Source organism: Mustela nivalis (genome assembly GCF_964662115.1).
Source record: "Mustela nivalis genome assembly, chromosome: 3".
NCBI classification, from domain to species: domain Eukaryota; kingdom Metazoa; phylum Chordata; class Mammalia; order Carnivora; family Mustelidae; genus Mustela; species Mustela nivalis.
The window spans coordinates 131,249,844-131,321,932 of record NC_139022.1 but is presented as its reverse complement, the minus strand read 5'-3'; the positions used below and the strand labels follow the sequence as shown (position 1 = coordinate 131,321,932).

The window sequence follows — 72,089 nt, the reverse complement described above, 5'->3', positions numbered from 1 at the left end:
CCGGGTCTGTGGGAGTGGCTGACCCAGCACCCTGCCCAGCACTCACAGCCGATGGACACACAGCTCACACACATCCATCCACCCTGTCTCATCCTCTGTCCACTCCAAATCTCTGGCTCCACAAAGGACCAGCTGGGCAAGGAAGTGGATAATCTCAGCATTGAGTCTTCCCCCCCATCATGCTGGTCTCCATAAAGCAAAAAATGAATGAATTCAATCACATCAAAATTAAAATGCTTTTATGGAAGCAAATTCCATGGAGTCAAGAGATAAATGATAAAATGTACATGATATTTGCAATTCATACAACAGAAAAAAGATAATTTCCTTCTCTAAGAAATACAAAAAATATTTTTACAAAAAACACAAAGAGCTCATACAAATCAATTAGAATAAATATGAACAAACCAACTGAGAAATGGGCAAAGGATATGAAAGGCAGTTCACACACAAAAAATGCAAATAGCCAATAAACGCCTGAAAAGATGTTCAACTCTTTTGTAATTAAAGACATGCAAATCTAAGCAGCAATGAGATGCCCTTTTTCACCTATCAGATTGGCAAAAATCTGAAAAGTTTGATAATAGTCCATATCGTTGAATGAATAAGGAAACAGGGACACTCACCACAGTCAATGAGCATATTATTACTGATGTAATATTTTAGTTGGGCATTTGGGCAATAATTGTAAATACATATGCCCTCTAATCCATACGTAGTAGTTTAATCCACTAATGTATTTGCAAATTAAAGATACAAGAAGGTTCACTGCAATGCTGTTTGTAGAAGGTCAACATGGGAAAGAGCCACAAATAGGATTTGTTAGTACAGTTATGGCCTGTCCCTATAATGGAATACTATGTAGCCATTAAGAATGTGTGAAACAGTTTCCAAGCTATGACTAGAGAAAATCAAAGTTCAGAACAGTATGCCCAAAATGATCCCATGTGTGAATAAAAAAGAATATGTATATATGCTAGCCTGTGCATAAAATATTTCTGGAACGATCTATGGCCCCAAATTTGGAAATGAGGTAGTCAAAAGTGAAAGACAGTGATTTTACTTTTTATTTCATATACTTTCACCATATCTGTGTATGATTTCTAAACCATTTGCGTGTCTTGCTCCTTTTTATTTATTCTTTTAAGGTTTGTAGAAACCTGCCTGTAGTAGAGCAGTCTGTTTGCATGTCTGTGTTCCATAGAAGTCTGAACTCACTAGTTAGGGTGATGCCTAGCAGAAGACATCCCTGTGCGGGAGACATGGCATTGGTAACACCAGCCTGACGTATGACATCACAGGAGCTGCTGGAGGGAGGCTCGGGAAGCTGAGGTCCCTCCATGAACGAAGTGGAAGAAAACAGTGATCTTGTTTCGTGTCGAACTTCCCTGTCCTTACAGACTCATGGCATCTAGGAAAATTTGAATCCCAAGAATATATGCTTTCTCTTCATGGCCCCAGTTTCTGGCTAGTTCTGGTTAAAGTTTTAGGTAAAATTGCAGGCTGGGGCAGAAGTCTAATTTGCCATCCACCACTGAATGAAAACAGGGTCTCGTTGATGTTAGTTCTTGAGCATTAAAACCCCAAGGAGAAGAGAGCAGTCCTTCAACTTTATACACTATCCAGTGGCCTCTGGCCCATGCAGGGAACAGACAGAAGTCTTGTAGGGGGATTCTTCCTAAGAGCAGGATGAAGACGCATGGCATCCGACTACTCTTTCTTGCAATGAATACCAGAAAGAGAGGGGTAACCCTATCATGTCGGTGACCCACATCTCCCAATCTTAGAGTCGAAGGTGCGGCCAAAGAAAGAGTGCAAGAGTTTCAAATAAGCTAAAGGTTTTTTTTTTTTTTTTTTTGCCTCTGATTCTCATTTACTATGGAAATAATGCGTAGTTTATAACGGCAGCTTTCAAATAAACAGGCATCAGAATCACCTGGAAAGCAGGTTAAAGGAGATTGCTGGTCCCCATCCCCAGACTACCTGATTCAGTAGGTTGGAGATGGGGCCTGAGAGTTTGCATTTCTAGCAAGTTCCTAGATGATCTTGATACTATATGTCTTAGGACTGCATTTGGAGAACCACTGGCTTATGAGGACACAGCACCTTTTTTTTCCTCTCCCACGACAGTCCTCACATCCTTTAGCTGTTCTCATGTTTTAAAACTCACCTAAAAAGCCATCTTCTTTATGGCCCCTTAATCTGGTCCCTCTTTTCCTATTTCCTTGTCTCACCATGTGCACACACCAAGGAACCCAGATGGCAGCAGCAGCAGGTTCCCGAAGGAGTGTGGGGAGGGGAAAACTAATCAGACAAAGCCAGAACCCGCCTTCACCAGAAGAGGACCGAGGACACTCATGTGTTAATTTTTAAGGTCTCACCAGGCAAGTGGACACGAGTCTTCTACCAGGGACTGGGTGTAGCAGCAGCAGCAGCAGCAGCGGGTAGCTCTGGTGTCGAATCTGCCCTGTGGCTGCCCGAGGATGGGGACCACAGAGGGTCCTGTGGCCTCATTCCCAGAAGGGAAGTTTTGGCCAGAGTAGAGAAAAGCCATCCAGAATGTTTGTTTTTAGAAGCTCACTCCGTGGGGCCTGGCTCCCTGTGGAGCCTCTTCAGCCCCTCCCCTGCTCCCCATTCCCCCACTTCCGGGACCTCTCCTCTGCCTCTTCAGCTGGACGGCTCCGGGGGGCTGTGTTCTTGGGTACGTGTCAGAGCACACTCACTGGGGTTATCCCAGAGGGCCTGGACCCCTGGGGAAACACGACTAAGAGAATTCTTTTGTTGGAAGATGGTAGGACTTTTTCTCTCCATTTTCCCAGTGGGGAAGAAAAGAAGGGCAGACGGAAGGGAAGGAGAGAAAGGAAGAGAAGGAAAGGACAGGAGAGAAGAAAGGAGGAAAGAAGGAAGGTAGAAAGCCAGAACGGGAGAGAGAGAGTCCAGTTAGAGCTTCCTCAGGCAGTATGAGCTGAACAAAGCCTGTTCAAAAAGCCTTCCTTCCTCTCTGAGTGACATTAATCTCTTAAGTGGATGTAGTTCTTGTTGGAATTCAAAGTACTTTTCTAGAAGAAGAAGAAGAAACTCAGTCTAGCAGTCAAACCTGCGGTGTCCTAGAGCAGGGCATTCTAAACTTTGAGCCTGTAGGAATCCCCTTGGGATCTTGGTAAAATTCTAATCCAGTGGGTCTGGGTGGGGCCGGAGGGAGACTCTGCATCTCTACCATCTCCCAGGTGAGGCTCACGCTGCTGGCCTGCGGACCACACTTTACGTAGTGAGTTTGTAGAGTACTTAGAACTAGAAGCAATCTTAGAGATAAATTTGAATCCAGTCTTTTCCAAATTCAATAACCAGAGCCCTGGGGCGGTTGCTTGACTTCCCCAAGGCTACACACGCGGGCAATGGCAGAGCCAAGTCTAGAGCGGGGTTCTCACCCATGCGTACTCTTTCTACTTCCTCAGGAAGGAAGCACGGAAGGAGTAGAAAGCAGGTTCCAGACACACCAGAATAGGAACTTTTCAGTGGAGTGTCTGGATCTGGGGAAGCCGGTAGCCAAGTCCACTCCGCCAGTGGTCACCAAGTTTGGGACCCCGAAGTGAAGACGTCTTCCCTAAGGAGTTGGTTGCCACTGACCCACCATCTAACAGCCACAGATCTGAGGAAAGCAAAAAATTTGGTGTTTCCCCCAGTCCTGCTTGTACCTGGTAATATATGGTGGTTGTCACGACAGAATTTTTAAGTGGGTGCCTTTATGGTCCATCCTGGAAAGGCAGAATTGTCTGGACTATGAGACTGAGGTGGGGCTGGCAGGATCCTCACCAGGGCAGACCCTCAGGAGAAAATCTCAACAGCTGATAGGCATATAAGAGTCCAAGGGGATGTTCGGTTCCTTAGAGCCCTCATGCTTCCTGAAACCTACCTATTCCTTTTTTATGTTCACACTCTTCCTCATCATTTTGAAGGTAGCACTTTGTCCAAGATCATTGGGAATCCTGGAACTGGAAGTAAAACTTTCCAGAAAGGAGAATATTTGTTCTGCTCTGTTGACCGGGCCAAACCACTGTGGTGAGCTGTGTAACTACAAGAAGGCTCCCTGGATTGGATATTTTAAGACCTACATTTCGGGCCTGGCTCTGCGAATTACCAGGCCTATGAAGAGTTTCTAGGAAAGAGGTCACGTCACTCACTTACTCATTTATTCAGTTAATCAACAACATTTATTGGACACCAACTCATGTACCAGAATTCAAAGACACAAGAAGCTCTCTGTGATCTCAGGGGATTTTCAGCCTCATACGGGACATAGATAAAATGACGACTAATTATGATTTGGCTCTGAGAGGGACAGGAAATTCGGCATTTGGAACATAAAGGAGAGAGGGACATAAGATTGGTTGGCGGACGTGGGCCTTTCTGGAAGAAGAGCTAGCAGAACTGAGTCTTAAGGGAAGAAGAGTGGGAAGGGCTGGGGGCACAGATGGAGCCTTCTAGGCAGAGTGAACGGCACGCATATGGCCAGGTCTGCGAAATGCAGAGACCACTCAGGAGACGGGAAGTTGTCACGTTAGGTTGGACAACAAGGTCGTGGTGGTATGATGTGGGTAGGGTCAGGTCACAGAGGCCCAGCTTCAATCAGACAAAGTTATGAAGAGAAATTTTATGTAATTAGTTATAATAGTAATAATTATAATCCTCCTCCTCACAATAACTGAATTCATTAAGCCGACTGCCAGCATTTAATCCCCACAGCCCACCAGTGGGGGGGGGGGGGTGCTGACGTTATACCTGTGGTAGGGAGGGATCTAGAATGGGAGACCCAGAGAGCATGAGGAACTCAAATTCTGACACAGCCACGCTCTCAACCCAACCAGCTTCAGAACCACCTTTCACACCAAATACCTCTCACCCCTTTATTATGGTGACACCAAGTTCAAACATCATAAACACGCAGACACATAATTTTCAAAGACGTCATAATGCCCATCTGGAATTCTGGAATAGAAATACAAAAGGAAAAATAGATCTATGATTAAAAAAAAAATATGTATCGCAACACAGAAAAGTGTAGACCTGAGTCTTCTAGAAGCAGTATGAGATAATGGATGGCTGTACTTATACATAGAAACACCTTGAACGTGACAGCCCAAACTTAGTCTGCTATCTCTGGGTGTAAAGAATGAAGTATATCCCCGCAGGGCTGATGGCGAGCCAATTTTGTGAAACTGGGTGGATTGTCCTGTAGGCTCCCTCGCCCCTCCATCTTACCGATGCCATCTCTGTGGTGACACTGAACAGATACCCCCATCCCTTGTGTTTACTGTAATTTGGTAGTTGGATGTTGAATTTTGATTAAGCTCCCAACTATTTTTTGCAAGCCTGCTTTGCTGATGGTACTTTGTTCTTCTGTCAGGAGGTACGCGGTGTCTGATCGTCTCCACAATGTGAGTAGTCATTGATCATCGCTAAGATCCATTGATTCCTATCGCAAAAGGATGATGGGCTAATTCTGGGTTCCATCTTTCATTTTTTTTTAAAAATACCGCTATGCAGAGAAACTTTCCTACATCCACTATTTGGTTATGCCAAGGCCTAGTTCTTATAGAAAAATAAAATTAATGCTTCATTCTTTCCCTTTATTTTCCAGTTTTGTAAATAATATGTTGATTCCACAGCAACCTCTCAAGATGATTAATTAGTGTTTTTGAATAACATGAATTGAAATATACTAGATGTGATTTGTAGGTTCGGTGCTCAAATTACTCCATCTTTGGTGGATGGGAGCCTCTACAAGTCAGCCCCTGGGTCCTTTTGACACCATCCTAGTAATCTTTGATAGCTTCTTTGCTTCCTGGTATGACGAATTTTCCAGGTTCATTTTGTACATTTTCTGCCCGGACATGAAATCAGTCATTCCTCTGAGGAGCCCTGGTTTCTTTCAGTGAGAAATGGAGTTTAGAGATAACAATCTAGACCCAGCGGGGCTCGCTGCTTCTGGATTGTTATTCGGGCCTCTTCTGCGGAGGGAAGCAGGAGAGATGGGGCTCGCTGCTTCTGGATTGTTATTCGGGCCTCTTCTGCGGAGGGAAGCAGGAGAGATGTGTCATGCGGCGGCGTCTCACGCAGACGGCTTGTATTCGGATTCACCCTCGCAGGCTCTGTGCTCCCCGCCATCTGTCTCACACCTCTGTTCCCCTTCTCCCATGTGGGAGAGCCGGCTTTTCCATGATACTCGCAGTATTAGTCATTTGATTTATCCCACACTTACGTGGACAACCTGGAATAACATTACCAACACTACTGCTACCAACCCAACTGGCAAACATTTGGTTTCACCAGCTCCTCTGTCCTTAGGATCTGTCTTTGCCAGTGTGTGGCTCAGTAATTGTGCTTTAAAGACACTTTGCTTATGCCAACGACTGGTGACACATTTCAATTCCTTCACTTCATTTTCCCTTGGAATGTTTAGGGAGTGCTTTTTATTTTTATTTTTTAATTTTATTTTAAAGATTTTAATTTATTTATTTGACAGTGATCACAAGTAGGCAGAGAGGCAGGCGGGGGTGGGGTGGGGAGGCAGGCTCCCCGCTGAGCTGAGAGCCCGATGTGGGGCTCAACCCTGAGATCATGACCCAAGCCGAAGGCAGAGGCTTAATCCACTGAGCCACCCAGGCGCCCCAGGAGTGCTTTTTAAAACAAGGTATATGAAAAATAATTCTCCACCACCTTCACCCAATCCCTTCTCTCTTCCTGTAAGAAACCACTTAGAAATGTTTACAGTTGCTCTTTCTACTGCTCAGATATGGATATGGTTATAGATATGTGGGGTTCCATTAAGCTTCTGGACATGACAGACTCCCTTCTGAGAAAAGCTCCCTTTTCCTTGCTAGAACAAATGGCTAATGGACTCTGAACTGAGCAAAAGGGCCTTTGGGCCGGCTCAGAAGCAGCGAGTGTTTTACAGAGTTGTTTGTAAAGTCAACAGGACAAGGGTAGACCAACTACAGAGTTTCTGAAGACAGGATAGCTAGCTAACAGATACCAGGAGCAGTTTCATGGGTTAACCCTAAAAGAAGAGTCCAGCAGAGTGTAAGCGGCCTGTCAGTATCCGTGGGAAATTTGTTTCTCTTTTATCCGAGTCATGTGGTTGCCCCCTTCCTCTTTCTCATAGAAACTCCTCGTCTTCGCCCTGCAGGTAGGGGACAGTGCTGGAATCTGTGCTCTCTGAATAGCAATCTTTTTGAAAAGTTCAAATTCAGTTTAATTAACACATACTGTATTATCAGCTTCAGAGGTAGAATTCAGTGATTCATCAGTTGCGTACAACACCCAGTGCACATAACTTCAAGTGCCCTCCTTAATGCCCATCACCCCATCCGCACACCCACCTCCCCTCCAGAAACCCCCTGTTTGTTTCCTATAGTTAAGAGTCTCTTGTGGTTTGCCTCTCTCTCTTTTTGCTTATTTTATGTGTCCTTCCCTTCCTCTATGTTCATCTGTTCTGTTTCTTAAAATTCCACATAGGAGCAAATACGGTATTTGTCTGACTAATTTATTTCTTTTAGCGTAAAATACCCTCCAGTTCCATCCGTGTCATTGAAAATGGCAAGATGATGGCTGGGAAATATTCCATAGTGTATGTACACGACATCTTCTTTATCCATTCATCTGCCGGTGGATATCTTGGCTTTTTCCATAGTTTGGCAATTGTAGACTTGGGGTTCCAGTACCCCCTCCAGTGGCAACCTTTTGATTCCAAATAAACATTCAATGCCTCTCACTGTTGGCTCTTTATTTTCAGGTTGACAGATAATGTCTCCTGTGTCTAAGTTATATCCACATCTCCCCTTTCTTAGATAAATTGTTGTATATTGTACACATTATTAGCCATTTTGCTTTTTTAACTTAATAATATATACCAAATCACAACCCCCCACCCCTGCATACAAAAAAAACCTGGGTTCAAATCCCACACGTGCTGTTGAGTGACCTTGGGCCCATAGCTTACACTCTCTTGAGACTTAACTTCTTCATCTTAGAATCAGAGCAGTAATACCCACCTTCCAGGGTTGCTGTGAAAGTCACGGGCGCAGGCACGAGACCAGTGGGTGGCTCATGTACTATAGCTCTACTGGTTTTATAGATGCTCTATTTAATCCATTCTACACATCTCCCACTTAATGGGACCCTCGTCACTCCCCATCAGTGTCTCCCAGCAAAGCTGAGGAGGGGTGGGTAGGCGATTTGAGAGTCACTGAGTCACTCAAAGAATTAGAATGTTAGTACTGGCAAGAGCAGCGGGAGGTCTTGGCAAGCATCTTGCTTGTTTTACGGGGAGAGGAAGTAGATACCAAGGGAGCCTAAGTGACCTGCCCAAGGCCCCAAACCATGATGGGAGAAATCTGCTGGTGATGTCCAGTTCTATTCTTCTTCAAGGTAACTCTTCTCTAAAGTCAAGTTCATCTGCTGCAGTTGGTAGACGTTCCTCTGTACATTTCTGCCTTCTCTCTGTAAAAGGAGAAACAGGGTGAGGGATGGGTCAGGGAAACTATGCCTTGAAGAAGAGTTTCTTCCCTCCCTGGGTATGTAAACATAGTAACAATGACCGGGGCTGATCTCTATCACTGAGCAAGGGCTCATGAGTAAATCCAGTTAGGAATTGTGGGATGATAAAGGAGTTCAAGGAAGAGTCGCTTGTCCTCAGGGGGCTTTCAGACAATTAAAACATCTTCAAGCTCATTGAAATACCAAACATGACTGTAAAAGTGTGTGTTGGTGCTTAACATAATAATGAGCTGTAACAACATTATCTTATTTTCATCACGACCACCTTGGAGAGGGTTTCTGTGAGGTGGGCTGTCTTGTATAGAAAGAAACCTAGGTTTCCCAAAGTTATACAGCTAATGAGCAGAAAAACTGGGTCTGAATTCAGGTCTGTGACTCCAACTCCCAAGCTCTTAATCAGATGCCAGCTTCAAGTCAGATAAACCAGAGCTGGGTTCTCACACTTGAATGGGCCATTAGTTGGAGTGGAGGATCTTGTTAAAGATGCAAACTCAAAGTTAGGTCTGCAATAGGACCATAGAGTCTGCATTTCTAACCATCGTCCAGGTTAGAAAGCTGAAGCTGAAGCTGAAGCTGCTGGTCCACAGACTACATTTGGAGGCTTCTTAGTCCCATTAATGAGCTGCATGACCATGGGAAAAGCACTTAATTTCTCACAGCGCCAGGTTCTTTATCTAGAAAGAGGGAGAAAGCCTACATCATAGGACCGTTGGTTGTATTAAACCAAATAATGTCTGTAAAGCTGCTTGCAAACAGCAACTACCATGTCTGCAGTTATAAAAGATACTCCTGTGACGAAGTTTCCACCCATTCAGACTCTTAGGCGGGATGCTGGGAATGCACATTTTTACCTACGACCTGTAGGTGACTCGTAGGCACACAGAAATTCAGAACCCTGCACTCTGTCTCTGTCAAGGACAGGAAAGTCCTCAAGCTAGGCTGAGTCATCCAGATCCCACAGGCATCTGGCTTAAATATGTTTGATTCAGGAAGCTGTGCGGTGATATCTCCCAGAAAACTGTTGCCCCCCAAATAGCACAGGTAATGAGAGTTATGTGAGGCAGCTTTCAATACTTCCTAAGCACATGTATATTGGAGGACCCTTTTTCCTCTGCCAAGTGTCAGAAAGGGACTCGGATCATCAAATATGGCAGTAACTTTACTAACAGAACACGCACGCTGGGAGATAAATGGGAAGGGGTGCCTGGGAGGAATGCTGAGCCATAGGCTCAGAGCCCTTGACCATGACCGAGGTTCCTGTGGGGAAGAAAACCATTTGTACAGCAAACCATTTTCCTTTCTATGTGGGGCCTCTGGCTGTAACCTGACCTGGATTTAGAATCTGAAGTTTTCATTTATTGAGTTCGGGGAATGCAATTCAACAAATATTTATTGAACATCCATCATGCCAGGCACTGTGCTAGGTGTAGAGATGCAAGAATAGTAAGACATTTAACGTTCCTGGGAGGGGTGAGAGCAGTGATAAGTGTATATAGACTACAAAATGAATAAGTAACGCCATTTTAGATTCAGATGAAGGCTAGGAAGGAATAAAGCAGAGAAATATAATAGAAAGGGGCAGAGCGAGACTATATTTGAAGAGAGTCAAGACAGATCACTTTGAGGAACTAATAATTATGGTAAGTCTTAAAACATGAGCATGGACTGGCCCTTCGAAGAGGGGAGGAAGAGCATTCCAGGAAGAAGGAACAGCATGTATTAAATTCTGAAGATGTAAAGAGCTTGGCTTGTTGGAATAAACGGAGGAAATCTAATCTGGCTGGAAAACGTATGTCTGTGTATGTATGTGCGTGTTATGGGGAGGTGGCCACATGAGGCTGAAGGGATGACCAGCAGTAATGGATAACATTTCTTCTTCTTCTTTTTTTTTTTTTTAAGATTTTATTTATTTATTTGACAGAGAGAGAGAGATCACAAGTAGGCAGAGAGAGGGGGAAGCAGGCTGCCTGCTGAGCAGAGAGTCCTATGTAGGGCTCGATCCCAGGACCCTGAGATCACGACTGGAGCCAAAGGCAGAGGCTTAACCCACTGAGCCACCCAGGCTCCTGGATAACACTTCTTGAGGGCTTATGGTTATTCCTTTACTGCTCACAATGAAACTCTTATCATAACCATTTTACAGATTTACCAGGGTCAAGTCTCTGCTAAGAATTTGCAGTGTCTGTACCCTGCAAAATGTGGATCAGAGAGCCCTTTCTTTGGGGATGCTTGCCCTCATGCCCTGCTTTCTCTAAACCCCTCTCCTCAGCTCTTGGTACTGTTACCATTGCTCCCTCAACCCCCTCACTCTCACCCCCACTGGTTACACAGACCACTGGAAAGAAGTCAGAAGCTGGAAACTGTGGAGGTGGGGAGTCTTCTACCTGTTGGACTACCGTGCATAACCAGTGAGGTATTGCTAATAGTTTTTCTCTTCACATGTAATGATATTTAATAAGCATTCCTGAGTGCAGTGTGGCAAAGTGGTTAGGGTAAGGAACCAAGACAGAACAGACCTGAGGCATCAGCTCCACCATTCACCATGTATCCAGGACCCTAAGAAGCCATCAGGTGTAAGATACCACATTAAAGTGATAAAAACAGGCCAGGGGATGATCCTGAATGAAAAGCATACATCAGTGAGATCACCTTTATTCCATGTTCAAATGTGAGGGAGAATAAACATGGTGTTGTAGAATCCAGGAAATCCAGGGTGTGACAGTGGGGTGATTTCTCCAAATCTTAAGGGTCTAATCTGTAAAATGGGGGCAATAACACCTACTTTGCTGGGTTATCATGAGCAGTTCTAGATATGTGAGCTCAGGCAGCCTGAGTATGTGCTTAAGGTGCTAGCCAGGATAAAAACAAAATGTGAAAAGTTCAGCTTTTATTAATGAATTCCAAATTTTGCAATGATACATCTAGAAGGAAGCTATTTTAATTTCGAAATGCAAACAGCCTTCTTTATTTGATTTACCGCACGTAGTTGTTTTTATGTTGAATATAGTCGAGGGGGTCCACTGTAATCTTCTTTGTGTTGGAGTCTTCTGGAAGTCTTATCTGAGCCCTGTTGGGAGCAGTGAATGAGATGTGTGGTGACTGAAGAGACGGGCCCAGCACATAGCAAGGGCTTTGCAAATGTTGGTTTCATCATGGTTTGTCCATATTGGACCTTGAGTTTTCCACTGAGGAAACATGAGGAGACCTGACTAGAGTAACTCTGTAAGTGTCACCCACACTGGAACAATTTTGAGAGTGCAAGAAAGTGCTGTTATTAAACAGTAAGGATGGGTATAAAGTGGGACCATCCCTGGCAAGCTGGGACATGTGGTTTCCGCAACCACAAAACCCAGACCCTGTTGTCTGGGAACTGACCCGCTAATGGAGAGCTCTTAAAAAAAAACCCACTATCTCCACATTTCAAGGAATTCGAAGCCTCTCCAAGGCATGGGCAATAATGTAGCTTTTTGAGATTTCTTTTTTACTGAAATCAAAATTTGATTTAACACAAGGTTTTGGTTTGAACATGCGATTTCAATGTAATAGAATTTTTCTTTGGAAACAGGAGTATACTGATTCTGTGAAATGTAACAGTGAAATCATCTCCTATGTAGAGAAAAGGCTCCTTCTAAATTACAATGTTACAAGGAGAAGAAAGCCAATTAATTTCAGACTCCACTAACCTGGGATTTGTATTAACTTGGGCAGAGGCTGGGACTGATACTCCCCTTTGCTTTAGCTACTGGTAAATGAATTTGTAAAAATGCGTTTTTCCCCATGTGCCTGAAGCGGGGCTGGGTACAGGGTTTAGAGAGAGTTAAAAATACCTGATAATAATAGCTGACAGGCTCTGAGTACTTGCTGTGTCTCAGGCATTGGGCTAAGCCTTTCATGGATGTTAATTTATCTAATTCTCCCCTAAACACTATGAAGTTGGTACAAGCGGTAGAAATCAAGGCCTAGAGAGGTTCCCTTAATTTTCCAGTTGGTGGAAAATGAAGCCAAGAAGCAGACCACAATCTCTTCAGAAAACTGAAGTATTTTACTTCAGATAACTGACATGGGAGGGCATGCAGAAGAAATAAAACAGTGTAGCTCAGGGGCGCCTGGGTGGCTCAGTGTGTTAAGCCTCTGCCTTCGGCTCAGGTCATGATCCCGGGGTCCTGGGATCGAGCCCTGAATCGGGCTCTCTGCTCAGCAGGGTGCCTGCTTCCTCCTCTCTCTCTGCCTGCCTCTCTGCCTACTTGTGATCTCTGTCTGTCAAATAAATAAATAAAATCTTTAAAAACAAACAAACAAAAAAACAAAAAAACCAACAAAAAAGGTACGCCTGGGTGGCTCAGTAGGTTAAGCAGCTGCCTTCGGCTCAGGTCATGATCCCAGCATCCTGGGATCGAGTCCCACATCGGGCTCCTTGCTCAGCAGGGAGCCTGCTTCTCCCTCTGCCTCTGCCTGCCATTCTGTCTGCCTGTGCTCGCTCTCTCTCCCCCTCTCTCTCTGATAAATAAAAAAACAAACAAACAAAAAAATAAACCAGTGTAGCTCAGACCTTATGGTCACTGAGAAGGCCACAGTACCTTTATGCACAGTTTCTATTCTAATTATAAGTTTTCATTTTTGTCTTCCCTCCAGACTTGGAGCAACTTGTAGTTATATGTAGATCTGTCGTATTTGGTGTCTAGCACGTTGCCTGGTGCTCATAACTTTGTTTATTCTTTGATTTAACAAATATTTATTGCAGGCCCTCTATATGCCAGGCACTCTGCTTAGTGCAGAGATAGACAATGAAGACCCACCTGTCTCTTGTCCGCATTGAGCTCATCATCCCCCACACCAAATGCATTATTGTTCAAGGGTAGTTGCAAGAAAGACTGACTGAGCCGCCAAGTTGGACGAGACTTAACTATCCTCGAATTTGCCCCTAGGATCAGGCAGTACAGTACCTTTAGGTTGAAGATAAGAAGGAAAGATGGGCTGTTGACTAGGCAGGTAAAATCAACACCGTTTTTCTCAAATCCCAGAGTATATACAAGTCATCTAAGGCCCTTGTGAAAATTGCTTCTTCCAGGCATTGCTCTCAAAAGGTATGATTTAGTGAGTCTGAGGCATTCCCAGATAGGGAGTCCATTTATTGAACAAACACTTTTTTTTTTTTAAGATTTTATTTATTTATCTGACAGAGAGAGATCGCAAGTAGGCAGAGAGGCAGGCAGAGAAAGAGAGAGGAAGAAGCAGGCACCCTGCTGAGCAGAGAGCCCGATGCGGGGCTTGATCCCAGGACCCTGAGATCATGACCTGAGCCGAAGGCAGAGGTTTAAGCCACTGAGCCACCCAGGCGCCCCTGAACAAATATTCTTAAAATCCTACTGTGTGCTGACCACTGTCTTGGGCCCTGGGGGTCAACAGTTAATAAGCTAGATGCGTCTTTACCCTGAAGATGCTTACATCTATTCCAGTGGAGAAGATAAAGGTGAATAAATTAACATCATTTCAAACTGGGGAGAATCTTATGAAGTAAGTGATGGATTGATGAATGGTTTTCAGGGAGGAGTAAGGGACTACTTTATGCGTGAGGCCTGGGGAGGCCTCTGTGAAGAACGGACATTTTGAGTTGACTCTTGAACCATGACAGTGACCTGGCCATGTGAAGAGCTAAGGAAGAGGAGGTTCTCAGGGACCTCCATGTTCAAGAAACAGAAAGGAGACCTGTGTTGGACTAAAATGAGCTACATGATGGTGTCAGAGAGGTAGACAGGGGCCAGATCAGATCAAGTCGTGAAAGACACAATGACAACTTTGGATTTTATCCTAAGAAAAGTGAGAAGCCTTAGGAAGCACGGAAGTGGCAGAAAGTCATAATCCTACACGTTGAAAACCACTGATACTATGGCTTGGCCTCAGCCAAGAAAGAGTTCCTTAGGAATCTCAGCTTATTACCTTTCCACCTTGTCCCCATCATTTGCTCTCCTTAGAGCAGTGGGTGGTGGAGGCTCTCTTTCTCTATCCCTGTTATTACCTGAGGGGCTACATGAGGGTGAGGACCTGTGACAAACAGCAAACACAGTCAACTCCTAAAATGAGTGTAGCTGACTAAAGAATGGGCGTGCGCTCTTTCAGAGGCCCAGTATCCCGAGGAGAGAAAGAACAGCTGTTTGCTCTGCTCTCATCAAGGACTTAAGCCTTCTTCATATTGAAGAGCTTCCATAAACAAAACCAGAGATTACTGGATGTTCCCACAAAAATTGTTTGTGTAACTGAAAGGCGTCTGTATAGAGGGGAGTTCTCGGTGTTGGCAAATGGCATGACAAATGTTCTATCCTGAGGCCTGGGGGGCCAGAGGGCCAGGGCAGATTCCCAAGCTGCATGGGATTGTCTTTCCTGGATTAATTTCATTCTTGAAGTTGAGTCCTGAACTTGAGGAAGTGATCATAATAATGCCTGTTTCCCAGCCTCTGCCTTAGACTTCTGATCCAGTGTGGAGTTTGTGTGGCATGACGCCGTCTTCTCTCTAGGCAGCCCTGGGTCACATTTGACCTGGGAATGCATACTTAGTTGATTTCCCCAGGGTTGCAGCCCACTCTTCTTCTTGGGTTGTTCTTATCTTGAGGAGCATGTCTGTCTTCTACCCCCCAAATGCAAGATTTTTGAGAACTTCTGGAATCTTCCAGAGAATTCTGGTGACACAGGATGTTTCTTCCTAAACAGTTTCCTGTAAACATGGTATTACATATCCTTTAGGCCCGGATCAGACCTTCATCCTCCTCTCTGAAAATTGCCCTCGTCTTTGACCACCATATTTATAGGATAGGATCCTTCCCTTCCTGGCCAAGGCTAATTGGATGAGATTTGGACACTTGACTCAATGAGGGCCAAATAGATTCTCTGTCCTGAAAGCTAAAATGGATATTCAGAGATGCTAGCCATTCCCAGCTGGTTGCTAGAGTCAAAGAAATATGAACTTTGGACCTTTGCTATCCAGTAGCCACTAAACACTGGTCATGTGAAATGTAGCCAATCCACACTGAAATGTTCTGTAAATGTCAACCACACATTAGATTTTAAAGATTTAGCGTGAAGAAAAAAATTCAAAGTATCTCATTAAAATTTTTTATATTGGTAACACATTAAATGATGTCTTGACTATATTGGTTAAAGGTATACATTTAAACTAATTGTTCCTTTTTAAAATGTATCTACTAACATTTTAAAAATTATATTTGTGACTTGCATTGCCTTTCTATTGGAAAATGATACTCTTAATAGAGAAGAGGCAGAATAAGGAGAAGGAGTGGGGGTGGAGATAGATAAGGAGCTAGAAAGAGTTAGAGGGAGAGAATTAGAGAAAGATCAGGGACAATATACCTGGGTTCCTAATAACAGTGCAGTTCTTGCTTTTAGTCCATGGATAGGCCTGTCAGCATTTCTGGTCATTGGGTTGTAAAAGACACTTCTTTGTTCTTATAATAAATTTTCCTTTTTTGGCTTCAGTGCATTTAAGCTTACTTGCAATGAAAAGAGAGACTTCTGAGATATCACAGCCCATAGACTGCTGAATTACTGGGATAAGTTTAAGAGCATAGTATATCACGACATAGCACAAGATTGCAAATGTCTGACACATTTGCTCCCACTTGTTTATCCTGCCATGTCAGACATCGCTAATCAAGCACAGCCTATCCATGACCTTGGAATCCTTTTCAGTGCTACAACTCTGGGAAGCCACCACCAATAGATTAGAAATGGCACATGAGGAAAATCTTACTTGTTATTCTTGAGAAAATCATTGAGGTAGAAGTCCAAGGAGACACAGATTTTGGTCCAGCTGAAACATAAACTTGTTTTTGTTTTTTCTTTTTTCTTTTTTGGTTAAGTCTTTCCTTTTTCTGAGCCTCAGGTGCCTTGCCTGTGAAAAGTCTATAAGGATAGTATGCCTGCACAGGTTCCTGTGAGAAATGGGTATAGTAGTGACGTGAAAGCCCCTGGAAGCATAAACACAGATGTGAGCTGCCATTCTGACCAAGACCCCCAGAATTCAGGACCAGTCGGGGTCTCTTGTCCTCTGCCTCCGCCCTAAGACAGCTTTGGAGTAGAGGGCACCGCCATGAGAGCCTGGGTATTGGAAGCTATTCTCAAGAACCATTGTAAGTGAAATGGAGTTGTTTTTAGAAGCCTGCAGGACCCATCAATTTCATGTCTTATTTTATTTTATTTCTATTTTATTTTCTGCACAGAAGAAGTTGGCACTAAGAGGCAGTACTGACAAGGGAGATTTTGGAAAATGACTCATCTGGAATTTGCTGGAGGAGCCTGAAATGGGTGGGACTTCAGCTTTTAGGGAAGAAAGGAGGAGTGTGTGTCTGTGTGAATGTGTGTGTGTGCATGATTTATGCCCATAAGTGCTGTTCTGTCCCTGAGGCATCTAGAAAGCAGTTTTCAGGGACCAAGGGCACAGTATGACTGGGTCCGGGTCTGATGCAAGTGACATTTCTTAAAGTGTTTGTCGGAAGGACAGGACATGGATTCAGGCAAATGGAATCTCCCCTTAGTGACTACAAGAATGCAGGATAATTTTTATTTCAAATGATCTTTCCCACTTGCCTAATAAGTGTAATCACACTTGTAAAATCATAGAGTCTAATTTGGGGTTCTGAAAATATGGCCACCACATCCTTAATGCAATGCTTTACTTCTTCAAGCCCAATGGAGATTGTCATCCTGGCTACTCCTGATTTACTCACATGGTCAAAGGGACTGTAATTATCAGACAGTGCCCACCTTCCCATGTCCTAGCTGTTAGGGCTCCTTATCCTGAGTGAAGTCAAAAAACAACACAATGAATAATTTTGATAATAGCCAACAGTTATGTTGCACTTATAATTTGCCTCACTTTGTCCTAAGCATTTTTTATATATTCATTTAATTTAATCCTCACAACAACCTAAAGAGATAAGAACTGTTATTATCCCCATTTAATAGATGAGGAACCTGGAGGCAAAGAAAGATTAGGTGATGGGCCTGAGATCCCATAGCTAGTAAGTGGAAGGAGTCACGGCCTTAATGGCTCTATGAAGACCAAGGCCACGAGGCAGGGAAAAGTGAATTCCAGAGCTATTATGAAGGATGGATCAGTTATACTCATCTCCAGAAATAGCAGTGCAGAATGCCAGAGCGGAAAAGGAAGTCAGTGACCACCACATAGTCCTCCCAGCTTATTTTAGAAATGAGGACTGAGGTCCACAAAGGTTAAGTGATTTGTTCAAGATCATGAAGGAAGTTTGTGGCAGAACCCGGGAGAGAACTCAAGTTTCCTGACTCCTGTTTTGTTGCCTGTCTCTGATTCCCTGGCTGCTGTGTGGGCCGGAGGATAAGTCCTGCCCATCGGCTGCCGGGGACCTTTTGGTTTAGGTCTGTTCAGATGCTTCCTGCCCCTCGGCCTTGGCTGGTCTTTTCTTCAAAATGGAATTGAGGTCCCAGGCTTGGAGTCCAAATGTCATTTTTGGACTCTCTTTTATCTGTCATTGTCACCAATTCACATTCCCATCAGATGGTTTTTCTCACAACATTGCTAGACAATTCATCCTGTCTCTGCTCCAGAGCCTTGACAGTCCCCTGTCACCTCAAGGATGTGGTGACACAGAAGACCACAGCCCTGGGCCACAGTGATCGCTCCAGGCTGGAGCCTGTGACCTCAGCTGAGCCAATGACACTTAATCCTGGAATTTAGCAAAACATTATTCTCTTTCCTAGTGAGCTGCTAAGCTAATAGGATATAAGCCTTGTGAGCAACTGGAGAACTTGTCCGAGAACAAGGCCCCACCAGCGGCAAGCAGAACCAACAGAGAGAGGGAGGGGTTCTCAGTAGCATGGAACAATCCATGGACTTCTCAGTTACATCAGCCAATACTTCTAATTTTCACTAAAGGCAGTTTAAATTGGATTTCCAGGACTTTGAACCAAATGATTCTGCTAATACTCCTTGCCTCAAAACAAGGCAATAGATTTGTACTTTCTCAAGTTCGTTCCCAGCCTATCTATTAATTCAGTAAATATTGAGTATCTACAGTATGTATCAAACCAATACAGACAAGACGGACCCCTTCCCTGCCTTCAAGGGCTTAACAGTCTAGCAGGGGCACCAAGACTCACACATAATTATCTATCATATAAAGCAGAACATAAGAAGTGGCCTAAGGGAGGCGTAAACAGAATGCTGTGGAGGGCCAAGAGAGGAAGAATACACACTTAATTGGACAGCAGATAAGACATCCCTTATAGTATATAGGGTCTGAGCTAGAGTTTGAAGATTGGGGAGAAATGAGAAGAATTCCAGACAAGTAGCCCGACATATGCTAAAATGTAAAAATGAAAATTTTCTGGACAGAAAAAGGAAATAAATAGATATTCCAGGTCATTCAGAACATGTTTTTCAAGGAAATTCAATTTAATTCTTCGTGCCAAATGACATAAAATGTGGTCATATTACTCTTACATAAACATTGCCCCACTCGGGAAGGATTAGGGCCATATCCGGGGAATAGTTGCATGTTCAACACATGAAACTTTTTGAATGAATGACTGAATATTTATACTCATAGAAGCTCCATGAAGGCAGGGAGCAGTTCATCTCAGCCTTGATTCCCCCACCCCACCCACCCATCCCCCTCGTCCAGCTCCTAGCACAGTGTCTGGTCTAGAGTGGATACCCAATCAATATTGGTTGAATAAATTAATGAATATTATGGAAGGCTTTCAGTATCAGAGCAAGGGCTTTGTATCTAACTCAACAGACAAGGGAGGGCCTCAAAGATGTTCAGTAAAACCCAAGAGTCAGGAAAACCTACTGTGTACTGTTCACTCCACAGATGTGTGACATGACTAGCATGGCACTTAAGAAACAGATATTGTGTCACAAGGGAGAGGAAAGAAGAGACATTGGAATAGAGAGCCATGTCACTATTAACTCTCACTGGAAGTTGTTTGAACCTGATCCTGAGGAGAGCTTTCTGAGACTAGAAAGCAGAGGGCAGTTGTGGAGGTAAAATGGCAGGATTTGGTACCAGCACAGGCAAGAAGTCAAGAAGAGCATCTGGGGACGAAGTAGCAAATTCTGTTTTCAAATATGGTCCCCACATTATCTTCTTCCCCACCACAGAAGGAAATAAAGTCTAATTCCCCTACTCGCAAACCTGAGCGGGCTTATCATTTGTTTGCAACCAAGAGAATATGGCAGCAATTCCCAAAAAGTGATTCAAATTCTGTCTTGCTGCCAGGAATAACTTGATCCTTGTTATCTTTAGTTACTGTGTAAATAGCCTGACTACCCAGAGGCTGCCATGCTGTAAGGAAGCCCAAACTTGCCCCCATGGAAAGAGCACAAAGAGAGACCCTCAGATCACACTCAAGGAGAAGGAGGAAACACTTGAATAGATCCAACTGAGGCAGCCCCTCATTGTTCCAGCACCATTGAGAGCCACCCAGATGAATTCAGCCTTTCCTGAATTCCTGACCCACAGAAACCATGAGAAATAATCAATGCATTTGGTTCCAGTCATGCTGAGTTTAGGTACACAAATGGATCCTGTAGGCATGATATCCAGCTATCTACTGGGAATACAGGTCTAGTACTTGTAAGTGAGGGCCAGACTAGGAAAATAGATTAAAGGATCATTCGAAGAGATATGAAGCTATGGGAGTAGATGGAGTTGTCAAGGAAGAGAATATGGCAAGAATGGGGGGCGGGGGGCAAGGGCTACATTTGGCTGGATAAGTAAAAGGACTTACTGCAGAATGAAGGGATGTTATTTGATACTTACATGACTATCAGCCGGTTCATATGCTTACTGACTGACTTCCCTGATTAGACTATTAGATCCACATGAGCAAGGGTCAAATCTGCTTTTGCTGCATTGATAAGTGCATCCATCAGCTTGCTATAGTGACTACCTCATAATCCCAGTGGCTGTCAGCAATGGACACTTTTTTTTTCACTCTTAATAACATACGTGTTCCACTGTAGGTCAGCAGTGGCTCTGTTCCAGCCAGCCATCTGCTTCATATGTCTTCACATTCCAGGATTTAGTGGAAAGAACCACCTCTGTCTGGGACATGCTGTTTTCAGGGAAAAAAGGAGAAGCAAGAGGTCTGCAGGAAGTGGTGATGCCTCTAAAAGCTTCTGCCTGGACATGGTGTGTATCATGCCTGCTCTCTTTCCACTAGCCAGAGCTTGACCCATGGCCAAGCCCAAAGTATCCTCCAGAAAGTACAGCAAGTTATATGGCGCTAGGTGAACATGTAACCTTCTTACAGAGATGTGGGTAGGAGTGAGTGATCGCCAACAGTAACTTACCCATCAAAATAATCCTGTGCCTAGAATAACCCCTGGCACTTTTAGGAGGGGCTAAAAAAAGTTTGTTGAATGAATGAACATGGTCAGAGAGGTGGGACAAGATCAAAAGATGGACAGTATTTAGAGACTCAATGAAAATTTGAGTTCCAATTCCAAAAGGAATCTGGGAGCAGAAAACAGTAGATTTTGTGAATACAATGAGGTCATATAAATAGACTGCATAGTATTTTCTATCTTTTTTCTGTGGGAAATCTCACAGACACACCTGTCTTGGGTATGGATCTTATGAGATAATTCATTGTCCAAAGTTCCAGGACACTTCCATTCTCCATCCTCCCTGAACCCCATCTCTCCTTGCTTGCTAGTTCCATTTAGATTTTGTGGAAATGGGAGCTGTAGATATGAGATGAGAAGGCAAATGCTCACTGCTCAGCATTCACCAATTCCAGAGAACTGTGTCATAGAAAGGAAGCCATTCTCCTCATCTTCCTCCTGGAACAAGGTCAGGTCACCCTCTCCAAGGGCACACAGGGCATTGCAAGACTGGAGGCATTTCAGACCAGGTGGTGGGGTGGTGGGGAGAGAAGGCGGTGGAGGTCAGGTCTGTAAACAACAAAATGAATGACAATGTGGCTGTGTTTTAATTTAGAAATACCCATGCAAGCCATGCTTGTTAGCTTTCTTTTTTTTTTCTTTTTTTTTTTTTTTTACTTTTAATTCAAACTAATGAAAAATTGAAAGGAAATGAGATGTTCTATGAGATTTAGCCAAACACTGAATAGGTCTTGTGGAATCTGACTGCAAAATTCGTTATGGAGAGCTTGGGGTGAAAGCCGCTACTGAGATGAAACACTGCACTCCTGTTCTTAAAAGGTGGCCGTGAGTACTGTGAGGCCTCCCGGAGCCTGTGCAAAGTCCCACTGTCCTTGGCCCATTCCTCATTACCAAGAACATGAAATTTTTAAAAATGTACACACTTTAGGGTATGAGCTGTGCTCAGTTGAGGTTTCTTGGCCCAAACACTCCAGATTAAACAGTGAAGACAGAAAGGTTTTATTTATTTATTTGTTTGTTTGTTTATTTATTTATTTTTACTTTTTCACACAAATTTGTCTTTTATTTTATTTTATTTTTAAATTTCTTTTTGGCATAACAGTATTCATTATTTTTGCACCACACCCAGTGCTCCATGCAATATGTGCCCTCCTTAATACCCACTAGCTGGCTCCCCCAACTTCCCATCCCAACCCCTTCAAAACCCTCAGATTGTTTTTCAGAGTCCATAGTCTCTCATGGTTCACCTCTACTTCCAATTTCCCTCAACTCCCATCTCCTCTCCATCTCCCTATGTCCACCATGTTATTTGTTATGCTCCACAAGTAAGTGAAGCCATATGATAATTGACTCTCTCTGTTTGACTTATTTCACTCAGCATAATCTCTCCCAGTCCCGTCCATGTTGCTACAAAAGTTGGGTATTCGTCCTTTCTGATGGAGGCATAATACTCCATAATGTATATGGACCACATCTTCCTTATCCATTCGTCCGTGCCCTTTGACAGAAAGTTTTTAAATTAGATTCTGAGATTATTTGAGTTTGTATGCATGTTGAGATAAATGGAAATGCACACAGATGTAACAATTTGTGAATTAGAAACCATGAGAAGAGCCACCACTGAATGGTTGTAATACCTTTCTTTCATGGAGCTGAGTATCTCACATGAATTTGTTTGCTTTTAAAAGCTGAAAGGAGGGCCTCCTGGGTGGCTCAGTGGGTTAAAGCCTCTGCCTCTGGCTCAGGTCATGATCCTAGGGTCCTGGGATCAAGTCCTGCATTGGGCTTTCTGCTCAGCAGGGAGCCTGCTTCCTCCTCTCTCTGCCTACTTCTCTGCCTACTTGTGATCTCTGTCTATTGAATAAATAAATAAATAAAATCTTTTAAAAAATCTAAAAAAAAAAAAAAAAGCTGAAACAAGGGGCACCTGGGTGGCTCAGTGGGTTGAGCCTTTGGCTCAGGTCATAATCTCAGGGTCATGGGATCGGGTCCCTCATTGAGCTCCCTGCTCAACAGGGAGCCTGCTTCTCCCTCTTCCTCTCCCTCTGTGCTTTCTCTCTCTCTCTCAAATAAATAATATCTTTTTTAAAAAAGAAGCTAAAGCTATTTTGAGTAATGATCTTTCATTCCCTGGGGATCTACACTTAATTTTACCATGGTCCCTTCATGCAGGCGGAAGGGAGACATTTGAGCCTACTACCTATTCTCTCCTTTCTTTCTAGCTGATGAGTTAGCATAGTAGAACACCATGTTAATGCAGCCAGAACCTGTGCATTAAATTCAGTTAGTTTTGCTTGTCATGTAGATTTCACACATCATTCTGGCTAGCCAGCCATCTTGAAAATTGGGTAGAACAACGAATCCAGAAGATTCCTTGCTGCTAGCAAGGCTTGGAGGGTTAGTGCACCATGCTCTGGCCACACTGAGCTTCTCTAAGCAATTTCCAGGCTCAGGGCCTTTGTAGGGCTGTTCCCATGGCCTGGTATGTTTTTTTCTGCATTCCTTTCCTGTCTAACTTCTCAAGTTTCAATTCAAATATACCTTCTACAGAAAAGACATCCGTGACTATCTATATCCTACTCTCCTCCTCCATTTATACCAACTTCCTCTTCCCTAGGACTTCCTGATAGCGCCCCACTCTTTCTTTCTTTCTTTTTTTTTTTTTTTTAAGATTTATTTATTTATTTGACAGAGAGAGATTACAGGCAGGCAGAGAGAGAGAGGAGGAAGCAGGCTCCCTGCTGAGCAGAGAGCCCGATATGGGACTCGATCCCAGGACCCTGAGATCATGACCTGAGCCGAAGGCAGCGGCTTAACCCACTGAGCCACCCAGGCGCTCGCCCCACTCTTTCATTCTTCGAAACTCTCTGTGCTTGTTTGGTTGTTGACTGATGTCTTCTACCACACTCAAGGGCAGGGATACTTTCTGTTGGGGTCTGCTTCCCCAGCACCTAGCGGAGTGCCAGGCCTGTGGATGCTCAGAGTTGCTGAAGGAGTAAAAATGCTGCTAACAGAAGGTTAATAATATCTAGGAACGTTTCACTGTGGAGATGGAAACCCTCAGCAGGCTTGTGACCTTAGCCCTTGGAGACACCAGACCCACGTTAACTGGTAGCACTTAGGTTACTTTCATGCTCCTCTACAAATGTACCACGGCTTGTTTATTCTCCCAGCAATTGGCATTTGGTGTGTTTCTAACTTCTTGCCGTAAGAAACAATGTAGCAGCCAAAATTCTCATATGTTTCTCTGTGCGCATTTGTAACCATCTCCCCAGAGCCTGTGCTTAGGAGTGGAACTGGTAGGTAATAGGATATGCAAATCCTTATCTTTCCAAGCTAACACCACTTCTTCTCCACTCATCACGCCCAGCAGCTGTATCTGAGCGTTCCTGTTGCTCCACTTTCTTGGCAAGGTTTGATCTGAACAGATTTCTTAACATTTGCTAATCTTGTGGGTGCAAAACGGCTGTTTTAATTTTCATGAGTCCATCTATTTGGGCCAGAGGTTGCAAACCGGTTGCGTGTAGCTGAATGGGGCCTGCGGTCTGGATGGCATCCACGGTGTGTTTTGTTTGACCAAAGGGTATTTTTGGAACCAAAAAAAAAAAAAATTGAATTCGTCGCCAACATTTGAAAATTGGAAGATTTCACTTAAGCATTCAGACTTCTGTTTTTTTCTTGAGGAAAAGAAAAAGAGAAGACGTCATGACACAGGGCCCAGAGTCACGCATGACCACAACTGGCAACCGTTGAGAAGCAGCTGTCTCTGCTCGTCATGCAGGCGACAATGCTTTGTCCACAGTCTTATAGCCGACCTGCATCTTGTGGTTACCGTAACTTTCTGGCCCTTGTGGGCTTATAAATTGCCTGCCTTGTCTTGAGCTTTGTAAAACAGAAAGGCCTTGGAAAGAGGGTGGTGCTAGATGGGTCCCCCCTCCCCTCACTTTCACCAGGAACAACCCAGCACAGTAATGGACACACGGCTCCAGATACAGTCCAGAACACTTGCAGAGCTCAAGGTCCTCTTCCCGAAAACCTCTTCCCATTCATCTCCCTCTGCCGTGTGCTGCTCCCCTCTCTCAGCTCTTCCTCGGATGCGGCCTTCCCTGACCCTGAACTTCCTAAGCCCCTTGGTCTGTAGCCTTCTTGGGACACCTATTTATTTTCATGCTGTACTATGGCTATTCGTGTGCTTGATCCCTTTCCCTTCTTTCCCTGAAAGCCCGGTGAGGCGAGGGACCATGTATTTACATGTCTGTCTTTTTAATGTTTATTTGTTTATTTTTGGTCCTTTGTGATACTTGAAAGTTAAGTGCTCACACACCAGGGATTGTGTCAGGCACCAGGACCAGGAGATGCCATCACTGCCTTTGGGGATCTGGTAGAATCCTGGAGAAAAGGACCACATTTGCCCGTCCATCCATTTGTTCGTTCCTTCCTTCCTTCCCTCTTTCCTTTAAACATCAAAATATGTTGAATGCTTCCTATGGGCCAGTCGGTGCACTAAATGCTGGGAAGAAAAGCAGACAAGATCCTTGTCTCAGGGATCTCACAGACCAGGGAGGGCACAGTTGCTCAGTTGCCTAAGACTCCAGAAGCCAGACTCCCCAGGGTGTTGGGCATGGGGGCCAAGGTCAGACCAGAGCTCATTTGAAAGAAGACTGGAAGCTAACCAGATGAGTTTCTGGTGATGACAACCTCCCAACAAGGACGTGACATTCTCAAAGGACCTTCTCCCCCATCCCTAGAAGAGAAGAAGAGGAAGCACGAGAAGGAGTGCCTGCTATAGAACCCGAGCTCCTTCTTCACAGACGTGAGCTGGCCCAGATGTTACAAAATCCACCGCCCTCGGCCATGCACAAGCAGTAGTTCTGTGTGTTGGCTGCTCCACGTCCTCTGCCAGCCCACAGGAGGACACATAAGGCTTCTGGAAGGATGCACCTTCAGAAGGAAGCACCACCCAAAGCATCTGGAATCAAAACCAATGGGAAACTATCCCAATAAACACATTGTGGATAAAAAAAAGAAGAAGAAGAAGCCAACCAGATGAAGCAGGGAGGTAGAAAGGAGTATTTGTTCCACGTCCATGTAGAAGAGCTAATGCATAGGAGTTATGGTGAGAGGAGCAGAGTCAGTGTGGCCGGAACCGCTGAGGCATGTCATTCATGAAACTAGAGATGTAGGTAAGCGTCAGACCCCAAAAAGAAATGAGTGCGATCAAGCACTTAGGTGCTAACAAAAAGGTATGTGCGATTGAGACACTCAATGGTTGATCGAAGTAAGGCGCAGGTAAGTGAGTATATAGATGATTATTCTAGAAATTTACCACCTGATAGGGAAGATAGGGGGCAGGGTAGACAGGTTGCTGTTGTTGAATCAGGAAGAGGCAGAATGGAGGTTGAACATTTCAGAGACCTCCAGATTCTGCTCTAGCTACTGCAGGAAGAATCCTGTGAGCCTGGAGATTTATTAAGGAGAGATGGCTCTTTGCCCTCACACCTGACTGAAAAGAAATGGCCTTCCTTGGGCTTCCATAGTCCCTGAAAAGAGGAGGATTAGCTGATTAGGTCCATAATGAGCCAGCCCTAAGTCACTGACAGCCCTTGGCATTTAACTGTAAGGAGCAAGTCTTATTTCCTAAGCTCTTGCCTTGCTAGTGTACCTCAAGGCTTCTCAGGTGAACAATCCTCCTAAGTAGATTTTTTTTCCCCTCCTTCCTCTGTGTTGAGGCTGCCTGAAAGCTTCCAGCCCCTGAGTTGATATTCTAGGCGATGCTGGTGGCAGAGCTCTCTCAAACACACAATTGAAATCTACAGCTTCCTTGGGGGAAGCTCCCCTTTGACCCCAAGCTACTCTTAAGACTGGAGGAACTTTCTTCTCTTACAGCCAACTGTAAGACCCTGCTGGCCTGTGGCTGGTTTGTGTGTTTGTTTGTTCTGTTGTTGTTAATTTATCAAGCATGAAGAAAAGGAGCCTCCTGTCACCCTGTGCTTAGTGCCACCCACCTCTGCCCTTCTGTTCACTCTGGACTTTCGCCGCCTGGAATGCTCTCTCTCCTTTCAAGGGCCAAGTCTGCCATAAAGCCTTCCCCAGTAATGTCAGACCACCATGCTACATCTCTTTCCTGATCTGCTCACCACTCTTACAATGACTCTGTACACACTATATTTGATTATATTATTTATTTGTGTACTTTTTTATATATGTATGTGCCTTGGGTCTGCAGGAGAGTTACAATTTGGGAGAAGGTGAATAAGTATTTTGGGAATGTGTTAATGACATATAAAACTCAAGGACAAGGACTTAGTTTATAGCCTCCTTTGCTTGCCCCTACTATGCTACGTCCATTGATGGGATCATAAGAAACATTCAGTAAATTTTTTTTTTTTTTTAAAGAATTCGCAGATGAAATCCCACACCGTCTTGAATTTTTTTTTTTTAAGATTTTTTAATTTATTTTTTTAATTTATTTTTTATTTATTTGGCAGACACAGATCACAAGTAGGCAGAGAGGCAGGCAGAGAGAGAGAGGAGGAAGCAGGCTCCCTGCTAAGCAGAGAGCCCGATGCGGGGCTCGATCCCAAGATCCTGGGATCATGACCTGAGCTGAAGGCAGAGGCTTTAACCCACTGAGCCACCCAGGCGCCCCTCAGTAAATATTTTTGAAGTGAATTAAACAACAGAGTTAGACTGGAAGGTAGTACAACACAGTGATTAAGAGCATAGAATATCAAATCAAGTAGCCCTAAGTTACCAGCTAAGGACTTAGATGAGTTCAGTAATTTCTTTGTACCTCAGTTTCTCCATTTGTAAAATGGGGACTGTAGCAGTGTCTACTTACAAAGGTTATCACTGGGGAGTGAAGAAGGTAATGCTTATACACAGGCCTAACTAAAGGCAGCTCAAATGAGCCACAGAGTGGGCTGCAAACAATTTAACTGCCCAGGAATGTTGAGGGTTTGACTAGAGTTTTGAGATTGAAAAGGGAATCAAAGAAGTAGCTTTGTTGAAGCTTAGACTCAACCTCAAAATAACAAGCCTCCAGGAAACACTCCAAGTTGAGTGACCCGTAACAGAGAGGGACGCCAGAAAGTAAAACCAAGCAGGATGGAGCAGGCTGGTCGTTCCCAAATTCACACCCCCTCACACCATGCCAATGTGGTTATTCCCTTTTCATTCTTTTTCTAGCCTCAGAAAGAAAAGTTTGATGGCACCTTAGTTTGGTGGTCCTGGTTCAGTCACTCTTGAACCCTTACTGATCTCCTTTTCTGTGGAGGAAAGCCTTCACCTCAGGCTGCAATCCTTTCACAGCCCATTGTGCATTTTAGTCAGAATTCAATATCATTGTTCTGCTACTTATTTTTATGACTACCTTTTATTTAAGTAATACTGGATTTCCCGTTAATAGTAATATAAAGTTTTGTTTTACATTTTTAGGAAAATAAGAAATCGAGAATTAAAAATTAATCGAGAATTAAAATTAATTAATCGAGAATTAAAAATTCCTGGACCTAAAGTCCAGGAGGTCCACGGTTAAGTAAAATATCATGAAGAGGTTCTAGACCAGTTCTGCTCTTCAGGAGTTAGGCAACTTTGGAAATTCACTTCATTTGCCCGAGCTGCCCATTTTCTGGTCTATAAAGTGAATGACTTAGGCAAGAAAGAATCTCTGTGGTTCCGTCTTGCTTTATGTTCAAGCATTTGGTCGGGGGAGGTGTCAGAAAATCCTCCTCGGTGGTGGAGGGCTGACTCGGCTTGGAAGAACTTGCCTTGCAGGGAGGTGGGGGACGGTGAGGCTGAACAGATGCCCCGTGCCAGGGACACGCAGGGTGTATTTATTCTCTGGCTATGTTTATTCATGTGCACCAGCCCCAAGTTTGCCATCCTTATTTTAGGACTGAAAATGCTCGTTTCAGACACCCAAACTTGGAATTGGCAAGTAAAATGATCCCAGTATGTGGCCAGTTGAACTCATATTTCCTTTCCTTGTGACCTTGGAAAAAACAATGTTTTCCCCTCTCTTAAAGAAATGGCTCTAGATGGATCCTGTTCTCTATTTTCTGTTATGCCGATAGCTATCACTTAGCCAGCTTTTAGCGTGTACCAGGCTCTCTGCAAAGCACTTTCAGCATTTTATATTGCTAATCTTGCAACAATTTGAAGAGGGAAACACTGCTATTATTCCTGTTTTACAATGAGGTGACTGGGGCTCGGAGAGCTTAAGTGACTTGCCCAATGTCACATACCTCATAAGAGACAGAAATGGGACTCAAATACAGGTCTGTTAGGTTCTACAGGCAGTGCTCAGAAACCATTATTTTGTATGTTGTTAGAATTTTCTGTATCAGATTTTTTTAAATCTTAAAAGGAAAATCTATGAGTTGAGGATCTAAAATGGAGGGTTTCTTTTTGTAAAAGAAACTTAAATGTATTTGAGAAAGGTTAACAGAATGGACTACTTTAAGGGTATTAAAATCACAAGAGGACGGACCATGCAAATGCAGGAAAATGTTCATGTGCAAGGTCACTCATGAAAAACCAGTGCAAGGGGGAACGTCCATACTGACTACAGTGCTATTAAAGCAGTCTTCATGTACATTGGCAAGGACTGCTTGGAATTTGGAGGATGTGGATAGTTCAGAGTTCAGCGTCTTCTAGGCTCTTTTTTTCCTGCAAATTATTTAACTCTCAAATATATAAATGAACATAGAGAACTGAGGACATTTTGTTGTTGTTGTTGTTTTTAAAGGGAGGACACTGGGAGTAATTGTTAAAGGAGCCTGGAAATGGCTAGAGCCCTGGACTTGCACCTTAGGGGCTAGCCTGAAGTAGCTAGCGAGTAGGCCATTGCTGCTTGGGACCAGACTGAGGTAAAAATCTCTCCCGAACTCCCATGCCTCTATTGTCCTGATTCCTCTTCACTGGATCAGAATTTGCAGAGAAGCTTCCTCTCACCAGAGGTTCGTAAATGTTTTGGCTGACCGACCTCGAGAAAAACGCACATGCGCAAACACATAGAACACTTCGCAGACGATTTCAGGGGACCCCTGAGCCCCTGGCCCCCTGCAAAGCACCTGCTGAAAAGCTCTTCCGAAATCCCAGCTTGGATGGGCGGAATAAAGCTGGGGTGCCCATGACAGGGTCTGGATTCATGGCAGGAAAGCAGAGATATTCGTCCTGGTGGTCTCTTACATTGGCATGGGGTCCTCTACAACTGTTTTGTGTTCTCCACCACCTTTCGGGCTGGATGGAGCAAATGGTGCCGTGGTTTTAACAGCGCAGAGTCGGGAACTGTCGCTAGGATTAAAATGCCTATCTTGTTACTTACCACTTAGGTACAACTGGCCATGCTACTGAATTTTTCTGAACTTCTGTCTCTTCTGTAAAGTGGAGTTGAGCTAATGGCAAGGAGGACAAGGAGGATGTTGATAGCTCGCTGAGTGATTGTGAAAATTCCGTAACACTCGTCCTATAAGCTCTTAGCACAGTGCGCCGCACAAAGAAAACCCTAAGGAAATAACTTCCTTAAGCAAACACATTAGTAATGAGCATGGCGGAGCCTCTGTCCTAGATCATTCTTCAAGCTCATTTCTCTTTATGCCTTGTCTAAGTTATAATGCAGTCATGCATTTTCTACCTACTGTAGGTAACTACACAGCTCTGTATTAACTATATTTTTTCCTTTTTTTTTTTTCACATAAATTAGGTACCTTTTCAGAGAAATTAGTGAAATGAGTCAAGAAGTATTCCTGTCTATAAATTTCATTTCACACAACATTAAAGGTTTGTTCTGAAGACATACTTGTAAAATTCTGTCATTTAAATCAAAGGCTTCCCTGGCTAGAGCTTGCTAGTAATTTACGTGAAATTGCCAGTGGTTAACCAAGCTCTAATCTTCAGCCACTGCTCTTGTTCTCTCCAGGGGCCTCCCTCCCCGATGCTGTCCCCCAGGGCCTGCAGTGAGGTGCCCCGCCCCCATCTTTCAGTTCTCAGTTCAAAGTGACTTCCTCTATCTTCCCTCGTCGCAGCCTTGACCCCTGGTCCACACCCATCCCCATCCAATTAGCAGTTCCTCGGCTGGAAGTTTTCCTTTATTGTACTTATTTCCATCTCTAATTAAACTGAGTGATGATTTGACTCCTATCTGTTCTCTCCACCAGACTGTAACAAACAGTGTCCCCGTACTGGTCATTCACTCTTTGGGCTTCGCTTTTGGTTGAATAAACAAATAAACATGTTCTTTGGGCATAGACCCTGCACCCCACCCTAGGACAGCAGATGCTGTGTCTCCCATTCTCACAGAAAATGTTAAGGCAGGTAGCCTGTTATTCATGGTACCCCCCAAGAAAGCAGAGAGTCAGAGGGTACAAAATAACTTCCTTCAGATTACAAGGTAGGTAAATGGCTGCCCCCCCCCTTCCTCCTAGGACATCTGACCCTCAGGCAGTGGAAGGCAGGAGTCTGCAAAGCTCTGGAGGGCTGGAAGCCGGACTCTTTGGGTTCTCCAACACCCCACAGAATGGCGTCTGCAGCGAGTCAATTAGAAGAGCATCACTGAAAACCAAGACATCCCGACTAACGAGGTGCCCCAAAATGAGATGTCACTTGTCATCTCTTTCCTCTTCTATGATCTGGATCAAAATCCCAAGGTAAAGGAATCATTTTCCTGTTTCTTTTTTTTCTTTTTTTAAGATTTTTAATTTTATTTGACAGAGATCACAAGTAGGCAGAGAGGCAGGCAGCAGGGGTGGGGGGTGGTGGGGAGCAGGCTCCTGGCTGAGCAGAGATCCTGATGAGGGGCTTGATCCCAAGACCCTAGGATCATGACCTGAGCAGAAGGCAGAGGCTTTAACCCACTGAGCCACCCAGGTGCCCCTCATTTTCCTGTTTCTAAGGGAAATCTAAACATGTGAACATTAAAAAACAACTTGTCATCAGAGAGAGAGTCAAAACAGGTTTCAGTATTAACTTCTCAATGATTTTTGAAATATGCAGATCTTGTTGGAGCAGATGTGCCACAAATGGATGGTATCCAGTGTCCTGTTAAAATCTGCGATGCCTCAGAGACTATAAAAATAAAATTCTAAACACAATTTCATTCTGGCAAAGGCTGGGTAACCATTCTGGATTGGACCGAAATATCTAATTGGCTCGGGCACAGAGGATCAATGGCGTTCTCCAGTTGGTGAACTTCTTCTGTGTAGATTAAATGGAATCATGAGATTGTAATTAGTCGTAATTATAGCAATAGTTTCCTCTGTTTTTTCTCTTTGCTGAGGCACTCGCCTGTGATGGCTTTGGAATAACTTGTTCCTGAGCCTGGGAAGAGCTCCGAAAAGGAAGTTTTCCATTCAATTCTCTGATACCCTATTTGTGCTTTAGGACAAAAATGAATTGCCTTTAGAGTTATTCATTTCAAAGGTTTATGTATATATATATATATTTCTTCTTCCTCCAAGGGAAGCACCGGGTTAGGGAAGCACCAAGGCCAGCTATAAGGTGCAAACCAGCGTCATCACTGAGGGACACCATTCCTAACACGGGAACACCAGTAACGACAGATGAAATCAGATGGAGGTTCATTCCCTCAGGAAGGACAGGAGTAAGAAGCTGCTGCTTACATCCCAGGCTCTGCACAACCTCTTTTTTTTGACTCTTTTCCAGCTATGGAGTGTGGAGGTAAATTACTCCCAGGATGTCTGGAGCACATCCCCCATGGAATGCTGGTTTTACTCTTTTATCTCCCAATTGATTGCTGAGTTCCATCCTTTTCCCCCACTCAATAAGAGAATTCTTTGGTGAAGACACCCATCACCTCATTCCTTTTGTGAGCCCTTTCTTTAAAGAAATGTAGAGTAATAGGAGTCCTGCCAGCCCCCTGTATGGAAAATTCTGGAAACCCCTTACCCTGGGCAAAAGTACACTCTTTGCCAGCTTCTAGGCTCTATTGAGGTCAGGAAACACAGCAGACAGGGCCAGAGTGCATTTATAGCTTATCCTGGAGTCCTCTAGAAGGAAGATCTGCCTTGTGAGATTGTTATTCCTCAGAAGTAATAAGAATAATGAGCTACAATTATACAGTGATTACTGTGTGCCAGACAGTCAATCACCGGATCTTTCTTGCATGCACATGAAGTTACCAGCACTGTTTGAGCCCCTAGGAGCAAAGCAAGGAAAATGTTGCAGACCCAGTCCTTACCCTGGTGCTTACATTGCATTGGGAAGCTTCATGTTTGAAGCCCCATGTCTGAAGTTCTTCGCTGCAGAAACAGAATTCGACTCTTTCAGTCATTCTGGGAATCAGAGTTAGGGAAGAGGGAGCTGAAATTTCAGGGGCGTGGCCAGGATCAGGCCAGTAGTGCTCAAAAGCTTGTCCCAGACCAGCAGCAGCAACAGTAGTAGCAGCTCGGGACCTGTCCCAGGAGCAGATTTTCAGAAATTCTGGGGCTGGAGCCCGCAAGCTCTATTTTATAAACCCACCACTGACTCTGATGTTCGCTAAACTCTCAGAGCTGTTGGATGGGACGTAAGGAAGGATGCTCTTCCCATGGAGTTTTCCAGAAGCACACTGAGCTGTCATTGCCATAGAGTTCCCGATTCAGGGAGTCTGCAAAGAAGACGACTTGAAGAAGAAATGAAGGGTGTGGATGGACTTCAGCATTTCCCGAGCTTTATTAACAAACCGAATAGTTTTCCAATCAGGAAGTACTGATGGGACACCAATGAGAGCTTGTAAAATATAATGCACTACAAAGATGGTGCAAAATGCTCCCAAAGGAAATAATCACCATATAAATTAATGAAATAATTTGCCAATAAATTGTCAAAAGTTGTTTTTTAATTCTTTACAATGTATGAACATATTAGGCTGATAAGATAACTTTATTAATGTATTATTGTGAATGTTGCTAATACAGACATTCCCCCCTCCCAAATACCTGGTACTATATTAAGGTTGGGAAAATCTGATCCATCGGTGTTCCTTCGAGTGCTGGAGGAAAGTGGAAGGTAGCCAAAATTATATTGAAATCTCTCATCCTTTTCCATGGCTTTTCCAACTCCCCATCACTTTCCTCTTCTCTTCTTGTTCTGGCAAGGCTCCCTCTTCGTCTCCAAACCCCTTAGAACCAGGATCTTCAACTCCCTTCTCCCACCCAACCTCGCAAATCTTTCCCTACGTTCTTGCTTCCAGGGTGGTGTTCAGGCCTTTACAGCTTTTCAACCCTGAATATGTGCTGATGGGATAGCAATTGTTGATGAGCTGTTGGTTGTCTCTTGGGGTACATGCTTACCTTTTTTTTAATTTTCCCATTTATTTTATTTCTTTTCAGCGTTCCAGCATTTATTGTTTATGCACCACACCCAGTGCTCCATACAATACGTGCCCTCCTTAATACCCACCACCTGGCTCACCCAATCCCTCACCACGCTCCCCTCCAAAACCCTCAGTTTGTTTCTCAGAGTCCATAGTCTCTCACGGTGTGTCTCTCCCTCCAATTTCCCCCAATTCACTTCTCTGAGACATCTCCCAATGTCCTTCGTGTTATTCCTTATGCTCCACAAGTAAGTGAAACTACTTACAAATGATTATTGACTCTCTCTGCTTGACTTATTTCACTCAGCATAATCTCTTCCAGTCCCGTCCATGTTGATACAAAAGTTGGGTATTCATCCTCTCTGATGGAGGCATAATATTCCATTGTATATACGGACCATATCTTTTTTACCCATTCATCTGCTGAAGAGCATCTTGGTTCTTTCCACAGTTTGGTGACCGTGGCCATTGCTGCTATGAACATTGGGGTACAGATGGCCCTTCTTTTCACTATATCTGTATCTTTGGGGTAAATACCCAGTAGTGCAATTGCAGGGTCATAGGGAAGCTCTATTTTTAATTTCTTAAGGAATCTCCACACAGTTTTCCAAAGTGCCTGCACCAACTTGCATTCCCACCAACAGTGTAGGAGGGTTCCCCTTTCTCCACATCTTCTCCAACACTTGTTGTTTACTGTCTTGTTAATTTTGGTCATTCTAACTCGTATAAGGTGGTATCTCAATGTGGTTTTGATTTGAATTTCCCTGATGGCTAGTGATGATGAACATTTTTTCATGTGTCTGTTAGCCATTTGTATATCTTCTTTGGATAAGTGTCTGTTCATGTCTTCTGCCCACTTTTTGACGTGATTATCTGTTTTGTGTGTGTTGAGTTTGAGGAGTTCTTTATAGATCTTGGATACTAGCCCTTTGTCTATAGTATCATTTGCGAATATCTTCTTGCATTCTGTGGTTTGCCTCTTTGTTTTGTTGACTGTTTCCTTTGCTCTGCAGAAGCTTTTGATCTTGATGAAGTCCCAGACGTTCATTTTCGCTTTTCTTTTGCCTTTGGAGACCTATCTTGAAAGAAGTTGCTGTGGCCGGTGTTGAAGAGATTACTGCCTATGTTCTCCTCTAGGATTTTGATAGATTCCTGCCTCACATCAAGGTCTTTTATCCATTTCGAGTTTATCTTTGCATATGGTGTAAGAGAATGGTCAAGTTTCATTCTTCTATGCAGAGCTGTCCAATTTTCCCAGAACCATTTACTGAAGAGACTTTCTTTTATCCACTGTTTATTTTTTCTTTTTTTTTTTAAATTTTTTTATTTTTTATTTTTTAAAAACATATAATATATTTTTATCCCCAGGGGTACAGGTCTGTGAATCGCCTGGTTTACATACTTCACAGCACTCACCAAAGCACATACCCTCCCCAATGTTTATTTTTGCTTTTTAACTGGAGCCTTCTAGAGTGGATGCCTGCTATGGGGAGAGTTTTAGGTCAGCCTGGAGGCGGGGCATGACGTGGAGAGAACTTCTCAAGGTCAGCCCACAGAATAATTTCCTGCCTCAGAATTATCCGGAGTTTTGTTAAAAGCAAATTCTCTCCTCCAACCCCTCAATACGGTGAATCACATCTGCAAACGTGGCCTGGATCTGCCTTCTTAATAGTGTCCTGGAGGGGTCATGCGCTCACTCATGTTTGGAAACCATGGGAGTCGTCTCCTCCACAGCTTCTATGGAATCATCCTTCTAAGCTCAGTCAAGTCCAAACTTGACCTATTTAGTATTGTCCAGAGAGATTCTTCTCTGAAGTTCTGACTGCCTCTGGAGCTGGGATTGAAGGAGAATTATAACCACTAACTGATCCCGAATTTGAGAGTAGCTGTGGTAGACAGATGTACATGCTGTATTCCTGTTACCCCAGCATAGTCTCCATCAGCTACCTCCTTGGGGGTATAAATCTATTTGCTTTTCTCCCAGTGGGTCCAGGGATGGGTGGGGATGGTAGGATGAAGACAGGGAGATAGGAACACTTTATTCTGCTTTTCCCATAGCTACTATATGTGAATAGAAACCTGTTTATGGTAATTTATTCTCCCCCTTGATATTTTGGCCTCATTTAGGCTGGGGATTAACATGATCAAGAGACAGCCCTCTGGGTTCCTTTGCAATGATCTAAAAATAAACAAAGCCCTAAGGATCCATTCCTTCTTCCCATTAATTTGAAGGAAGGCAGATGGTGCCCAATAACCTGGTTTGAATTGCCAGTAAAGCTCGTCATCTTTTTGCTAAGCACTTGCCGTTAAATTTTAACGGTTGGTATCAGATGGTATCAGATGGAATGAACTCAGAAAAAGGTTACTCTGTGCCCATGGTTCAGGAAAGCAAGAAAAGGAGCAAGTCAGAGGAGAGTGTTTTAAGGGAAGTGAACAGTTGGGGAGGACTCTGAACCATTGAGACAGCGGGGAAAGTATGGCAGATGGGGGTGAACTGGCAAGAAAGAAGCATTTTCCAAGAAACTTGAGGACGACCAAGTTGTAAATTCGAGAGCTCAACAGTGTCTCACTTGTCATTCCTTTCCCACCATCCTTACATGCGTCTTGGGCAGTCCATAAATGCAGACTGAATGAGCGAGGCCAACCTTTTGGTGGAAAGTCTAACAGGAGGAAAAGAGCAAAGAAAGTAGGGCCAAGAAAGGGAGAAGACATGATTCCCAGCAGGGACTGCAAAGATGAAAGCAAAGAGTCCTAGACTGGGGGACTTGGGTTGTAGTCCTGACCCCGATATGATGTTGCTGAGAAACGTCTGACAGATCACAGATGGCGGAAGGCGGGAACCACCTTGCTGAAGTGACCGGCCTCCTTTGTCTGGAACTGGAACTCAAGACTCCACACCTTCTATGGCTCTTTCCACAGACCTCAACAAACTTGTTCCTTCTTTGTGTGCTCAGTGAATGGCTTATTGATTTTTCTAACTCAAAATGATTACTTTTGTTGGTTTTTTAAAATGTCAAAATTAAGTGGTCGGACTGGAAGATCGATAAGATCCTTCTCCACTCTGAAATTTTATTGTGCGTTCTATTCCATTTGTAAAGGGCCAAGTTTGTGTTGTTTTGTTTTGTTAGTACCAAAATGTTAGGGTTCTCCTTCCAACTTAACTCTGCTCTGAGTATGGGAAAAGCCTGGTGGGTTAATTTCCCTAGAGTTCATTCCACAATCGCCTCTAGCCTGGTAATCTCTGCTCTGGGAATCAGATCTCGCTCTGATGCTGGCCTTAGGTAACTTTCACCTGCCCTTTATCTATTCTTTTTATGTCTTCATTATTTATTTTATATATATATATATTTTTTAGGGCCCAACTCTCCCTCAGGCTCATTTCATGTGGCTTTGGTCAGGCTGACCCTGCACCTCACACCCCACCTACCAAATTTAGCCAATTGGAATATTCTACACCCTCAGGCCACAATGCTTCCTTCAAGAATAAGAATTTAAATCAACACAGCTTGATGAGACTTGGCCTCAGGATTTTTGCCAAAACAATTGAAAATGAGGTTCCAACTTTCTGCAAGAGTCGTTAAACTACATGAATAGGAGCTTGAAGTTTCAGATGGCCATCAGCTCTTGAGGGGATGCTGGACCTGAGAATGAAGCCAATGAAGAGGAAAACAAAACTGAAAAGTAAACAGAGACGAATTCTGGGTGACACCAGTTGACTACCTGGATCAAGCCATACCTAAAGGTAGATTTACCCCTGGAGTCTTCAGTTCCATGAGCCAAGGAATCCCCCCTTTTGCTAAAGTTTGTTTAATTGCTTTTTTTGTTGTTGTTGTTGTTTGCAGTGAGAAGTGTTTCAACTAACACAGATACCTTGTTTCTCAGGGCTGTGTGCAGAGATTGGGAAGGAGAACATCCGCAATGTAAGAAGCCAGTACAGTGAGCAATACCATGCAGTCTGTTGGGTTGCAGGAGCAGAGAGCAGGCTTGAGCAATATGATGATGCCAGAGCTAAAATCCAACTGACCAGTTTATATCTGATCTGTTGCAGTCATAGAGGCAATATGGTGAGGTGGAGGTTGGCAAAGTACAGTCCTCTACTCTGGCAAGTTAAAGAAGACAGATTCCTGGGATTTCCCCAGATCAACCTATTCAGAATCTGGGAGTAGAGGCTGAGATCTCCTTTCTTAAAAGATTCCCAGGGTACCCATTGAAGTTTGGGATCCACTGTCATAGTAAGGAGAGCTCAGATTTTGAAATCAGAAGGTCTGGATTTGAATGTGGCCTCTGTTGCTTACTACCTCTCTGGTATCAGACTAGGAACTTAACCTTCTTTCAACCTCAGTTTTCTTATCAGTAAAATGGGACTAATACCTCATAGAGTTGTGAGGATAGATAAGGTCATGTGTGCATATAAAGCTCTCGAACCAGTGCTTTATCCAGGTATTGTTAGTATTAAAATCTAAAGCTATAAGAGAAGGGAGCATGCCTGAGAAGTCTCACAAGGACAGATAAACATTACATGTGAACGACGGTGCTCCCAAGAGCTCAGGACATGGCATGCAGCATGGTTATGATAGAAGGTTCTTGAGTCAAGAGTGCCAGACTCACATTCTGGTTCTGTCCCTTACTTGCTGTGTGATTTCCTGCTTGACTGCTTTGTGCCTCAGTGTTCTCATCTGTAAAATGGGATTAGGAGTGGTACTTAACTCACAGCATTTTGGTAATGATTCAATAAGAGAATGAATGCAAAGGACAGAAACAACACTTACTAGTTTTCCTTTTTTCTAATTACAGTAATTCTTTTCCCATATGCTTCACAACCACATCACCTTATTCTTCCGGGACCCTTTCCCACTGGCTCTTGCCTCTGTTACTGGATGAAGGAATTAGATTCAGAATGAGGGGCTCCCACTCCTAGGTCTTGACTTGAGTGAAGCCCCCTACAGAGGGCTCTGGCTAGGAAGTGGTTGAGGTACCTGCTTTGTGCTGAGGGGCCTTGTTCCTGTACAGACAGCCTACGGTTGGGAGAAACGTCTGGAACTTCAAACTGACATTTGCAAAGTGTCAAAGCCCTGGGCATTTCCTCTCTGATCAAGCCCTAGGAAACCTCGGGGCCCAATGGATTCATTAAGCAAACGAAGAACAAGCTGCCATCTTTGGGCAGTAAGTCATTGTGATGGACGTAGCTCTCTAGTCCTGCCTGAAAGATCCATGTAGGTATGGAGCACCCCACCCAAAGATCTGTTCAGTACAACTTTTTGATGAAAAAAAAAAAAAAATCTATCAAGCCATAGAATGACAACATAACTGCAGAAGCAAAACGACTATTTATTTGGCTGTGTTGTGAAAGTTGCTTGAAAGAGTTAGAAGAAATGTCTTACCCTGAAATCCATGTTGGGCCTCATTTCCCTCACTGGTGAAATGAGAAGATGATCTTTGGTGTTTCTTTTAACCTTGGTTATATAAGACTCTCAGATTCCCCATTCCAAAATGTTATTCAGAGTTGCTTCTTTTAGGAAGTCTCTCGATCCCTCTAAATTTCCAACAGGATGGGTGACATCTGCAGTTGAAACCAGGCCATGTTGTGGAACAGTTGGCAAATTTAAGTTATTCTCTTCTCACTAGAATGGGTGCAGGGCTGCATATTAATTTACAATTACTCATAAAGTAGACGGCAAAGGCTTCTCTTTTGTCAACACTTGGACATACAAATTAGGTAATATTGAATGGGCAATGAATATTTCATTTCCACCTTGCCTCATGGTGCCAATCACCTTAAATGAGATGAGATTAGCATCAGAAGTGACTCACACTTGGTTAGGTATCCAAGTCTGGCCCCTCAGACTTGCTGCATTTTGGCCTCAATGTGTGAGCCAAATTCTCTCTCTGACTCTGCAAGGGCAGAAGCAGTGCCACATTAAAGCCTACTTCCAGTTTATGCTGGGTCTGAACGTCAGTGTTTCAAAGTTGTCTCTGTTTCTGACAGTATGGCACAACAGATTCATAGAAAGGTTGAATGGAATGAAAATATAGAAATAGAATTTTATAAAATTCTGGCATAAAAGTAGAAAAAAAATCCTCTGGTTCATGAAAGGGGAAATCAAAGCCAGGACTGTAAAGCCAGGACTGTAATGGAGGGCTGGCATTTCAGCAAAAATTCTGACCCAGACATAGACCCTGATACCTAAAGGTTGGGGTCTTGACACTAGCCAGAATTCTAAGAGATGTGGCCTCAAGCCCTTGCCAGGTAGGGAAACCAGATCTGAGCTTCAGCATAAAGCTGTGAGCCTTGACAAGTTACACTGTCGATAAAATGGTGAGTATAAAATCTCCACACTTGAGTCTAGGAAAGAAGGAAGAAAGCTTGCCGCCTGTCTAAGGCCCTGGTTTAATAGAAGACAAAAAAAGTTATGTCCAAGAAACCAAGTCTGTGCCACATATGGGTGTGGTGTCCAAATGTATACTAATATGAAGTTAGCACAAGCTACTCAGGTCAGTCGAACCCTTAGGATAAAATAGAAGCAATTGTGATACTGCTGGGACTCAAAGAGCCACAAAGAACTCACACAGGGAAATCAACCACCATGAGAGAGAGTCAGCAGATGCAGCAGAAGGATAAAGAGCACCCTAAGAATCAGAGATAATAAAAGTATCTGTAAGAGACTATAAGAATATTTGAATATTCTTATAAAGAGATAAAATAAGAATATTTGAAATTATTGAAGATCAGAGAGAAGGAATAGAATGATAAAGCAGCAGGTTTTAAAGAAGTATACAAACAGAGCACATACGTAGGTCAACCAACTACTTCGCTTTGCCCAGGACTGTGGGATATCCCAAATAGAGTCTTAGGCAAACCAGGCTAGTTGCCTACTCTACCTCTAGCTGGTGATTGAAGAGATGGTAATAAAGGAACTATTCACAAACTTATGGACAGCGTTTGGGGAGCCCAACAAGGAAGAATGAAGCACTCTGAATCCAACAATAATTCAAAGCCGCCTCTTAGTCTGAAGGGGGAAGAAGAGGGTGTGGTTCCTAAAACCCAAGAAATAAGCTCCATGGAGCACACTGCCTGACAGGAGCCTTTAGTGGAGGGAAACCCATAAATTTCCTCCCACCTTCTCTCTGAGCTCATATTGGGGCCTCTCATTGGCTAAACTCCACCAGCAGCCAAAGGACAAGGGCAAAGCAATAGAGGTCAGCCTCTGGAGACAAAGAGCAAGATAAAGAAGGATGCAGAATGGATCTTGAGGGACAAATAGGGGGAAAAAAAAAAACCCACATGAAAAACGCACAACTGAATTGATCATCTGAAAACCTATCCATGAAGCAACATCTCCTATGAAGACAGGTCACACAATATCAGAATTAGGAGAAATTGGAAACAGGAAAGCCGAGCCCTGCTGACATATTTGGCAGTCACCATCAGTGTGACATTGTGAAAACTTTCCATCAAACCCCTCAACCATTACTAAATTATGGAATCTTTCAAGAAGAGTTCTCAGACTGGACATCCATGGGTCAAATCTTATTTGCCATGTTGTTCAACCTCTACAATAGTTTAAAATAAATCCGAATGACCCAACAACACCGGAAAAGTCAGGAGAACTCACAAAAGAATATAGATTTCTAGCTTTCTTGTTTCTGTGTTTTTGAGCGGCCACACTTGCCTAAAGGAACTTGTTTGGGTGGTCCTCAGCCCATCCCAGTTCCCCGCTGGCCACGCCTGGCCCGCTTTTCTCATTAACACGACCTGTTTGCTTGCCCTAGGAATCTGAGTTTGCAAACCTCGAATGAGCTCTTTCAGCTTTAACAATCTACAAAATTTAACTCAGGCTGTATTTTTTGCATATGAACATAGGCTTTTTGAATTTTCTAATCTAGGTAGGTTGTGAAGTTGGCAGGTGTTTATTCTGGCATATTTTCATGTACATCTTAAACACAGCGCATATGCAGCTTTATGAAGCATATGGTTTTCCATGCGCATAACTACACTTTGTTGATTTTTTCCTTCCCAAAGTTCTCCAAAAGCCCAGTAGAATAAACACAAGCTGCCACTTGGAAAACAGTTCTGAGAAGGAGCCCAGCTGTGGCAGAAAAAGTGAGGGTATGCAGAAAGCTGCGAAGTGGCCATCTTCGGGGTACAGGTTTCTGTGGTTCGTGAATACCGCAATACTTCGTCTTCCCTTTGCACGGTGCGTGGGGAGCATGGGTGGGAAGCAGCTCACCCTTGGGGTGCCTTTGCTTTCTCAGCCTGTGGTGCAGAAGGAGCAGAAAGGCGAATCCAGCCACTCTCTCCTTAGCAGACCTTCGGTGGAAAACACCCATTACTGGGTGGTGGGCCCTGGGTTATGATCTCCTGCCAAGGGCTGTGGCAGGAGGTCACAGGGAAAAGGAGATTCTTTTCCAGGCTCAGGGGAGAGAGAAATCTGAAAAGGAGTTTTCCTCTGTAGATCAGCCCTGCGTAAGACGTGCAAACAGTGAACCATCAGGCCAGGAAACCTTAGATAAGCGTTCTTGGAAATGGCACGTTCATCACCCAGAGGGATCAGGACACTGGCGCTGGCTCGCCAGCATTCTGGGCTCAAACTGACTGCTTGCCGGGCCCCTGGAGGACCCCCACTCCCATCAGCCCTCCCTCAGGGCTTTATCTGTAGTCAGCTCCAACTACTGCTGGAGAATGATTAGTCCAAAGGATTAAACTGTTGAAAGAGAAGCTTCTAACTCTTTTTCTAGAATAAACAAGTATTGTGAGTTGAATATAAATTGCAAATATGCACTAATTTTCCTGTAGATAAGATGGGTGCTAATCACCTTCACCTCAAGGAAAGGTCAATACGTTTTGAGTGTTTCAAGCTGAACTAGCACCTGACGCAGTTGTTTAGGAGAAAAGTTTTCCTTGATGTCTCCTGTTCCGTTAATGGGCTCTCTGTGGTTGCCTGCCGGTCACCATTCCCACACCTTCCTGCATTTCTGGTGCCTCCTGGAGGCTTTATGCCCCTGTCTTACCCTGTCCCTCAGCCCCCACAACTTACCTCTCCTCCTTGTCACCATGTCCCTGAGGTTTCCTGCTGGGTAGGATGCCAGTAGAATTTCCTGTCCAAACCAGGACACTTCTAAGAGTAAAAGAGTGCTATTAATAATGATACCTACGTGACAACATTTTCTCCGCCCCAAAGAACAGATTTGTATTTCCACACGGGTCTTCTGTTCTTATCTTGCCCCAACGAAGCTCTCCAGGGTTGGGGATTCTGCTCTTCGGCCCTGTTTGCAGGTGAGCTGAACGAGCGGCAGGTAGCGGCAGGTAGGGCGTTTGCCCCAGGCTGTGTCAGAGCAGAGCAGGTGGCGAAGGACACCCACTTGGATGTAAAGAAATCTGATGCCTACCCTTAGGAACATTTCATTTAATTTGGAAAGTCAGGACTGGCAGGAAGGAGAAGTGCTTGAGACAGGTTTGGAGGAAAAAGTGGTGTGTTGCTTTTAAATTAAAATAAACTCCACGGGTGCGGTGGGGGTGGGGTGGGGTGGGGGTGGGGGGTGGTTCAGTGTGTTAAGCAGCTGCTTTCAGCTCAGATGCTAATTCCAGGGCCTCGGGGCTCCCTGCTCAGCAAGAGTCTGCTTCTCCCTCTCTCTCTGCAACCCCCCAGCCCCACTTCTGCTTGCTCTTTTGCACACTCTCTCGCAAATAAATCATTAAAATCTATTTTAAAAAATAAAATAAAGACGATCTTAATTAACCCTACATCCCCACTTGCCTCAACAATGAACAACAAAATTCTGAACTACTGCTGACAGAACTGAGAACTTATGTTCTGTGTGTGGCGAAAAGAAGGAGCTAGACCACAGAAAATGAGGAGTGGTTAATAAGTATATGAGTGCAACCAATGAGGGACAGAGGCAAAGGACCAAGGAGGGCCGCTTTTAGATGTAGCCAAAGAAGGCCTCCTGGAGGAGGTGACATTTATCTGAGACCTGAGGTATGAGAATGACCCAACCGAGTGAAGGGGCAGAGGAGAGTATCCAGGCAAAAGGGATAGCATGTGCAAAGGCCTGGATTACTAGGGCAAGCCCGAGGTCCTAAAAGAAGCTCATATGCCTGGAGGAAGGGGAGGGAAGGACAGTGTGGAATATAGTAAATTGGAGCGGGGTCTGGGATTTTATGGCCTCTGTAAGGAGCTTGGATTTTATTTTATTTTATTTTTAAGATTTTATTTATTTATTTGACAGAGAAAGATCACAAGTAGGCAGAGAGAGAGAGAGAGGGAAGCAGGCTCCCTGCTGAGCGGAGAGCCCGATGCAGGACTCGATCCCAGAGCCCTGAGATCATGACCCGAGCCGAAGGCAGCGGCTTAACCCACTGAGCCACCCAGGTGCCCCTGGATTTTATTTTAAATGCAATGAGAAGTTTGTAAAATTTGCATGTGCTGAAACACGCAGAACTTAGGTGTACTGTTCTACCAAGAATAAAAGTGCATACAACCTATAACAAATTCCCTAGTCATGATACAGAATATTTCAATTTCCCCAAGAAAGGTCCTGTATGTCCCCTTCAGCTCAAGTACGACCCCTGGTAGGTAATACCACTCTTCTGATTTCTTTCACCATAGATTTGTTTTTCTTCTCCTTCTCCTCCTTCTCCTTCTCTTCCTCCTCCTCTTCTTTCTTCTCCTCCTCCTTTTTCTTCTTCCTCTTCTTCTAGAGACAGTGTGTGTGTGTGTGTGTGTGTGTGTGCGTGCACAAGCAGGGGTGGAGGTGGGGGCAGAGGGAGATGGAGAGAGAGAATCTTGAGCAGACTCCATGCCCAGCAAGGTCTCACAACCATGAGATCATGACCTTGAGATCATGACCTGAGCTGAAATCAAGACTTGACCTTTAACAGACTGAACCACCCAGGCATCCCTGTTTTGCTTATCCTTAATTTCATACAAATGAAATCATATACTATGTATTATTTGGATCTAGCTTTTGTTCACCATAATGTTTTTAGATTCATCCAAGTTATTGATTTCTTTGTATTGTTAAATATCATTTAATCCTAGGAATATACCACAATTGGCTTATACACTCTCTGTTGAAGGATGTTTTCCTTCAGTTTTTGGCTTTTATGACTAAAGCTGCTATAAACATTTCTGTATGAATCTCCTTGAGGACATATATTTCACTTCTTTGGGGAAATAACTGGAGTGACATTGTTGGATTCTAGGCAGGTATATTATTACTCTTCCTTTTATGTTTTGAATTAGTCCATTTTATGGAGGAATCATTTACATGTGATAAAACTCACCTATTTTAAATAAACTTTTTAATGAGTTTTAGCAAATATATACAGTGTGTAAACATAACCACCAGCATAACAAAGAACATTCATGTCACCCCTCTCCCCCAGTTTCCCTGATGTTGTCCCTTTGGAGTCCATGAGTTCCTCATCTTTTGTCTTTGTCAACCACTGATAGAATTTCTATCACCATAGTTTACCTTTTCTAGACTTTCATGTGTTAACGAAATCATGTTATGTAATATTTTATGTCTCATCTCTTTCACTTAGCCTAATGCTTTTGAGATTCCTCCTTGCCGATGCGTGCATGGATAGTTGATTCCTATGTATTGCTGAGTAGTAGTCCGAGCAGTGGATATGCCACAATGTGTTATCATCGGTTGATGGACACTTTTTTTTTTCCCCACAATTTGGGACTGTTTTTAAAAAAAGCTGCTATAAACATTCAAATATAAGTCTTTGAAGTTCTACGTTCTATTTCTCTTGGGTACATAAAAGCGAAGTTGCCGAGTTATGTGATAAGTGTGTATTTAATTTATATGAAAGTAAAAAATGTATTCCAGACTAGCTGTGTCATTTTGCATTTCTACCAGAAATGCATAAGAAAGCCAATGACTTCATGCCCTTTTTAATTTTAGACATTGCTGTTAGCATGTAGTAGACTGTCATTTGGTTTTGATTTTGACAGTTCGATTACAGTCATGTCTAGGCATGGATCTCCCTGAATTTTTCCTACCTGGAGTTTGTTGAGCATTTTGGATGGTGTAGGTTGATGCTTTTCCTCCAATTGGGGATGTTTTATTACTTCTAGCATTCTTTCATTCCCTTACCATGACCCGCCCTCCTCGTGGGACTCGAATTTTGCCTAGTTGATGGTGTTTTCCATAGGTTCCTGAGGTGTTCCACAGGTCTCTGAGGCTCCGTTAATTTTTTTTCATTCTTTTTTCTTCATATTCTTCAGATTGGACGATCTCAATGGACCTATCTTCATATTTGCTAAATCTTTCTCCAGCCACCTCAAACATGCTGTCAAGTGGCTCTAATGACTTTTCCCTTCAGTTATTGTACTTTCTGACTCTGTAGTTTCTGTTTGGTCCTTTTATATAATTTCTATCTTTTTATTGATATCCTGTGTTTGGTGAAACATTGTTCTCGTAATTTCCTTTAGTTCTTTAGACATGCTATACTTTATTTCTTTGAACATTTTTAAAATAATGAATTTAGATTCTTTGTTTACAAGTCCAATGTCTGTGCTTTCTCAGAGTTTCTACTGCTTGCTTTTTGCTTTCTGTCATACTTGCTTCTTTACGTTTCTCATAATTTTCTTTTTGTTGATAATTAGACATTTTAAATGATGTAATGTAGCAACTCTGGGAATCAGATTCTCTTGGGTCCCTAGGGTTTGTTCTTGTTCTGTTTATTGTAGTTACTGTTGTTGGTTTGCTTAGTGACTTTTCTGACTATATCTGTAAAATTTATATTCTTCATTCTTTGTGAGTACTGAAGTCACTGCTTAATTAACTTAATGGTCATCTGATGATTAGACAAGAGTTTGTCTTAAAACATCTAGAACCCATATGAGTCTCAGTTTTTGCCAAGGGCTCTGCTTTAATGCTGGAACATGCATGCCTTGAACAGTCAGTCAGGCAGCTGACATTTCTACCTTACCCTTCACTTGCTGCTTGTACAGAGCCTCAAAGTCAGTCAGAGCTTAGGACTTCCTCAGATCTTTCCTATGTGTGTACACAGCCCTATGTATGCACATTGCCTTTTAGATTCTCAGGGATATGTTAAAGCTTTTAAAGTTCTTATGGGCATCTCATCCCTAACTTTCCCTTTTAAGCTTTTTGGTTAGTTCATTGTTTGCCCCAGTTGTTATCCAGCACCTCAGACAACCACGAAATTAAGCAATTGCCTTTAACTGTTTTTGGCTAGTGCCCCCAGAGAGGCAGTGGGTGAGTTCTGACTCAAGTCAAATAAACACAGCCAATGGGATCTTCTAGGGAATCACCAAACATGTCATCTAAGGACAGTTCTTTGGGAATGGGGCTTTGAAGTAGCTCCAATCCTATTCTACCTCCTCCGGAGCCTGCCAGGTTTTTACCATGACTTAGGGGCTGTTGGTTTTAGAAACTACTCTGGAGCTGGAGAATAGGAAAAGGGACTAGGGCAAAATGCCACAGAACTTGTGTTCTTCCTGAGATTTATCTGTTTTTCTTGAATAAATGCACCCCAGACTGTTAAAAGACTGGTTAATTTCCAGAGTTCTGAAAAAGTTGATTCTAACCATTTTTGCCAGGTTTTTTTTTTTTTATTGCTTTTATTGAGGGAAGAATTTTCAAAGATCCTTACTTTGCCATTTTCCTCATTTGGGTCTAATTTGCATTTCCATAATGACTAATAATATTGAGCATCTTTTCATGTGCTTACATGCCAGTCTTATATTGTCTGATAAAATGTCTGCTCAAATCTTTTTTTCATCTTTAAAAAATTAGGTTATTTGTTTCCTTGTGAGTTTTGAGATTTCTTTATATACTTTCTATACAAATCCTTTAACAAATCCATATTTGGCCAACATTTTCTCCCAGCCTGCAGCATATATTTTCAATTTTGTAACAGTAAATTTCAAAAAAGCAATTTTCTTTCTATTTTGAGGAAGTCCAAATTTATGTATTTTGTGTCTTTTCTAAGATGTCCTTTCCTGAATCCAAGATCAGAGGTTTTACTCTAGAAGTTTTATAATTTGAGTCTTATGTTTAGATTTCTCATCAATTCTGAGTTCACTTTTACAAGTGATGTGAGATGAGAGTTCAAGTTTCATTTTTTTGTATCTGCATAGCCACTTGTTCTTGCACCTTTTTCTGAAAAGTTTGCCCTCTCCCTCATTGAGTTAGCTGACACCTTTGTCAAAAAAAATCAATTTCTCATACATTACAGGTCTATTTCTGGATTCTCTATCCTGTCCCATTGTTCTATATGTCTATCCTATGTCATTATCACAGTTTGATTACTATAGTGTTATAGGAAGTCTTGAAATTGTATAGTGCAAGCCTTCCAATTTTCTTCTTCTTTGAAAAGGTGTATATTTAACTTTATAAGGAAATGCCTACAGTATTTCAAAGTAGTCATGGATTTTATCCTACAAACAACAATGCATTACAGTTCCAGTTGCTCCACAGACTTGTCAACATTTGAGTTTTCTGTCCTTTTTAATTTTAGCCATCCTAATGCAGTCTGATGTGGTATCCTGTTATAATTTTCACTTGCTTTCTCTTAATAACTACTGATTTAGAACACCCTTTCATTTGCTTTTTGGCCAATCATATGTCTTCTTTTGTGAAGTTTCTTTAATAGGGATTTTTGTCTTCATTATTGATTTCATATATATAAGAACACAAACATAAATACACACACACATATGTATATCAAACCATTTTCTCAGACTATGACTAATTTTTTCATTTTCTTAATTATGTCTTGATGAAAATTGTTTTAATTTTGATGAAATCCATTTGGTCTTTTTTCTTTTGTGGTTAGTGCTTTTCATTTTGCCCCTAAATAATGTTTGCCTGCCCCCAGGTTGTGAATTATTTTCCTAAGTTTTCTTCTAGAAGCAGTGTAGTTTTAGTTTTATGCTCAGATTTGTGACTCACCTTGAATTATATTATTGACCTAATAGCGGTTAGTTTCTTTTTTTCTAGATGTTTATCCAATTGTTACTGTATCAGTTCCTTTTGCCCTTTGATTGACTTTGGTAATTTTTTGAAAGGTTTTAGGTAGAGAAGTGATGTGACATATTTGTTGATGTGAGGAAAATGAACTGGATGCAATGGGGAGTTGAGTGTGGAGGCTGCTGCCAGAGTCCAGGCTCCGTATGACAGTGGCTACCACCAAGTTGCCAGTAGTGGAGAAGTGGAATAGAATCATTTGTTTAAAGCGATGGAGACTGATTTGTGTTGATCCTGCCTCCTTCCCATTTTCAGGCATCTCTGCCATTTCAGCACCCAGAAAGAGACAGCATAATACAGCAGACAAGTCCATGAATGGTGAGTCAAGTTCTAGGAGTTTTTGTCCAGGCTCTGCCATTGAGTCTTAACTAACTTTGTGAAGATTCTGTTTTCCCATTAAAAACCAGGTCATCAATAAATGTCTTCTTCTACCTTCAAATTATGACTCTGCTGTTCTCTCTGAATGCTCCAGGAAAGGTACTGGTGAATGTCAATAAACTCTCTTTGTTCCATACCTGATTTGGGCTCTCTGTAACACTATAAACTTCACTTGTTAACGTATCCCCTTAAACCATACCCTTCTTGATTCCCTGTTTTGATGGCCGACACTACAACCTATGCAGCTTCTCAAATCAGATTCCATGAGATGCCTCCAGGACTCCTCTGTCTCCTTGACTTTGCACACCTAATCCCCAAATCCATTTCTTTTTGATACTATTCATGCTCTTATCTAAATTGGAACATTTTCAAAAACGAAGTAGGCACTATTAGTAGTTATGCCAGGACAGTAGGTATAAACCAGGACTGCTCTAGGCAAACAGAGATGTGTAATTAGCCCAGGGCTGAGAAGCAGAAAGAATCCCAGAGTCGTATGAGAAACACTGCTTTTGAAGAACTGAGAGAATTGGAATCTGACTAGCTTAGGGGTGTGTGTGTGTGTGTGTGTGTGAGAGAGAGAGAGAGAGAGAGAGAGAGATAAAGGTGTAGAGTAGTGAGATGAAGCTAGGAAGGTAATTGCAAGGTTAGGTTCTGTAAGTATAAAATGTTTCTTACCTTTAGAATTAACCATGAATAGTAGACATTATTGGTAGCCCACTTAATATTTGTCTCCCTTGCTGCCTAACAAAAGCCATTCCCCATGTAGCCAGTTCAGTGGGAGCCAGCCCTATCCCCAGCTCCAGTGGTAGGTCTGATTGATCTGAGGGTCATCTCTGTCCCTTTGCCAGGGATTGTCTCATGGAACACATGACTCAACCCTAGCCAAGGGTATATTAGGGGAATTTTTTGGAGCATTTCCAAGGAAAGTTTTCTCATTCCTAATAGAAAACCACAAGAAGAGATTATTATGTCTCAATGTCATGCCTGTAATTGCTGCAGCCATTTTAGCTCCAAGTCTGAGGTTGCAGCAATCACTGATGGCAGAGTGAAGAGATGGAAAATAGCAGGATCCTAGATGACTTCGTGAGCTGCTGTTCAAGCGACCCCTGCCCCACCTCTGGACTTTGTCAAATATGAGGTGACATTTCCTTTTACCTAAGTCCTTTGAGTTGGGATTTTTTGGGTTACTTGGGGCCAGTAGCACTCTGCTATGCCATGAAACTTTAGGATGTGAAGCAGTGACCTTGTCTTTGTGAGAACTGGGGAAGGTGACTTGCATGGCACTTACTGTCACTATCATTTGTTGGGACAATTATGGCTGCTGTTTTTCTTACCTTGTATTGTTGTTGGTATTTCTATGTGATCATTTTGAATATCCAAATAGTCTGGAAACTTTCTGCATTGAGGACAGAGTTGGACCTTTTACTTCTTTGTAGCCCCACAACACTTTACATAATCCATACATTTTTGTCAATTATGAACCCCCTCTTTATTCCACACACAGATTCTTCCAGATGACGACCAGAATGCGATCTCTATTTGGAGATAATAATTAGTCTCACTTTTATTGGCTTTCTCTTCAGTGTGGAGGGAATTACTGGATGAATGAAAAGGAACATGGTGGCCATGTGGCCTGTTGCCCCCAAGTACTACTTGGAGACCAGCCTGGCATGGAAATGACCAGATGTTTGAAGCTGAGCCACTGGTGAGTGAAATAAATAAGTTCGATGTCACACTTCCCATCTGCGTGGACAGTTTCTGCACTGCAAAGCCACTAGTGCCTATGATCTCACATGATTTTTAACTCTTTCCTAAACTTGCAGTTGGAAGGCTCTGGAAGGTTAATTAGACCACACAGGTGTATCCACTGCTATTTATTTGCTTCTAAGAGTGGCTTGACACAAATCACTGCCCGAGTACATAGATGCTTCTGGACCTGATGGGGACACCTGTAGAACATGAGGAACGGCCAGGCAAAGGCAAGAAGAAGAGAAGTAGAGGAATTTATTAGACCGCTCTGAACAAGCAGAGGAAAAATAATGGCCCAAAGTGTGGGATATACCAAAAATAGGCTTGTCTTCCAGATTATCGTAAGACAGGAGCTGGGTCTCTCTTTTTCTCTCTGTCTCTGTCTCTGTGTCTCTCTCTCTCTCTCTCTAGCCCTAATAGTTAGATTATTTTTTTCCTTTCTTGTGATGCAAGTGCCTGACTTAAGCTTTGACTGTTGAGACATCCACTTCAAAGACGGCTTTCTCCAATAAACACATTGTCGGCAGTAGGACTCGAGAAAGAGCCTGCCTACCTCTCCAACTGAGATTCCTTTGTTTTAGAAATCTTAGTTGATTTCCATAACTGATCATTTGGGCCCCTTGTCTTTTCTCTTCTCACACTTTAAATTCCCACTCTTCTATTTATTTTAAAGATTTATTTATTTATTTGAAAATAAGAGATCCTTAAGCAGACTCTCCACTGAGGCAGGGCTGTATCCCAGGACTCTGAGATCATGACATGAGCTAAAGCCAGGAGTCAGGTGCTTAACGGCCTGAGCCACTCAGGGGCCCAACCCACTCTTATATTTTAAATTCACCAACAGTGTGCTTGCAACACTAGACCCCAACCTCAACCCAATAAAGCAGAATCTCTGGCCCCTGGGCCAAGAGCTCTTCCTCTCTCTCTCTTTCTCACTCCCTACTTGCAACCTTGCTGTGTGGCCCCAGGTGTGCTGTGTAACTTCTGGCTCTTGTAAGTAATAAATGTTTATTTTTTCAAAATTCCCTGATGGCTGCTGTTGAGGGGATCATGCAGTCTTAATAAGAACTGTCTGGATCAGGCCAGTCGTAATGTTGGTTTGGAAAAGGGAGGTATCTGTGCGAAGCTGACCAGGGCCCAGGGCAGTGCCCCTTGGCTTTTCCAGCCAACAGCATTACCATGAAAAAGCTGAGACAGGCACAAAACTCTCTTTTTCTCTTTCTCCCCCACCTTTCCTTTGACACTGATTATTTTTCTGAGTATACTATTAATATATGCTCTTTCTGAAAAATCTGAGAAACGGAGGAATGTGTAAGAAGAAAACAAAAATCACCCAGGCACTTAGCTCCTAATATTTCAATATATTTCCGTGCAGATTTTTATCCCTAGTTGTGTGATCATTGATTGAGTCCACATTTCCACAAATATTTATCACTGTCTGTGTGTGCTGGCACCTTGCCAGGCACTAGGAAAAAAGTTGTGATCAAATGCATAATCCTTTACCTCCTGAAACTTTAGGTCGAGCAGAAGTAACATATAAACGCACAGATGCACTCAGAAGTATTTAATCTCAAACTTGGCAAACTCAACAGAGGACAAATACAAATACTGAGTCTGTTGAGAGAATAGGGGTCCCAACCTAGCCTGAGTGCATCAGGGAGTGCGCTTGAGGAACAGACTTTGAAACTGAGGCCAGAATGGTGAGAAATCGCTGGCCAGGAAGTGGGGGGGTATGTGTTGGACCAAGGGGATAGGGATAGGGGCAGGCAGGGAACTGAGGGAACAGGAAAAGTCCCAGTCGAGGGAACAGTTTGCCTGAGGTCCTGATGAGGGGACAGTGACTAGTGAAGGGTTTTGTGGAAGTTGCGGAGGGTAATGGTCAAGAACCTAGAAGGCAGATGTCAGCAAACTACAATCCATGGGTCAAACCCAGCATGCCACCTGCCTTTATAAAGTTTTTTTGGAACACAGACAGGCATGAGGTAAAATTGTTTTATGACAAGTGCTGTGGGAAGAAGTTGAAGGAAAGTGGGGAGGAAACCTAACCAGATTTCCTTGTAGAAGGAGACCTCTGGACAAAGTGGGGAGGGCAGATTAGAAATGGGGACTGTGGTGGATATAGGGAGCCCCAGAGTATCCAGGAGAAAGGGGTTGGTGGTTTGGACTAGGGTTATGCTAGGTGAATAGAAGAGAATAGATGGGTTTTAGATCTTTTTAGGAATTGTTATGCGGCAGGACTTGGAGACCGATGGGGTAGGAGAGAGGCATCCAGGAGCATTCCGAGATTTCTACCTGGTACACCTGCCGGGATGCAGGTATCAGTAGAGAAGAGAAGCAGGATTGAGGAGGAAAGTCATGAGCTTTGAACCAGTACCTGCTTACTTAACCCTAGTGAATCAATAGAACCTACCCCCTATTACTGGGCATGTAGATTGCTTCCATTATTATTTTTTTAATAATGCTATTGTAAACTCATTTGTGCAAACCTCTGATTGCTTCCTCAAGATCCAACCTAAAAAGCTGAATGGCCGGATGAAAGGCCAAGCATATTTTTAAGCTCTTTGACCCATATTGCTAAAATGCCCTCCCGAAATGTTATTTCAATTGATAATCCTACCACGATGTAATGCTGAGGCCAATTTTGGTCCAACAGGCCCCAAATTTGGTGTCCAAATCTGTTCTCTGACTTAAAAAAAAAAAAAAAAAAAAAAAAATTCCATTGCTTCTGGCTCCAGATATTACTGCTTCAAAATTTGCCACATTTGAAGGATTTTTTTTGTGGTGCAGGTCTATTAGTTGATCTTTTTAGGAGGTGGAAAAAGAATGTTCTTCCAAACTGTGGTTGACATCCAAGGTAGGAATCCTGGCATGCGAGCCTTTCTCGGTCTACTTCTCCTGGGTATGATAAAAGTTCATGTAAAACCCGAGTCCTATTATCCCCCTGAACTATGTGAGCTGGTGTTCTGGGCCACCTTACTGTCTCCAGAGAGGCTTTTGTTTTGTGTGGCACATCCATCTCCTGCCGAGCTCAACAGCCTCTTTCCCGGCCTGGCAATTTCAGCTGTCGCCCAGAGCAGCCAGGCTGATGAGACCTTTTGGAGCCAGGAGCAAGCCTGTCGCATCAGGGAAGCTTTCTGCGGTCCCAGTGCGGTGACCTAGGAGTCCTGGCTTTGGAGCCAGGCGGTCCTGGGCCAGATCTACCCATGACAGATCGGCTATGTTGAGAGTCTGCGTGACTGTTCTGGTTTCACTTTCTCATGTGTAAAATGGGCCTTCAGTGGCTACTTCCTAGTTTTTGTGACGAGTAGTGATGCAGCCTATCAGGTCCTGAGACCAGTGCCTGGCGCTGAGTTGGTGTGGGATCTATGGTGCTTTATTAAAAAAATTAAAAAATTTAAAAAACTAAAAAAAAAAACAAAAAATGGTAGTGTCCATGCAGTCGAGGACCTGTTGACCTCCTCATCTCAGTCCCTTCAGCTCTGAGACCCTGAAGTCTCTTGCCACACCAAGCTGATTACAGCTCTGCCTTTAAGGTGGAGGAAGGTTGTCTGGGAAGGGACAGATGATGAGTGAGGTTAATTTCCTAATCCTTTTTTCAGATGGTCGGCCCTTAGACCAAGGTAAGACAATCATGGGTGAGGTATAGTGGGGAACCTGTCATCCCCAGCCGTCTCACTCACCAGCTGATGTACCACCTGAAATGTCCACTGTTGAGTTAGATTACAATGCTATCTTTGTTAAAAATATAGGTATCTTCTAGGGGAGGTACAAGACCTTAGCAGAAGCTCTGCAGTCAGATGACCTGGGGGTAAATCCCAGCTCTGCCACGTACTGGTTTTGTGACCTTGGGAAGTATCATCAGGGCTCTGTGAGTTCGTCCATCAGTTCCCTTATCCATACAATGGGAATAATAATTGGGTTTGGGGAGGAATGAATGACAGCCTGCCTGGGACCTAGCACTCCACAAAAGTTAGCTATTGTAGGTAGCTATTACTAAACCCTGAGAAGGAGGGGTGGGTGGTGAGAAGGTGAGTGGGAATAACTTAAGTTACTTTCTCCTTACGTGGGTGAATCTCCATAGATTTGTAAAATAAGCACTGTTTACCATTCCTGTTTCAATGATGGAGGGAACTAAGTCTCAGAGAGATCCACAGAGGGTGAGTCACACAGCTTTATCAGGATGCCCTCAAGAAACAGGCTGTAGCGCACCCCCCCACACACACACTCCACTGCAACCACAACTCTTTTTTTTTTTTTAAGATTTTATTTATTTATTTGACAGACAGAGATTACAAGTAGGCAGAGAGGCAGGCAGAGAGAGAGAGAGAGAGAGAGAGAGAGAGAGAAGCAGGCTTCCTGCAGAGCAGGGAGCCCGATGCAGGGCTCGATCCCAGGACCCTGAGATCATGACCCGAGCCAAAGGCAGCAGCCCAAACCACTGCGCCACCCAGGCGCCCCTGCAACCACAACTCTTGAGAACAACTTTCCTGCCTTCCCAAGAGAGGATGAATGATGGTAGCCCTTGAACTCCACCTGTGCCCCCTTCCCCTAGACCGTCTGTGTTGGAGGGCTCCCAAATGCTGTCCGGTTTGGAAGACTGGGGCTTTGGTTTGGAGAGCAATTTGTAGAAGCTAAGTTGGATCCCAAACCCAGAAGCCATAGAGATTTTACACTTCGGCTCCTATGTCGATGACTCGGCATTTAGAGATGAAAATTCATCTCTGAGACTATGTAGGCGACTTATTTACAGACGATTGATCCCTTTGTGTACTATGGCCAAATCCCCTTCTGGCCTCGTGCCTGGTGACGTGGGGAAAATACCACGGCTGCAGTGGTACATTTCCATCTGCCGGGCATTCTCTAGGTTCCTGGGGGAAGTGAGTCAACCATCTGTCAATACTATGGATTTGGTGTCTTCACAGGGGTTCTTGTGTGAGAGTTTTTATAATGCTTCACACACTCCTACCTCCATCAGCCACAATTATGATCTCAAACCCAGAGGCCAGGCGCAGAAGCCCCCTTCCTCCTCCAGCTTGGAATCTTCTGGCTGATGGAGTTAGAGAACCTTCATTTGATATGTGGTTAACAAGTCCCTGCTCTGTGCAAAACACTATCCTAGAACAGGAGAGAAGTCTCCAAAAAATTTAGTATAATTCAGACAAAACTGAGCTCTGGCATTATAAAAATATCTCCTACTTATGAAGCATTTACTCTGTGCCACCCACTGTGCCAAGAACTTTATGGTTCGTCCTCCCCAAAGACTTTGGTTGTATGTCCAGGTGTTATTCTCCTTTTATTCAGTGAAAATAAGGCAGAGAGGTTAGGAAGCTTGCTCAGAATGGCTCAGCTGGGCAAGTGGTGACATTGAATTTCAAGCCCAAGTACAATCAATTCTTGCTATTCCTGGTAGTTAGGTTCTGTAAAGTCTCACAAACATGGAATTAGCAAATACAGAGACATTGCTTCGAGGGGAAAGGCAGGGCTAGGCTCCTTTTGTTGCCCCATATCAGCTGCAGACATGTGAACTGGGGGACTCAAATTTTGCATTGCTTTGCCCATATCTGCAAAGGACCACGAAAGTGCTATAACTATTGATTTTGGAGTTACAAGGAAATTTTAGCAAGCAGGCCAATTTACAAATTTGCAGATAATGAGGACTGGCTGTAGTCTTATTCTAGAACATGTTCCGGCATTTCTTCACAATTTACCGTGCAATCAGCAGCTCTCTGATGGCCTCCAATGATCCCCACCTCCCAGCCTTCATGTCTGTGGTAAGCCCCTGCCCTTGAGAGTATTTCTGGACCTAGTGATTGATTTCTGATGAACAGAATGTGGTTTAAAGTAATAAGATGTCACTTTTAAGATTCGGTTACAAAAAAAGACTATCACTTCCATACTGGACCCTCTGTTTTTCTTTCTTGTTTGCTTTGTGGAAAGCCAGGTGCCATGGCGTGAACTGCCCTAGGGGGAGGCCAATGTAGCAAGCAACTGACAGAGCTGGCAAGGAAATGAGGCTCTTGATACAGCCATGATCTTGTTCCTGACCCACCCCGTGAATGAGCACATGCTCCCCGAATCAAGTTCGGATGAGATGACAGCCCTGACCAATGCATCAGTTGGGACCTTGTACAAAACCTTGAGATGGAGGCAGCAAGCTAAGCCATGTGTGAATTCTTACCCCCCAAAACTGAGATAATAAATATTTGTTGTTCTAAGCCACTAAGCTTTGGGGTAATTAATTACCTAGCGGAAAGTAACTAATGCAACTTTGCAGTGCATGGCATTACCACCTATGAACCAAGTTCTTGGTATGCTCCAGTGCATTTAATTTCATGAGGACCCTGTCAGGCACTGATATTTTTCTCCTTTTATAGATAAAGCAAATGTCCATCAGAAGGGCTGGGTCACTTGCCCAAGGTCACACAGCTAGAGGCAGAATAGGTTTTGGACTTCAGATCTGCTCAATCCCCAAAGCCAAGCTGGACTTGATTTGCATAATAGGAGGGAACTGAGATTGGAATGGAGACATCCTGACTTGAAAACCCATTTTCTCTCTGTTTGTCATGAAAAAACAAACAAACAAACAAACAAACAAACAAACACCCAACCAGGTCCATCAACTCACAGGCAACAGGATATTGAGAAGAAACTGAGCAACACTGGTGTGAACCACAGTGACCCCCGGTGTCTGCTGCTCCTCCTTCCTAACCCTCATCTCCCGAAGAAGCCCTTTGAGCTAAACACTGTGTCATTGTTATTCCGTACAAAATCACCAAGCCAGCAATCTGATTGTATTAGTCAGCGACGGTGGCCATGACAAAATACCGCAGACTGGGCTGCTTGAACAACAGAAATTTATCTTCTCACAGTCCCAGAGACCAGAAGTCTGAGCTCAAGGTGCGAGTAAGGTCAGTTTCTGGCAAAGACCTCTCTCCCTGGCCTGTAGACAGCCACCTTCTCATTGTGTCTTCACACGGGCTTTTGTCTGTGTAGGCAGAGAGTGGGCTCTGGTGTTTCCTACAAGGACCCCAAACCCTCGGGTTAGGGCATCACCTTAAGGATTTTGCTTAACCTTAATCACTTCCCTTGTTAAGGCCCTCCCTCCAAACATCATCTTTTTGGGGGGTTAGGGCTGCAACACCCAATCTGGCCGGGGTGGGGGTGGGGGACAAGGCATTCCATAACACTGACCGATATGCCTTTCTTGACGGTTCTGTTCAGAGCCACGGAAAGAGTGTACCTGCCGATCCCAGGGCCTGAGCCTGCAGCCTGGTGCGGAGGGCCTCGGGGAATATCAGGTTATTCAGCCAGGTCCTCACCGCCCAGCTCCTGGCTCCCGACAGACCTGGAAAGACTAGTGGCCCCTGCATGGGATGCCTGCACTTAGGATAGCATTAGGAAGTAGTCCTGAAAGTACCTTCATTTTACAGATGAGAACCTTGAGGCTCAGAAAATTAAAATGACCTGCTCAAGTTCACAGAGCTGGTTAGTGGCGGGACTGGATCTAAGTGCCCTAGCTCTCAGCTCCATATTCCTTTCCCTTGGCCAGGTTGGGAGATGGGTGTCCTGAGAAACCCTTAGAAGGAGAACAAATCCTTCCAGGCTCCTGGGGCAGTGGTGTGTGCATATGTGTGCGTGTGAGTGTGTGTGTGTGTGCGCGCACACGCGCACGCACGCGTACATGTGTATGTGTGCATGTGCGTGTGTGTATGTGTGTGTTGGTGGGCAGCACAGGTCAGCGCAGCTGGCCTCTTTGGCTTCCTCTTTTGGGCCTCTCTTCCTTGACAAAAACTCCTCTCTCGGCCCACTAGAATAGGGATTGGCCACCTTTTTCTGAAAAAGGACCAGTTAGTAAATATTTTAGGCTCTGTGGGCCATATGGCTCTCTGTCACAACCGCTCAGCTCTGCCGCTGCCGCTTGAAAGCAGCCATGGAGAGTATGTAAACACGGGGGCTGGCTGTGTTCCAATATAACTTTATTTACAAACAGATGACAGGCTGGATCTGACCCAAGGGGTGGAGCTCGCAGAGCGCCAGCCACTAGCGCCTCCCGGTGTCCCTGACAAACGCCGGTGCCAGCGCGGACTCACCCACCCCTTTTCTTATCTCACTTGGCCAAGTTCTGAGATTCTAAACACAAGACTCACAGATCTGTCAGCTCCCCTTCCCCTGGCCTCTGGGCCTCCATGTCACTCTGACTCTCACCGCCACCACCAGCATCATTATCCCGACCCTGGCCAACCTTGCATGAATAATACATTCGATCCCTCCCCTAAAACACCGGGAGGTACTGCTCCCCAACTATCGGGTGGGTTCACTGGGTAACTTGTCCAAGGGAACTGAGACGACTCACTGATGATTTAGACCTGGCTCTCCTGATTTATAAAGCCTAAGCTCTTCACAAATTCCCTACTAGCTGTTAAATAGATGGTTTTAAATTAGCACAATGAGAAAAATCACCAAAGTGAAAAGGACAAGGGAATGTGTTGAACCTAATTGTGGGCTTAGGTACCTAGAGCCCTGAGCACTAGGCCAGTGGTCATGGGAAGGGTGCAAATCAGATGCTCCTTTTGCACATTTTTGGTCTGGCCCTCTGAGATTCTGACTGCATAGACACAGAGATCTGCATTTAGAATGGCACCTAAAGTGATTCCGTGTCAGTGTTCTGGGACCAAAGCGATGCACCACAATTTCTGAGATCCTACCGGGAAACCCTGTAATCAGACTTGATGTAATTAAGATGCTAAAGGATGCCCAGCTCCAGGCTCTGTGGTCCTGTGGGTGACTCAGGGGCACCACGGCTCTTGTCGACACAGAGCTGCTGATAACCTGACGTTATGCTCCTTAGAAAGCATGACTGCCCCACGTGAAGTCTAGCCCCAGAAGGACAGGAGATGAGAACTCTGGTTTTTTTTTTTTTTTCCTTTTTCCATTCCTGTGTCCTTCAGCCAAGTTCCTGGCATGTCCATGCATACCAAATGAGTGAATTTATCAGAAACCTTTAGAGCCTTCATGTAGACCTTTCTAGCCCCACTGGGGCTTTGGAGGGGAAGAAAGGAGATCATCTCAATTTGAAGCTTCTGTAATATCATGGATACAGATAAGTAAGTGATGACTCTATTTAGCCTGTGAAGATCTGGCCTTTATGGGATTGTAGAGGTTAATGCAGATTCTGCACACATGATTTTCTCTGGTGAGTGGGGCACTCCCAGCTCTCCCCTTGTGGCAGCATCTTAGCTACAGTGAGGGAGACAATGAGAGCTCTATTTTGGAAGGTGGTTTGGTCCTTTCAAGCTGACAACATGCTTGCTTCTTGGTCAATCCTTAGTCATCTGTTCCAGACCCGTTCTTTCCAGAGGTGTCCCATTCTCCCCACGAATGAGAAATGAACGCGCCTTCTCAGGCTTGCAGGTGCAATGCATCATTCTGAGCGGATGCCGGGCTCTTTGGTTCACGCTCCAAGCATGTCGTGAATGCTCAATTGGGACCAATGGATTTCTCCAACCTGACTTCTCATCTGGTGGAGCTGGTTTACGCAACAGTGGTGGAAAGTGAATAGTGTCACGTAGTTTATGAAGATACTTGTTCTAATGAAGTATCTCAGAGTCCAGTGTTCCAAATTTTATTATGATATGTGTTATGGGAAGAAATGGTGTGTATGTACATGTAGAACGGATTGGGTTTATCTCCCCAGCTGTTGGAATAACAGAAAATACAACTCAGACAAAAACAGAAAACAGGCCAAGATGTCCCATCTGTGATATAGAATAACCTGTGGCTTAGGATAGTTCATGGAATGACTTAGGCCTCCTAAATCCCTAGTCCTTAGGAGCACAGCTATTGGAATGAACCTTGCCTCCACTGCTCACTAGCTCTGGGGCTTTGGTACAAAGCCATAACCTTGGTAAGTCTCAGTCTCCTCATCTGTAAAATAAAAGTAATAAGTACTTCTCTCACTGGCTGGTTGCAAAGACAAAATGAAATAGTATAAACAAAAGTGCTTACATGCCTGATATGTAGTAGGTGCTCAGTTAATGTTAGCTTCTATTAATCAGGTTTTCATTCAAAATAAGTTTGTGAAATGCCTTCTATGCACCAAGCACCTGACACCTCATGCCTAAAGGGGTCAGGCAGATAACATGCTACTTAGTGATAAGGCGCCACGGTGCAGGGTGATAGCAGGGTACACACAGATTGCTTTCCCAACCACCCCCTGAGCCATCTGAGGGCAGAGGTGTGGGATATAAGGACTGCTGTGTGAGTCCTGATAACTAGAGATATCTGGATTGAAAGGCAAAGAGAGATTAGCGCTGAACTGATAGGGTCAAGGCAGAGTTGGGAGTGAGATGGGGAGTAGGGTTCCTCTAGGGCCACACCGAACTCTGAAGCCCCCTCTCTTGCCCTCATATTAGTGAAGGCCGGGGAAGGGGTGGTTTTACAGGCCATAGGCCACCCATTATTATCTTTGCTATAAAAGGTTTCCTAGCTCGAGATCGATGGATGGGACAAGGAGGGCTTCTGGAACTCTAGAGCATTTATGCAGAACAGTGTACATTTGTGCAGGCTGAAAAGTTCGTAAGTTTCATCCTATTCCCCAGTGGACTCAGGACCAGAAAAAGGTTGGGACTGCTTGTCTCCATGACTCAGAAGAAAGGCAAACACATTCTTTCTGTCTGGTGGCCTTGCATAACTGTGAACAGTGCTCCCTTTCACTCTCCAAGCTGTCTAGATGATTTCATGGTCACCCAAACTATCAGTCTCCTACCTCACTTCTCCATCTGATATGTGTTTACACCTCTTAGATGACCTTCAGCTGGGAATTGAGAAGAAGGGTCTAGAACTCTGTTCAAGTGGGAAGTTGGGATCACTGGTTATATTGCTAACTAATTGCCTAGGCTAATATCCCCAGGTAGGACCAGATGGCAGAAAAAGGGACAAGAGTGACTCTACTTTAGGAATCCCGGGTAAGTTTTTTGAAAATTCCTTCTAACATGCTGGAGAACATGTTTCCAGTCTTTTCCATATGTCCCCTTTCTCACATATCCTCATTCCCCAGACTGATAATTTGACATTGAGCCCATTTGGGCAGTAGGCAGGACGAAACAAAACAACAAAGGACCTGGATAATCAACAAGATAGATAATCAGAGCTGACAGCCCCTGACACTGGGGACTTAGGTGGTGAAAATCCCCAATCTGTTTCCACTGAACCAAGCTTGAGAGATGTGTCTGCATGTCTGGGAGGCTTATCTACAATGGCGGCTGGAATATCCTTTCCTTCTGGGTGCTTAAAATGTCTGAATTTTGCTTCTGTATCAACAAAACAAACAGAAGTAAATGGGAAGTCACTGTCAAGCAACAATGAACAGAATTAAATATAGACTGGTGATCTAATTTTAGAATGGCCCACCTCTCTATTTTCTACCTCTTCCTTTCCTTATGAGTTTACCACTTTCTCTGCATAAGAAAGACTTGGGCCAATGACTTTGAACGCATTTGGCTGTTCTAACCTTGGGGAGCCAGGAAAGAGAAGTTGAGTTCAGGACAGAAGGAGAGGAAGAAGAAAAGAGCAAGAGACTGAGAATCAAGGTGTCCATAGAAACAGATACTCCAGCCTCACTCCTCTGTCGTGTTTAGGGGGACTCAGGTTTGGAGGTCTGAGGCCTTCAGTAAATCCTGCTACATTTGCTCCATGGCTTTGGTATCACCAGTGGAAACCCACCAGAGACAGGCTTTTCAAATGACTGTTCTTGATCATAAAATTATTGAACATGACAAAACATTATCCAAATAAAACTCTCTGACCTTTTAAAACCAAACCTTCCTATGAGTATACACCAGCACCAAGACATATACACATTGCTTTGGGATGGGGGAGTCCACAGTAGCCCACCCTTAACATAGGGGATTGTGATGGTTCGCATGGATTAAAGCTCTGGGTGCTCCCTCTTCCAGAAGTCCCCTAACCTAGCACTGGGGGCCTGGGTCTGGGGAGAGATCTGGAGTCCCCAGCCCGAGACAGGACCCTCAGGCACTCAGTGAGCATCAGGACAGCATGAGCAGTGCTGGGGGAGCAGGCATCACCATGCTGTGGAAGCTCAGGGTTCTCACTGTTGGTAAACCCGGCGAGTCTGACTGCTCCCCCTGCTGCAGCTGCCTGCACCTGTCAGACTACATGGCTGTAGACTTCACCTGCGTGCAAATCAGGCAGCTTCACTTGCTGAGCCTAGCTGTTCTTTGTGACCCTCCATGGGTTGTTGGTGGCTCTAGAGGGTTGGTGTGATAAGGTATTATGGGACTTGGAGTCATAATTTAATATATACGCCATATCGTGCCAAGGCCATAGTTCAGATTGAGTTCACAGGCCCAGTTTTTTATTGTTGTTGTGTTGTTTTGCCTTGACAGTATTTCTTGTAGTCATTGTTGGTGTTTTGATGATCACATTTTGAAAACAGTGAGATCTCACATTATAATCTAATTTCTGTTTATTTCTTTTCTCACTAGATCGCATCTCCCTAGGTCCTCGTTATCATCTGCCAAACACGATCTGCCATTTGCTCTCTATTTGGCTCCTGTCTCTGCCTGGCCCAGTTTTACGTCCCTGCAAGCTTGTCACTCGGCTTCCTTGATTTGGAAGCAATCTTTTTCCCCATAGTAAATTTGATGGGCCCTAAATCCCTTCCTATAGTGTCAGTCCAAACTGGGGATGTCCACACTTCCATCTGAAGAAAGATCTTCTCAAGAACCATCTCTTCCCTTTCCAGACAGTAGTTTTGTACTGGTGACCACCACCTGCCAGGACTGGCACACCATGGGCAGAATGTGATGACCTCCTCGGATGGAGAGAGGAAAGCTCAGGACTCCCTTCAGTTGAGAGGATGGATTTCAGAGCGCCCCCTACCCCGCGATGAGTAAATGGAAGGAGAAGCCTCAACTTTTACATCTTAAAGGTGTTAAAACCACATTGAGATACCACCTTACACCAGTTAAAATGGCCAAAATTAGCAAGACAGGAAACAACATGTGTTGGAGAGGATATGGAGAAAGGGAAACCCTCCTACACTGTTGGTGGGAATGCAAGTTGGTGCAGCCACTTTGGAAAACAGTGTGGAGATTCCTTAAGAAACTAGAAATAGAGCTTCCCATTTGTATGCCTTCATTGGAGAAGTGTCTGTTCGTATCTTCTGCCCATTTTTTGATATGATTATCTGTTTTGTGTGTGTTGAGTTTGAGGAGTTTTTTATAGATCCTGGATGTCAACCTTTTTTTTTTTTTTTAAGGTGAAACAATTGTATTTCACAGTTATCTTTAAAAACACAAAGACACTATGTTCTTCATATAAAAACATTAGTACAGATAACTATACTTACTAGAAAATGATTATATAGGCCCTCTCAAAGAAAAATCATACCATTATATGGTTTCAGACAAGTTGCTTAGGAAAAACACATTTGGACTGATTCCTAAAATATACCATAAGATCATCCTGCATCTTTTGGTTCAAATATAGATTACTGTCATCAGTACATGTTCCTGAATTCTTACAAATTAGATAATACACACATAGGCTGGCTTGTAACTTAGTGTTCCATCAGTTCATCAGCCTTTTCTGCAGGTTCATCAGCAGGTTGAGCAGGCTGTGCCTTTCTCTGGGGTCTTTCTTCAAGACCTTTCAGGAATGGAGATACATCATCATCATCATAAATCATGAACTCCAAGTCTTTACCAACAATTCCAATGGAAACATTCTTTGTAGTTAGGTCCTGTTCTGCCGGAAGCATCTCTCGTAAGGCACACAGACCATGTTTCACCAGTTCATTTAAATTGCACTCCATAACTGGATATCAACCTTTTGTCTGTACTGTCATTTGCAAATATCTTCTCCCATTCCGTGGGTTGCCTCTTTGTTTTGTTGACTGTTTCCTTTGCTGTGCAGAAGCTTTTGATCTTGATGAAGTCCCAAAAGTTGACTTTCGCTTTTGTTTCCTTTGCCTTTGGAGACATATCTTGAAAGAAGTTGCTGTGGCTGATATCGAAGAGATTATTGCCTATGTTCTCCTCTAGGATTCTGATGGATTCCTGTCTCACGTTGAGGCCTTTTATCCATTTCGAGTTTATCTTTGTGTACGGTGTAAGAGAATGGTCGAGTTTTATTCTTCTACACACAGCTGTCCAGTTTTCCCAGCATCATTTATTGAAGAGCCTGTCTTTTTTCCACTGTATATTTTTTTCTGTTTTGTCAAAGAATGGCTATCAGACACATGAAAAAATGTTCATCATCACTAGCCATCAGGGAGATTCAAATTAAAACCACATTGAGATACCACCTTACACCAGTTAGAATGGCCAAAATTATTAGCAAGACAGGAAACAACATGAGTTGGAGAGGATGTGGAGAAAGGGGAACCCTCTTACACTATTGGTGGGAATGCAAGTGGTGCAGCCACTTTGGAGAACAGTGTGGAGATTCCTCAAGAAATTAAAAATAGAGCTTTCCTATGACCCTGCAATTGCACTACTGGGTATTTATCTCAAAGATACAGATGTAGTGAAAAGAAGGGCCATCTGCACCCCAATGTTTATAGCAATAATGGCCACGGTCTCCAAACTGTGGAAAGAACCAAGATGCCCTTCAATGGACGAATGGATAAGGAAGATGTGGTCCGTATACACTATGGAGTATTATGCCTCCATCAGAAAGGATGAATACCCAACTTTTGTAGCAACATGGACGGGACTGGAAGAGATTATGCTGAGTGAAATAAGTCAAGCAGAGAAAGTCAATTATCATATGGTTTCATTTATTTGTGGAGCATAGCAAATAACAAGGAGGACATAGGGAGATGGAGAGGAGAAGGGAGATGAAGGAAATTGGAAGGGGAGATGAACCATGAGAGACTATGGACTCTGAAAAACAATCTGAGGGTTTTGAAGGGGCGGGGGTGGGAGGTTGGGGGAGCTAGGTCATGGGAATTATGGAGGGCAAGTATTGCATGGAGCACTGGCTGTGGTGCATAAACAGTGAATTCTGTTATGCTGAAAAGAAATTAAAAAAAAAAAAGTGTCTTTTCGAAACTCCTTATCTTATAGGTGAGAAAACACAAACCCTGTGATTACTCCAGAGTCCCACACCTGGTCAATAATAGATCCCGAATGAAGATCTAGGTCTTCTGATCCTTGGCCCAGACTATTCACCTTTTCTTTCGTCTCTTGTCATCATTTTGAGAGTATTGTCCTGAGGTGAAGCCATCACTGTGTCTGTTTCTCCCCTTCCTAGCTAGAGGCCCCTTCATTTGTTTTCAGCCTATGGGCTAGCCTAGTCTGTAGTCAGAATTTCACCAGTACTACAAGCATGAATTGCCTGGAGTTATGTCTTCTGGTTGGAGTCTCCAGCAGTCAATATTTTCCCAGTATGGTTTCTCTCAGTAAGACTTAAGCCAATAAGTGGTAAACAAGCAATCAACAAGTACTTATTAGTCTCCTGATTTTTGTTCAGGTTTCTGAAGAAGTATTAAATTTAATTCCTCTTAGAGCAAGTGACAGACATTCCTGCCAAAGCTACTTAAGTAAAGGAGGAATTTATGGGCCCCAGAATGCAAGCATAAATCTCAACTCACAGGAAAGGCAGGGCCACAGCCAGGGCTTAGGGAAACTGGAAGCAGAACCTCAGCAACATCTGGCCTCTGCTTGTCTCTCACATCACTATGCCTTGTGCTGGCCTCATTCTCTACATGGTAGGACAATATCCATGAACATCCCCCGATTTTACCTTCTCTGCTCATGCCACTCGAGAAAGAATGACTTCCACATTTTGGAAGCTTATAGAAATTCTCTGATGGGTCTGACCCAGGCATGGCATGGGTGAGGAAAGAGGAAGGCACGCATCCAGGGTAGACCAATCTGCTGTGACCTGGGTAGCATTGGTTATTCTCCTATGGAAGGAGATGAAGGTGAAGAGGGCAACAAAGAAAGTTTCTTCCAGCAAAGGTAGAAAGAGGAGGCCTAGGAACACTGTCTTCATCTACTTGTGCTGTCATAACAAAATACCATAAACTGGATGGTTTAACAACAGACATTTGTTTCTTATGGTTGTGGAGGCCTAGAAGTCCAGGGTGCCAGGAAGGTTGGGTTCTGGCAAGATCTTCCTTCCTGCACTGCAGATAGCCACTTTCTCACTGTGTCCTCACATGAGCTCTCTTTGGTGCATGAGCATACATGGAGAGAGGGAGGAGCACCAGCTCTCTGGTGGCTCTTATTCTAAGGGCACTAATCCCATCATGAGGGCCCCAGCCTCATGACCTCATCTAACATTAATTACCTCCTAAAGGTCCCCAGCTGCAAATACTTTTGCATTGGAGGTTAAGGTTTCAACATATGAATTCGGAGGAGGGGGCACAACTATGCAGTTCAGAACAGAGTAGACACTATGACCAGTACTTCAGCCCACAAGATCTTAAAATTAAATGGGGAGTCAAGATCTACAAATGGAAGAGTGTTGACGGAAGACTGCATGTCACTGATGTGTTACTGATGTGTCACCAATGTGTCATTGATTATTCCAAGGAGGCCTGCCAAGAGAGCTGGTATCATAGAAGATGACACCACACAGTGCTGGTCTTCCCAGAATGGCACAGTGAAGGAATTTGAATTAAACACAACCCTCTCTCCAAAGAAGATGTCCAGATGGCCAACAGACATATGACAAGATGCTCAACATCACTCATTATCAGGGAAATGCAGATCAAAACAACAATGAGATATGGGGCGCCTGGGTGGCTTAGTGAGTTAAGCCTCTACCTTCCTCTCAGGTCATGGTCTCAGGGTCCTAGGATCGAGCCCTGCATCCAGCTTTCTGTTCAGTGGGGAGCCTGCTTCCTCCTCTCTCTCTCTGCCTGCCTCTGCCTACCCGTGACCTCGCTCTGTCAAATAAATAAATAAAATATTTAAAAAAAAAAAAACGACAATGAGATAGCACCACACACCTGTCAGAATGACTAAAATCAAAAACACAAGAAACAACAATTGTTGGCAAGGATGTGGAGAAAAAGGAACACCCATGCACTGTTGGTGGGAATGCAAACTGGTGCAGCCACTGTGGAAACAGTATGGAGGTTCCTCAAAAGTTAGAAATAGAATGACCCTATGACCCAGAAATTGCGCTACTGGGTATTTCCCCAAAGAACACAAAACACCAGTTCAAAGGGATAACTGCACCCTGATTTAGCGGCATTATCTACAATAGCCAAATAATAGAAGTAGTCCAAGTGTCCATTGATAAATGAATGGATAAAGAAGATGTGGGAGATATATATATGTGTGTGTGTGTATATATATATATATAGAGAGAGAGAGAGAGAGAGAGATACATAGATAGATATAAAATTTGGCCATCAAAAAGAATGAAATTTTGCCATTTGCAATGACATGGATGGAGCTAGAGTATAATGCTAAGTGAAATAAGTCAATAAGAGAAAGACATATACCATAAAATTTCACTCATATGTGGAATTTAAGAAACAAAACAAATGAGTGAAGGAAAAAAAGAGGGAGACAAATCATGAAACAGACTCTTAACTATAGAGATCAGGCTGTTGGCTATTAGAGGGAAGGTGGGGGTGGGGAGATGGATGAATTGGGTGATGGGGGTGAAGGAAGGCGGCAGTGATGAGCCCAGGATGACACACACAGGGGCTGAGTCACTATATTGTAAATCTGAACCTAGTATCACACTGTATGTTAACTCTACTGGATTCAAGATTTTAAAAAAACATGATCCTTTCTCCTGGAGCCTCAATTTACTCAGAATAGGGTGGAGGAAGTCCATTAAATCCAAGACACAGCACAGATACATTCTGGAGGATATGACAAAATTTAGATCTCTTTCAAAAGAAAGCTACAGTTTAAAAGATGAAGAAATTAGGGCTTTGGGGCCTAGAACTGCAGTCCTCTTCCCCACACAAGTTCAAATCTCTGCTGCACTGATAAAACTTAAGTTTAGAAAGTCTGGCAGGTAACTGGAGTTCTTGAGCATTGCTGATGAGGAAGCTCTGTGGCCTTGGAACACTTGGCCATTCCCCTGGGCTGAAAGGGTTTGAGGGGGCTGGGTAGAGGACACCGGCCGGACTCTGTCTGGCAATAGTACTCTGTAGATGTTGTTTTATTTTACTTCGGGAAGCAGTATGGCAGTCCTAGTGCCACAACCCAGCTGAGGTTTAATTAGCTTACAGATCTTTACCCTCAGTTAGAGATTTCTAGACTGTCCTTGTGATTTGCATTTCACCTTCAGTACTTTCCAGGTAAATGCTGCATTAAGTATGCAAATGCAAATGAGTGGAGCTATTTGACTAATCAGACTGGAGGGTGCCAGGCTCCAAACAAACAGGAGAGATGGAGAGATAAGTGGGATTTACTGGGTTGAGGTCAATGGAGGTGGTGGGCCTGGGGTAGCCATTGGATACCTGGCTGCTGGGCAGCTTAGGCTAGAAAGAAATAGGTCTAGAATCATGAAGATGATCTTCTCCCTGGGACAGCTCAGCAGCATCTACTTTGTGGCAGGCATTTTTTCCCCCCACCCATTCCAATGGAAGCCACACCCTTCTTATCTGAGACACAAGTTTCTACTTGTATTCTGAACACCTTCCTCGGCTCCTCATCTTGATCAATTGATTGCCAGTAAATGACTTCTGTCTAGTTCCAGCCTCTTCCATCTACACTGAAGGTGAGAGGCTCCTCTCATTGACCTCTTGCACCCTTGTTCATTCCTCTCCAGCTACAATGGCCTCCGGGCTTCCAGGCACACTCTTGCCCCAGGGCCCTTGCACTTACCCTTGCTTCTTGCTGGAATGCTCCTCTCCCAAATATTCACAAACTTCCCTTCTTCCTTCAAGACTTCTTCCTTGGCCTTGATGGCCTTGAAATCTAAAATTCCTGCCCTTCTTCCCAAAACTTACCCACATTCCTGCCTTTTTATCACTATAGCACTTATTATTGTCTGCTGTATTATACATGTAACTTATCTATCTTGATTGTTCTCTTTCTCCCCCACTGGAATATAAACCACATGAGGGCAGGGTTTGTTTTTGTTTGTTTGTTTTGTGTTTTGTTTTGTTTTGTTTTTGTCTTTGTTTACTACTAGATTCTCAGACCTGGCACATACTAGGCATGCTATAAATATTTACTGAATGAGCGAACTTAGTTATTTGAGTATCACCTCTTCAGTTTTTTGCCAATATTTTTATTTTAATTGGCTCCCTTTTAAACTCAAATGAATTTCCTTACAAGGAAACTTTATAGCACTGTTATTCATGGAAAAACCAGTATTACTTCTATAAATAAAAGCTATGCCTGAACACATTTATAATAAATACATAGTTATTAGGTAACAGAAGTTTATTTCTAGACCACTTAAACTCAATTTAGCACCAATGGCATTAAAATGACACTTGAGGGGCACCTGGGTGGCTCAGTGGGTTAAAGCCTCTGCTTTTGGCTCAGGTCATGATCTCAGGATCCTGGGATCAAGCCTTGCATCAGGCTCTCTGCTCAGCGGGGAGCCTGCTTGCTTCCCCTCTCTCTCTGCCCACCTCTCTGCCTACTTGTGATATCTCTGTCAAATAAAAAAATAAAATATTTAATTTAAAAAATAAAAATAAAAATAAATAAAATGACACTTGAGGAACATTGTATTAATGTCCATATTCCTTGAGGTTCTGCACTACATGGTCTTCTCTATATCCAGGGTTCAACAGTACCAAATGGTCTCAATTTACATTGTTCTGACAAAAATTTTCTGACACCAAATGGCTATCCTGCAATGTAATTCAATTCTGACATCAACTCCGCGGAGTTAGTGTGAACCTTACAGGTTAAGGGAAAAGTGTCTCACAAGAGTGCCTCTTCCTTAGATACAAGCCACAGGTCTCAGGGAACACACACACTTCTGACTGTCTGGCTATAATTTTAGGGGTTCCTGTGACCCCTTCAGTTTCAATAATTAGCTAGTGCAACTGACAGAATTCACTGAAAATGCCATATTTATTATTATAATTTTATCATAAAGGGTACAACTCAGGAACAGCTGAGATATGCACATGGCAAGATCTGAGGGGGGGATGGGGTTGGGGTGGGCCATAGTTTCTGATCCAGACACACCATCCTCCCATTACATCAGTGTGCTTACCAATCAGGAGCTCCTCTGAGCCTTGGTATCCAGAACTTTTATTGAGGTTTCCTTATGTCGGCATCATTGGTCATGTGCTTGAGCTCAGTCTCCAACACCTTCCTCCCTACGGGTTGGACTGGCCCAAAGTTTTAACCTATTAATCATGTGGTTGGTCTTTCTGATGACCAGCTCCCACTGCAAAGCTATCTGTGGCTCACTAAGAGTGACCCCATTAGAAGAACAAAGTCACTCTTGTCACCAAGAAATTCTAAGGTTTTGTGCCAAGAACTGGGGACAAAAACCCGACATATTTTTTATTATATCATACACATATGTACAGATGAATCACAAATTTGTCGTCTCAGGTCATATATCTGCGCTGAAATTAAGACTCTCAGATCTAATTGCCACTTAGGTGTCTCTTTTAGGAGGTATCACAGTACTTCTAATCCATCAGTGTCCACAATGTCCTCTCCTCAGCCCACCACGCCATCCAAAAGATTATTCTTTCTCCTGTATTTCTTCTTA

General features: G+C 43.6%; 2 long non-coding RNA genes across 5 annotated transcripts; one reads left to right on the top strand and one right to left on the bottom strand.

Annotated features, from left to right (window-relative positions):
* The first annotated feature begins 37,912 nt into the window (after nt 1-37,912).
* LOC309861611 lies at nt 37,913-57,620 on the top strand. 2 transcript variants are annotated; one of them, XR_014310048.1, is made up of 6 exons: nt 37,913-38,013; nt 42,292-42,466; nt 45,311-45,474; nt 49,530-49,592; nt 51,236-51,357; nt 57,343-57,620. It is a non-coding gene; the product is annotated as an uncharacterized lncRNA (long non-coding RNA). The 2 variants fall into 2 exon arrangements; XR_014310049.1 differs by having other exon boundaries at nt 57,339-57,620.
* LOC309861610 lies at nt 38,007-43,563 on the bottom strand. Of its 3 annotated transcripts, none has more exons than XR_014310045.1 (3): nt 43,425-43,563; nt 39,653-39,909; nt 38,007-38,947 (listed from the first exon to the last, which is right to left on the bottom strand). It is a non-coding gene; the product is annotated as an uncharacterized lncRNA (long non-coding RNA). The 3 variants fall into 3 exon arrangements; XR_014310046.1 differs by having other exon boundaries at nt 39,653-39,892; XR_014310047.1 differs by having other exon boundaries at nt 39,653-39,892; nt 43,307-43,437.
* Nucleotides 57,621-72,089: the final 14,469 nt, after the last annotated feature.